We start from the raw sequence: 72089 nt of genomic DNA on the forward strand, positions 1-72089 counted from the left end.
TCTCTGAGCTCATCACCTCTTCCAGATTCTCTATATGTCCAACTTCTCGCGTCTCCTAGCTCCTGAAGCCTCTCTTTGCTCTTCTCATCTTCTAGCTCCTCACCTCTCCTAGCTCCTCAAGCCTCTCTTTGCTCTTCTCATCTTCTAGCTCCTCACCTCTCCTAGCTCCTGAAGCCTCTCTTTGCTCTTCTCATCTTCTAGCTCCTCACCTCTCCTAGCTCCTGAAGCCTCTCTTTGCTCTTCTCATCTTTTAGCTCCTCACCTCTCCTAGCTCCTCAAGCCTCTCTTTGCTCTTCTCATTTTCTAGCTCCTCACCTCTCCTAGCTCCTCAAGCCTCTCTTTGCTCTTCTCATCTTCTAGCTCCTCAAGCCTCTCTTTGCTCTTCTCATCTTCTAGCTCCTCACCTCTCCTAGCTCCTCAAGCCTCTCTTTGCTCTTCTCATCTTCTAGCTCCTCAAGCCTCTCTTTGCTCTTCTCATCTTCTAGCTCCTCACCTCTCCTAGCTCCTCAAGCCTCTCTTTGCTCTTCTCATCTTCTAGCTCCTCACCTCTCCTAGCTCCTCAAGCCTCTCTTTGCTCTTCTCATCTTCTAGCTCCTCACCTCTCCTAGCTCCTCAAGCCTCTCTTTGCTCTTCTCATCTTCTAGCTCCTCACCTCTCCTAGCTCCTCAAGCCTCTCTTTGCTCTTCTCATCTTCTAGCTCCTCACCTCTCCTAGCTCCTCAAGCCTCTCTTTGCTCTTCTCATCTTCTAGCTCCTCACCTCTCCTAGCTCCTCAAGCCTCTCTTTGCTCTTCTCATCTTCTAGCTCCTCACCTCTCCTAGCTCCTCAAGCCTCTCTTTGCTCTTCTCATCTTCTAGCTCCTCACCTCTCCTAGCTCCTCAAGCCTCTCTTTGCTCTTCTCATCTTCTAGCTCCTCACCTCTCCTAGCTCCTCAAGCCTCTCTTTGCTCTTCTCATCTTCTAGCTCCTCACCTCTCCTAGCTCCTCAAGCCTCTCTTTGCTCTTCTCATCTTCTAGCTCCTCACCTCTCCTAGCTCCTCAAGCCTCTCTTTGCTCTTCTCATCTTCTAGCTCCTCACCTCTCCTAGCTCCTCAAGCCTCTCTTTGCTCTTCTCATCTTCTAGCTCCTCACCTCTCCTAGCTCCTCAAGCCTCTCTTTGCTCTTCTCATCTTCTAGCTCCTCACCTCTCCTAGCTCCTCAAGCCTCTCTTTGCTCTTCTCATCTTCTAGCTCCTCACCTCTCCTAGCTCCTCAAGCCTCTCTTTGCTCTTCTCATCTTCTAGCTCCTCACCTCTCCTAGCTCCTCAAGCCTCTCTTTGCTCTTCTCATCTTCTAGCTCCTCACCTCTCCTAGCTCCTCAAGCCTCTCTTTGCTCTTCTCATCTTCTAGCTCCTCACCTCTCCTAGCTCCTCAAGCCTCTCTTTGCTCTTCTCATCTTCTAGCTCCTCACCTCTCCTAGCTCCTCAAGCCTCTCTTTGCTCTTCTCATCTTCTAGCTCCTCACCTCTCCTAGCTCCTCAAGCCTCTCTTTGCTCTTCTCATCTTCTAGCTCCTCACCTCTCCTAGCTCCTCAAGCCTCTCTTTGCTCTTCTCATCTTCTAGCTCCTCACCTCTCCTAGCTCCTCAAGCCTCTCTTTGCTCTTCTCATCTTCTAGCTCCTCACCTCTCCTAGCTCCTCAAGCCTCTCTTTGCTCTTCTCATCTTCTAGCTCCTCACCTCTCCTAGCTCCTCAAGCCTCTCTTTGCTCTTCTCATCTTCTAGCTCCTCACCTCTCCTAGCTCCTCAAGCCTCTCTTTGCTCTTCTCATCTTCTAGCTCCTCACCTCTCCTAGCTCCTCAAGCCTCTCTTTGCTCTTCTCATCTTCTAGCTCCTCACCTCTCCTAGCTCCTCAAGCCTCTCTTTGCTCTTCTCATCTTCTAGCTCCTCACCTCTCCTAGCTCCTCAAGCCTCTCTTTGCTCTTCTCATCTTCTAGCTCCTCACCTCTCCTAGCTCCTCAAGCCTCTCTTTGCTCTTCTCATCTTCTAGCTCCTCACCTCTCCTAGCTCCTCAAGCCTCTCTTTGCTCTTCTCATCTTCTAGCTCCTCACCTCTCCTAGCTCCTCAAGCCTCTCTTTGCTCTTCTCATCTTCTAGCTCCTCACCTCTCCTAGCTCCTCAAGCCTCTCTTTGCTCTTCTCATCTTCTAGCTCCTCACCTCTCCTAGCTCCTCAAGCCTCTCTTTGCTCTTCTCATCTTCTAGCTCCTCACCTCTCCTAGCTCCTCAAGCCTCTCTTTGCTCTTCTCATCTTCTAGCTCCTCACCTCTCCTAGCTCCTCAAGCCTCTCTTTGCTCTTCTCATCTTCTAGCTCCTCACCTCTCCTAGCTCCTCAAGCCTCTCTTTGCTCTTCTCATCTTCTAGCTCCTCACCTCTCCTAGCTCCTCAAGCCTCTCTTTGCTCTTCTCATCTTCTAGCTCCTCACCTCTCCTAGCTCCTCAAGCCTCTCTTTGCTCTTCTCATCTTCTAGCTCCTCACCTCTCCTAGCTCCTCAAGCCTCTCTTTGCTCTTCTCATCTTCTAGCTCCTCACCTCTCCTAGCTCCTCAAGCCTCTCTTTGCTCTTCTCATCTTCTAGCTCCTCACCTCTCCTAGCTCCTCAAGCCTCTCTTTGCTCTTCTCATCTTCTAGCTCCTCACCTCTCCTAGCTCCTCAAGCCTCTCTTTGCTCTTCTCATCTTCTAGCTCCTCACCTCTCCTAGCTCCTCAAGCCTCTCTTTGCTCTTCTCATCTTCTAGCTCCTCACCTCTCCTAGCTCCTCAAGCCTCTCTTTGCTCTTCTCATCTTCTAGCTCCTCACCTCTCCTAGCTCCTCAAGCCTCTCTTTGCTCTTCTCATCTTCTAGCTCCTCACCTCTCCTAGCTCCTCAAGCCTCTCTTTGCTCTTCTCATCTTCTAGCTCCTAACCTCTCCTAGCTCCTCAAGCCTCTCTTTGCTCTTCTCATCTTCTAGCTCCTCACCTCTCCTAGCTCCTCAAGCCTCTCTTTGCTCTTCTCATCTTCTAGCTCCTCACCTCTCCTAGCTCCTCAAGCCTCTCTTTGCTCTTCTCATCTTCTAGCTCCTCACCTCTCCTAGCTCCTCAAGCCTCTCTTTGCTCTTCTCATCTTCTAGCTCCTCACCTCTCCTAGCTCCTCAAGCCTCTCTTTGCTCTTCTCATCTTCTAGCTCCTCACCTCTCCTAGCTCCTCAAGCCTCTCTTTGCTCTTCTCATCTTCTAGCTCCTCACCTCTCCTAGCTCCTCAAGCCTCTCTTTGCTCTTCTCATCTTCTAGCTCCTCACCTCTCCTAGCTCCTCAAGCCTCTCTTTGCTCTTCTCATCTTCTAGCTCCTCACCTCTCCTAGCTCCTCAAGCCTCTCTTTGCTCTTCTCATCTTCTAGCTCCTCACCTCTCCTAGCTCCTCAAGCCTCTCTTTGCTCTTCTCATCTTCTAGCTCCTCACCTCTCCTAGCTCCTCAAGCCTCTCTTTGCTCTTCTCATCTTCTAGCTCCTCACCTCTCCTAGCTCCTCAAGCCTCTCTTTGCTCTTCTCATCTTCTAGCTCCTCACCTCTCCTAGCTCCTCAAGCCTCTCTTTGCTCTTCTCATCTTCTAGCTCCTCACCTCTCCTAGCTCCTCAAGCCTCTCTTTGCTCTTCTCATCTTCTAGCTCCTCACCTCTCCTAGCTCCTCAAGCCTCTCTTTGCTCTTCTCATCTTCTAGCTCCTCACCTCTCCTAGCTCCTCAAGCCTCTCTTTGCTCTTCTCATCTTCTAGCTCCTCACCTCTCCTAGCTCCTCAAGCCTCTCTTTGCTCTTCTCATCTTCTAGCTCCTCACCTCTCCTAGCTCCTCAAGCCTCTCTTTGCTCTTCTCATCTTCTAGCTCCTCACCTCTCCCAGCTCCTGGTATATAATAGATGAAAGCAACTCTAAGACATCTATTTTCAGGTTATCCCTTATACAAATGGTTCCAAACATCTCTCAGCATCCACCTAGAGATTTTTCCTGTTCCAGATGCCTCTGACCTTACTGAAACATTTTCTAGCTCTCTGCTGCTCCCATTTGACATCTCCCGATTCTCTCTCTCATATCTCTCAATTTCTTCCATCTCTCCACTTTGAAGATTGCTCAATATCTTCAAGCTTTCAGCCTGTGAAATCTCTCAGCTTCCCTTCTCTCCTTGCCCCAGCGAATATGTCCTGGCCTTATCCAACATTTCCCAAGTCTCAGGAGCTCCTGACATCTCAGAACCCCATGGATCTGCCAAATTAAAGGAGTTTTCCGGTAAATATAGCTTTCATGTTTGTTCCTCACCATTGTAAAGATATTTGTTTATCAGTGAATCTGAACACATAGTTACATGCAGAGAGGCAGCAACAATGTATCAGTCTAGACAATACTCTGTAAGGTACTTTCACACTTGCGTTGTGAGGATCCGGTCGGCAGTTCCGTTGCCGAATCTGGAAATCCTTATGCAAACGGATATCATTTGTAGACGATCCGGATCGGTCTGACAAATGCATTGAATCACCGGATCCGTCTCTCCGGTGTCATCCGAAAAAACTGATCCAGTATTTATTATTTTCACATTTTTAAAGGTCTGCGCATGCGCAGACTGGTAGATCGGATCAGTCAATGCGGCCATTTTATTGCACTAATACATTTCAATGGAAATTAATGCCGGCATTCCGACAAGTGTTCCGGAATTTTGGCCGGAAAAAATACTGCAGCATCAGTCTGGAGTCCAGGCTGTTTAGCTCGCAGAGCATTGTCCAGATTGTCCAGAGCATTGTCCAGATTGTCCACTTTTCATCTAGGGATGTTCCCATTTGCCGAAAGCAAACAGAGATCTTGAAAATGGTTCGTGGAGAAGCTTTGGTGATGCCACCACAAGAAGAACATTTCTTCCTGGGATTTAGGAGACATGCGGCTCCATAGATGCAGTGGTTGTTCCTCCAGGAAGCGGCAGGTGCTGCATCGGATGTAAACCTTTCAGGACGGTGGGACGCTCCATTGTTTCTAGGAGGAAAAGCTCTGCCCCACGGTCTCCTCACACCATCTGCGGCTTTAGACCCACTCTGATATATTCTGCAGACCGTTCTGCCGCTTATTCTCCTCCAGCCCTCAGTTTGTGTACTGCGCCGGAGAATAGGACACCACTATAAGAAAATAACAGGAAATAAATCTGACAGCAAAGAAAAGTTTACAGGAAACTAAGTTTACAAAGGAAACTGAGATCCTGGATGGTATTCAGTGAGTCATGAGAGTGGATGACTGACAACCTGGGGGGGGGGGGGGGACCAAAAGTTGTCAATGACTGGAGGGGAATTCAATTTATGCAACATGAATATCAAAATGATTGCTGTATGACCCTCTGCTGCCCCCTAGAGTCATCCATCCTCTTCCCTTATGGGTCTCCGATGGCTAATATGAGAGCCCCTAATATCAGACCCTTATATGACTTCTACATGATCTACTAGAGGATTGTAAGAGGGGCGATTACCAGTGGATAAATGACTCTATGTAATATATGTCATTGGGGGTCCGTGGCACCCTCCAGCCCCCTGTAGTTCCCTCTTCCCTGCCTGTAAATGTTCAGAAACCTCCTCATTACAAAATGAGTCTTCGGGAACACAGTAAGTGGTAAACAGGGAGAGGAGGGAGATGCAGCTTCTCTCTTTCTCTGAGACTGTGTGCTGTGAGAGGGGAGGAGGAGCTGCAGAGAAGAAGTAGATGATTTAGTGATGTACGAATCAATTCACTCATCTGAATGAATTGACACTTTTGAAGGGGTGTCCCCACAGCTCAGATTAACAATGCCACACGCCTCAGTAATTTCACGCATGCGCTGTCACCAATGATCCACTTCAACAAATTTGCAAGTGCCGCGTGCACAATCCCTGATTCGTTTGACTCCCCCCAGATAATTTGCGTATGCGCCAATACTCACGGTAATGGCGCATGCGCAAGACTATCATGGGTGTGCGAGATGTGCGCCCATGTTAATCTGCCGGCACAGTCGGTATTCGTCAGTGGAGGCAGGCTCCCTCGCAGATGTAAAATTTGACGGATGAATGAATCGATTTGTAGGAAACAATTTGCTCATCCCGAATCTGATTGGCTAAGACCGCACTGCGCAGCTGTGACATCACACCAGGAAGAGTCCACCACTCGGCAGATACGGGCAGTGAGAATACCCCGGATTGGCTCATGGCAGGGACATTACACATACAGTAGCAAGCTATGGGGTACGTGTTGAGCTGAATGCCTGCACTGTGTGGTCAGGGGGCTTTCAGAGTAAAGACTGCAGAAAAGCAGCTGCCTGGCATTGAGCAGAACTCATACGTTACCAAATTCAACATGAAAAGGCACCATAGGATATAGGAAGCATGATTCATGATGGGTGGAGTTCCCCTTTAAGCATTACATGGAATCTGAATTTTAACCACAAATAAATCTAGGAGGAACCAGGCCGCCCTTTAAGCCTTTCCACGAGTCTCCTCTGAGCTGCAGACATCTTCCTGTTTCTAGCAGCGACACAAGATGGGACAAAGATACAGAACGGTGGGTGAGCAGGCGGCATTGAAATGGACTTCGTAACGCAGTGATGTCAGGACATGGCATAGGCTGGAATATGGGCTGTTCAGGAGTCTGGGAGAGCTGGATAATAACCAGTATGAAAGTCAGGGAGGAAGCCATATTGGTTGTCACTAGGAGAATGGCCCTGGAACAACGATGGAGACAGCAGAAGGCGCAGTACGTGGGGGGTGCAGCAGGCACAGTACATGGGGCATCAGAAGGCACAATACATGAGGCACAGTACATGGGGGTGCAGCAGGCACAATACATGAGGCACAGTACATGGTGCAGCAGGCACAATACATGAGGCACAGCAGATGGCACAGTACATGGGGGTGCAGCAGGCACAATACATGAGGCACAGAACATGGGGGTGCAGCAGGCACAATACATGGGGGTGCAGCAGGCACAATACATGAGGCACAGCAGATGGCACAGTACATGGGGGTGCAGCAGGCACAATACATGAGGCACAGCAGATGGCACAGTACATGGGGGTGCAGCAGGCACAATACATGAGGCACAGCAGATGGCACAGTACATGGGGGTGCAGCAGGCACAATACATGAGGCACAGCAGATGGCACCGTACATGGAGGTGCAGCAGGCACAATACATGAGGCACAGCAGATGGCACAGTACATGGGGCATTAGAAGGCACAATACATGAGGCACAGCAGATGGCACAGTACATGGGGGTGCACCAGGCACAATACATGAGGCACAGTACATGGGGGTGCAGCAGGCACAATACATGAGGCACAGCAGATGGCACAGTACATGGGGCTGCAGCAGGCACAATACATGGGGCATCAGAAGGCACAATACATGAGGCACAATACATGGGGGTGAAGCAGGAACAATACATGGGGCATCAGAAGGCACAATACATGGGGTGCAGCAGGCACAATACATGAGGCACAGTACATGGGGGTGCATCAGGCACAATACATGAGGCACAGTTCATGGGGGTGCAGCAGGCACAATACATGAGGCACAGCAGAAGGCACAGTTCATGGGGGTGCAGCAGGCACAATACATGAGGCACAGCAGATGGCACAGTTCATGAGGGGGCCGCAGGCACAAAACATGGAGGCACAGTACATTGGGCACAGTAAGCACAATAAATGGGGCCACAGCAAGCACAATACATAAGGCACAGCAGACACAATACATGAGGGCACAGCAGACACAATACATTAGGGTATAGTAGGTACAACACAGCAGGCACAATACATGGGGGCACAATACATGAGGCACAGCAGGAACAATATAAGAGGCACAGCAGGAACAATACATGAGATACAGCACAAGGGGATGCACCAGACACAGTACATGGGGACAGCAGACAAAATACATGAGGGCACAGCAGGCACTATAAATTGGGGGACAACAGGCACAATATGTTGTGGGACAGCAGTCACAATACATGAGGCACAGTACATGAGGGTACAGCAGGCATAGAACATAGAGGCACAGTACATTGGGCACAGCAAGCACAATTAATGGGGCCACAGCAAGCACAATACATGAGGCACAGCAGGCACAATACATGAGGGCACAGCAGGCACAATACATGAGGGCACAGCAGGCACTATACATGAGGGCACAGCAGGCACTATACATGAGACACAGCAGAAGGCACAGTACAAGGGGGTGCAGCAGACACAGTACATGGGGACAGCAGGCACAATACAAGAGGGCACAGCAGGTACAATACATGAGACACAGCAGAAGGCACAGTTCATAAGGGTGCAGCAGGCACAAAACATAGAGGCACAGTACATTGGGCACAGTAAGCACAATAAATGGGGTGTACTGGGGCCACAGCAGGCACAATACATTAGGGTACAATAGATACAATACATGAGACGCAGCAGACACAGTTCATGGGGACAGCAGACAAAATACATGAGGGCACAGCAGACACAATACATGAGGCACAGCAGACACAATACATGAGGCACAGCAGGCACAATACATGAGGGCACAGCAGGCACAATACATGAGGGCACAGCAGGCACTATACATGAGGCACAGCAGGCACTATACATGAGGGCACAGCAGGCACAATACATGAGGGCACAGCAGGCACTATACATGAGGGCACAGCAGGCACAATACATGAGGGCACAGCAGGCACAATACATGAGGGCACAACAGGCACAATACATGAGGGCACAGCAGGCACAATACATGAGGGCACAGCAGGCACTATACATGAGGCACAGCAGGCACTATACATGAGGGCACAGCAGGCACAATACATGAGGGCACAGCAGGCACTATACATGAGGGCACAGCAGGCACAATACATGAGGGCACAGCAGGCACAATACATGAGGGCACAACAGGCACAATACATGAGGGCACAGCAGGCACTATACATGAGGGCACAGCAGGCACTATACATGAGGCACAGCAGGCACAATACATGAGGGCACAGCAGGCACTATACATGAGGCACAGCAGGCACTATACATGAGGGCACAGCAGGCACAATACATGAGGGCACAGCAGGCACTATACATGAGGGCACAGCAGGCACTATACATGAGGGCACAGCAGGCACAATACATGAGGGCACAACAGGCACAATACATGAGGCACAGCAGACACAATGGGCCAGATTTATCATTACTCTGACAGCTCACTCCACTTTCACATATGTCTAAAGTCAGTTTTAGCCAAATCAGATTTATGATCGGCCCTTTAAGACTGTAATAAATGTGGTTTCACGGTAGCAGTTTATCCGTCAGTAAGCAGCTTTACAAAAGTCGCACATCTTTACGAAAAAGTCGCACGTTTTTATGAAAAAGTCGCATGTTCTATTAAAAAGTCTCATAAGATAAGCATGGTCCTCACTGGAGTGAAATTGCGACTTTTTTGCGACTTTTTTGGCGACTTTTTAAATAGTCCCAATAGTAAATCTGTCTAGAGATTCATTTACATAAGAAAACACGCCCACTTTCAGAAAACTGGCGAGCATAGTGCAGAGCAGAAAAAAGTCGCAAATTTGTGCGCAGTTTTAGCGTTTGGGACTTTTTTGGGACTTTTTCACTCCATTATTCTGACCTGAGCTAATGATAAATCGGGCCCAATGCATGAGGCGCAGCAGGCACAATACATGGGAGCACAGTAGATACAACACATGAGGCACAGCAGGAGCAATACATGGGGGCACAATACATGAGCCACAGCAGGCACAATACATGAGGCACAGCAGTCACAATACATGAGGCACAGCAGGCACTATACATGAGGCACAGCAGTCACAATACATGGGGCACAGCAGGCACTATACATGGGGGCACAGAAGGCACAATACATGAGGCACAGCAGGCACAATACATGAGGCACAGCGGGCACTATACATGAGGCACAGCAGGCACTATACATGAGGCACAGCAGTCACAATACATGGGGCACAGCAGGCACTATACATGAGGGCACAGAAGGCACAATACATGAGGCACAGCAGGCACAATACATGAGGCACAGCGGGCACTATACATGAGGCACAGCAGGCACAATGCATGAGGCACAGCAGGCACTATACATGAGGCACAGCAGGCACTATACATGAGGCACAGCAGGCACAAATCATGGGGCACAGCAGGCACAATTCATGGGGCACAGCAGGCACTATACATGAGGGCACAGCAGGCACAATACATGGGGCCACAGCAGGCACTATACATGAGGGCACAGCAGGCACAATACATGAGGCACAGCAGGCACAATACATGAAGCACAGCAGGCACTATACATGAGGCACAGCAGGCACTATACATGAGGGCACAGCAGGCACAATGCATGAGGCACAGCAGGCACAATACATGAGGCACAGCAGGCACTATACATGAGGCACAGCAGGCACTATACATGAGGCACAGCAGGCACAATTCATGGGGCACAGCAGGCACTATACATGGGGCACAGCAGGCACTATACATGAGGCCACAGCAGGCACAATACATGAGACACAGAAGTCACTATACATGAGGGCACAGCAGGCACAATACATGAGGCACAGAAGTCACTATACATGAGGGCACAGCAGGCACAATACATGAGGCACAGCAGGCACAATACATGAGGCACAGCAGGCACTATACATGAGGCACAGCAGGCACTATACATGAGGCACAGCAGGCACAATACATGAGGGCACAGAGGGCACTATACATGAGGGCACAGCAGGCACTATACATGAGGGCACAGCAGGCACAATACATGAGGCACAGCAGGCACTATACATGAGGGCACAGCAGGCACTATACATGAGGCACAGCAGGCACTATACATGAGGCACAGCAGGCACTATACATGAGGCACAGCAGGCACAATACATGAGGCACAGCAGGCACAGTACATGAGGCACAGCAGGCACAATACATGAGGCACAGCAGGCACAGTACATGAGGCACAGCAGGCACTATACATGAGGCACAGCAGGCACAATACATGAGGCACAGCAGGCACTATACATGAGGGCACAGCAGGCACTATACATGGGGCACAGCAGGCACAGTACATGAGGCACAGCAGGCACAATACATGAGGCACAGCAGGCACAGTACATGAGGCACAGCAGGCACTATACATGAGGCACAGCAGGCACAATACATGAGGCACAGCAGGCACAATACATGAGGCACAGCAGGCACTATACATGAGGGCACAGCAGGCACTATACATGAGGCACAGCAGGCTCATCACCAATGTTTGTCATTGTCCTCCTGTCCTCACACAGCGTGGATGCCCAGGTCACATCCCACCTTTTCTGCATCATCTAGTAAGGGAAGTTATATAACCAGAGATGAATCCAGAGGCTTAAAGGGCTTTTCTGAGTGTTCACACTGAGCAGGCAAAATAAGGGGGGCCATCAGTATCTGATCGGTGATCGGTGGGGGTCTGACACCCGGGACTCTCACAGATCAGCTATTTGAGGAGGTTGCATTGCTCTGTGGCCTCCGCGCAGGTTACCAAGTACAGCGCCGTCCATCGGAAAGCAGACACGCTTGGTATTGCAGCTCAGTCTCACTAAAGTAGGCACATTGTGCAGATGAAGGACGGCACACCTTCACTGCGCATGCGCCAAAAAGCTACCAGACCCATCCCAGGTAATAGCTATCTCTCTTACTACATAATGCCAAAAAGGCCAGTTGTGACCGGGACATCTTTAGAAACCTGAACCACAAATGCATAATGATATGACGGTGGCTTAGTGGCGCCTAACCTGCTGACAGGTTCTCCTAATGTCCCCTATATCTTTCCCATGGGAACACAGAGACACAGGTTTATGGAGACGCTGCGCCGGTGACACAAGCCATTCTTCTTCAGTAGCCTCCAGCTCTGAGAACTTGTGACACATAAAAGTATGTGTAATATTAATAACTGATATAATAATGTAATGTACCGAAAAACAACAGCGCCATTCATAGCAGACACCGCACATAACCCCCCTCCCATCTATAACTAACATTCAACCCTATATGGTGACCGCAAGTAAAAGAACTGACCGGCCACTCATTCTTCAGATAGTGGAAGACAGGAGCAGTATTATAGTAGTTATATTCTTGTACATAGGAGCAGTATTATAGTAGTTATATTCTTGTACATAGGAGCAGTATTATAGTAGTTATATTCTTGTACATAGGAGGCAGTATTATAGTAGTTATATTCTTGTTCATAGGAGCAGTATTATAGTAGTTATATTCTTGTACATAGGAGCAGTATTATAGTAGTTATATTCTTGTACATAGGAGGCAGTATTATAGTAGTTATATTCTTGTACATAGGATGTAGTATTATAGTAGTTATACTCTTGTACATAGGAGCAGTATTCTAGTAGTTATATTCTTGTACATAGAAGTATTATAGTAGTTATATTCTTGTACATAGGAGCAGTATTCTAGTAGTTATATTCTTGTACATAGGAGCAGTATTATAGTGGATATATTCTTGTACATAGGAGCAGTATTATAGTAGTTATATTCTTGTACATAGGAGGCAGTATTATAGTAGTTATATTCTTGTACATAGGAGCAGTATTATAGTAGTTATATTCTTGTACATAGGAGCAGTATTATATTCGTTGTATTCTTGTACATAGCAGCAGTATTATAGTAGTTATATTCTTGTACATAGGGGGCAGTATTATAGTAGTTATATTCTTGTACATAGGAGCAGTATTATAGTAGTTATATTCTTGTACATAGTAGCAGTATTATAGTAGTTATATTCCTGTACGTAGGGGCAGTATTATAGTAGTTATATTCTTGTACATAGGAGGCAGTATTATAGTAGTTATATTCTTGTACATAGGAGCAGTATTATAGTAGTTATATTCTTGTACATAGGAGGCAGTATTATAGTAGTTATATTCTTGTACATAGGAGGCAGTATTATAGTAGTTATATTCTTGTACATAGGAGGCAGTATTATAGTAGTTATATTCTTGTACATAGGAGCAGTATTATAGTAGTTATAGTCTTGTACATAGGAGGCAGTATTATAGTAGTTATATTCTTGTACATAGGAGCAGTATTATAGTAGTTATATTCTTGTACATAGGGGCAGTATTATAGTAGTTATATTCTTGTACATAGGAGGCAGTATTATAGTAGTTATATTCTTGTACATAGGAGCAATATTATAGTAGATATATTCTTGTACATAGGAACAGTATTATAGTAGTTATATTCTTGTACATAGGAGCAGTATTATAGTAGTTATATTCTTGTACATAGGAGCAGTATTATAGTAGTTATATTCTTGTATATAGGAGGCAGTATTATAGTAGTTATATTCTTGTACATAGGAGCAGTATTATAGTAGTTATATTCTTGTACATAGGAGCAGTACTATAGTAGTTATATTCTTGTACATAGGAGCAGTATTATAGTAGTTATATTCTTGTACATAGGAGCAGTATTATAGTAGTTATATTCTTGTACATAGGAGCAGTATTATAGTAGTTATATTCTTGTACATAGGAGCAGTATTATAGTAGTTATATTCTTGTACATAGGAGCAGTATTATAGTAGTTATATTCTTGTACGTAGGAGCAGTATTATAGTAGTTATATTCTTGTACATAGGAGGCAGCATTACAGTAGTTATATTCTTGTACATAGGAGGCAGTATTATAGTAGTTATATTCTTGTACATAGGAGCAGTATTATAGTAGTTATATTCTTGTACATAGGAGCAGTATTATAGTAGTTATATTCTTGTACATAGGAGGCAGTATTATAGTAGTTATATTCTTGTACATAGGAGCAGTATTATAGTAGTTATATTCTTGTATATAGGAGCAGTATTATAGTAGTTATATTCTTGTACATAGGAGCAGTATTATAGCAGTTATATTCTTGTACATAGGAGGCAGCATTATAGTAGTTATATTCTTGTACATAGGAGCAGTATTATAGCAGTTATATTCTTGTACATAGGAGCAGTATTATAGTAGTTATATTCTTGTACATAGGAGCAGTATTATAGTAGTTATATTCTTGTACATAGGAGGCAGTATTATAGTAGTTATATTCTTGTACATAGGAGGCAGTATTATAGTAGTTATATTCTCGTACATAGGAGCAGTATTATAGTAGTTATATTCTTGTACATAGGAGGCAATATTATAGTAGTTATATTCTTGTACATAGGAGCGGTATTATAGTAGTTATATTCTTGTACATAGGAAGCAGTATTATAGTAGTTATATTTTTGTACATAGGAGGCAGTATTATAGTAGTTATATTCTTGTACATAGGAGCAGTATTATAGTAGTTATATTCTTGTACATAGGAGGCAGTATTATAGTAGTTATATTCTTGTACATAGGAGCAGTATTATAGTAGTTATATTCTTGTACATAGGAGCAGTATTATAGTAGTTATATTCTTGTACATAGGAGCAGTATTATAGCAGTTATATTCTTGTACATAGGAGGCAGTATTATAGTAGTTATATTCTTGTACATAGGAGCAGTATTATAGTAGTTATATGCTTGTACACAGGAGGCAGTATTAGGGCTCATGCACATGAACGTTGTTTGGTTCCGCATTCGAGCCGCATCATCCCATCTCTATAGTTATCAAATAAATTCCATGTGAGTTCTCAATCATTTTCCTTTTTCCGTTTTAGGTTTCTTTGTGTTTAACATGTGGTGAGTGATCCCCAACCATCAATATAGACCTCAAAACCATGGAGACTGAAAGACCGATGGAAAAACTCCTGGAAAACCTTCACACTGTTCTACAAGCCATAAACAAGACATTGAACAGTCCCCCTTGCCAACCTGATCTGAAGTTAAACGAGACCACTTTAAAACTGGAGAAACACAACCGGGACGACAAGGCTTACATCTTCATCATCTTTGTCATGTTCCTCTTTGCTGTGACCGTGGGGAGTTTAATTCTTGGGTATACGAGGTCTAAAAACGTGGACAAACGCTCTGACCCCTACCACGTGTACATTAAAAACAGCCCTGTTTCAGTAATATGATGGTGAGTTGAGGCTGGTGCTTCATGACTGTCATGAGTTTGGTCTTTGATGGTTCTACCATAAATGTGTCCGAAGTAATGACTATATGGTAGAAGGGTTATGGTGACATGACGAAGAGGTTCTGATCGGTTGGAAGCCATGTTGTTTGGGCCACCAATATTTAGAACACACAAGGGTTAGTGAGCACAGGAGTAGAACTTTGTGCCCTTCATATGTCTACCGAGATTACACTTTTTGGTACTTTAATCAAGATCCTATGACTCGTTGGCACCAATTGCACCTTAGATGTTCTGCACTTCCTCTCGTTATAAACACTTTGGGAGAACTAGACCTAAAACTGGACAATCGCCATAATCTTCCTCATACTTGCAGAGACGCTGGTTTATTAAATGCAACCATTGCTATGACATTACAAAACCTCAGGACGCACAACGGAGCCAGAGATGACATACCTCAAAGACGTCTATGTCTGGAGAACATTCCTCCGTGACTTTTTCAAAACTTGAGGGACCAACATGAAGACAGATCTATGTTTACCCAGCGTGACATTGCTGCCCATGAGTAAATAGTCTATTATATGGGGACAAGTCCCAACTTGAATAATATTGCATAAATTATAATGTACTGGAAGGCGAGATCTCACCTCTTTGCTTACAAAAGAATTAAAAGTGGAGTTTTATTTGTATAATTGAAGTGGCTGAGTTCTGTCCATTGTTTTCTATTATTTGTAGATACTTAGGTTCAGACTTCAGGGGCCCAGGATCTGATGCAGTAAAGGTCAAGCAGGACGCAAGCCTATTTGGAGGTGACTTTTGGAGAAGTCACTTACCACTAGGGTCTATTTCCTATGGGACGATTCACAACTAACCTATTAGATCACTTTGAGGATATGCAGAAAGATAACTACAAAGGTTACCATGAACATGTAGATTGGGAAAGGGGGTATACCATCAGAAATTTCATACATCCCAACATCTCCAAAGTGTCCTGGGATAGGAGCTGGACAACCCCTTGACCCAGCATTGAGTGAAGACACCAGGAGAGGACCTCATTTAGAATCCCCCCTTAGATAGCTGACAACTACTGTATTCTTCCTGACTCCCCTCAAAGGTTGGGGCACCACCAAACATATGCCTAAAATTAGGGGTTTAGCCAGCTTTTCTCTTAAGTGTCTATGCACCTACCTGGCCTCTGTTCCCTCGGCCTGACAGCGTTAAATAAGATTTACAATAGGATCCATTGTGTGATACACGAGACACAGCGGCATGGCCACAATGCATACAATTTATACAATATGTGAACAGAGTCTTAAACAACATACATGTCAAAGGCAGGGAAGATTAGTGTCTTCATCCCTTGTGGTCTAGGGTAGTGAAGGGGTTCATTTCAGACTTTTTGGTGGTCTAAGGTAGTTAGGGTATTAATTTTAGGAGCCCTGGCAGTTTGGGCCAGTAAAGGGGTTAATTTTATGTTTCCTGGTAGTCTAGGGTAGTGAAGGAGTTCATTTCCAGATCCCTGGTGGTCCAGCACAGTGAAGGAGTTAATGGCAGGATCGATGGTGGTTTAGGGCAGTGAAGGGGTAAATTTCAGGATTTTTGGTGGTCTAGGAGAGCGAACGGGTTAATGGCAGGATCCCTGGAGGTTTAGGGCAGTAAATAGGTTATTACAAGGACTTAGTCATCTGAGCCAATGAAGGAGTTAATTTCAGGATTGCTGGTTGTCCCGGTTAGTCAAGTGGTTAGCTTCAGTATCCATAGTTGGCTAAGCCTGTAAGAGGGTTAAAGTCATGATTTCTGGTGATCTAGGGCCATAAAAGGGGTAACTAATGTTGCATACCTGATGTCCAGTGGGTTACTCACCTCTCCAGACTCAAGCACTGTCCAGGTTGTATCAGGATGGGAACATTTCTGGAGCTGCTGAGCAGAGTAATGCTATGAACTATGGCCAGCCCTGGAACCTGTGTAAGAAATAATCACCACAAGTCACTGTAAGTAAATCCCACCAAAGGAGCGCTCTAAATATCGTCTATTTATTCCAAAACGCTTTTTACACCTTTGGGGGCAGTTTTTTTTATTATTGCATTGTACTCATTTTGAGTTAAAAAAATTTTTTCAGTTGGTCTTTATTAACAATTTGGAGCCCTTTTCTCTGCACAGCCTTGAGGTGCTCTAGTAGCCGGCTGTCTAGTTTTTCTCTGCTCCATCAGGCTGCTCAGCTGAGGGCTCCTTATCTCTGATCTCTGACCTCTTAAACACTCATTATAGCTCCATCCTTATCTTACTGATGTGGCTTAGGTGTTTATGACCTCTTAGTAATTTTGAGATAAGGGTTAGTAGATGACTGGCACAAACTGAAAGTTAAAGAGCCAGTCACCCAGCTAGACAAACAGTTAATCCTAACAACTGAATATTTATACCGACCAATTCGAAAAAAAAAAAGATTTTTAGCCCAAAATGAGTAAAATGTACTCATATAAAAATTTGCCCCTGAAGATGTACATAGCCTTTAATCTTAAAGAAAATCTCTCTGGTTGGGCGCTTTATATTTAGATATATGTAAAAGAGTTTCTGTCTGTCTGTCCGTTTGTCTGTTCTTTATGCACGGCCAAACGACTGGACCGATCTTCACCAAATTTGGCACATAGGTACATCAGGTATCCGGGAAGGTTTTAGACCGGGTCCCAAAAAATGCAAATATGGCACATCACATGACCTGCAATAGCCAATAGAAGCCTGCAGGTCTTTCTCTTCATATCCCAACTACCATACACACGATCACATGACCCTTATTAGCCAATAGAAGCTCGCAGGTCCTTAGTTTCGACATACACATAGTTTTACACCAGGTTTTCATAATAACCCAGCCATTTTTCTTCACTGCTGTAGGTCACCTTTAAAGGGGCAGGGCGCTGTGGATGACACTGTTAAGGGAGCGGAGTGCTGTGGAGGTCACAGTTAAGAGGGCAGACTGCTGTGGAGGTCCTAGTTAAGTGGCAGGTTATTGTGGAAATACCTGTTAAGGAAATGGGGTACTGTGGAGGTCACTGTTAAAGGGGCGGGTGCTGTGGAGGTCACTGTTAAAGGGTCGGATGCGGTGGAGGTCTCTGTTAAAGGGTCGGGTGCGGTGGAGGTCTCTGTTAAGGGGGCAGGGGACGGTGGAGGTCACAGTTAAGGCTACGGTCTGCTGTGGCGGTCAGTGTTAAGGGGCGGGGTGCTGTAGAAGTCACTGTTAAGGGGGTGGGGTGTTGTGGAGGTCACATTTTAAGGGAACGGAGCTCTGTGGAGGTCTCTGTTAAGGGGGCAGGTTATTATGGAAATCACTGTTAACGAGACGGGGTACTGTGGAGGTCACAAATAAAGGGCGGGCCGCTGTGCAGGTCACTGTTAAGGAGATGGGGTACTCTGGAGTTTATGAAAAGTATGTGGATAGCTCACCACCCTCCTCAATAAGGTAGGGGTGCTCTAACCGGAAGACTGTTCACTCAATCAGTCCAGGGAAGATATGTAAAAAATAGAAAAAAACGGCTGGCACTCACTATGTGGTTTCACATCAAACAACAATTTAATAACCGCTAATTCAACAATGGAATAATAGCAGCAATGCATACAATATTACAGTAAAAACATAGATATTAAAAAACCCCTAAAAAATGAATAATATAAAATACAGTGCACTGATGGTAGCAATGTTTGCAAAAAAACGCACTAGAGTATAATCTCCTGAAGATGTATTAAACAACAGTACTCCTTTGCCTGATGGCAGTGTGTATCCAAATTAATTGTATCAGGGATACTGTCTCTTTAAATAGAGAATGTAGCCAAATCCACAGGCTATATTGGCTGCTGTTGGGGGATATCGTCTCTCTCAATAAGTTTGTCTTCAGTAGTTCCTTTGTTAATTAATATTATAGCCTTCAATAGTTACCCACATTGGACGAGTCTCCGGCAGTCTGGTTCCAACGCTCGTAGTACCGTTCACTCTCGGCGTCCCCGCACTCTGGTGTTGGTCACGTGGTATGCCAGAGATATCGCGGGACTTGAGGACTCCAGTCCGATGTTCCTATGCAGGGTGCAGGTCAGATGAAAAAATGGAGCGCTCCACTTGTGTAAGATGGTTTAAATTTCATCGATCATATCCAAGAACTTGATATCGGCAGGGATATAACGCTAAAAGCGTTTCGAGGACTTCAATCCTCTTCCTCAGTAGCTATATCCCTGTTGCTAAATCCCCTCCTTTTATATCTTCATAAGCAATCCACAAACTCAGGGCTGGAATCACTTATTCCTATAGTGCGATTTTTGGTGCGTTTCTGGTGCGGTTTTAAAATCGCATATGCGTTTTTTATGGCATTAGAACCGCAGCCTCTTAGTCAGTATTAGTCTGTCCAAACGCAATAATAATCCAATATAAAATACAGAAATATTGTACAATATATAAAAATTGTATAAAAAATTATAAAATCATGCCTTAGGAGATCAGTGTTCATTTATAAATAGATAAGAGCTGAATGATAATTTCATAAAAAACAGTAATTCATACAAAAACTATCGGGCATCAAAGGGCCTCATCCTATAGCTCTATATTCTCAAATTTCTTCTAATACTAATGTTTGCAGTAGAGGATGATGTAAGGGGAGGCGTGCCCATCAGCAAGAGGGGATCACAGCACCGGTAAACGGCCAAGCATGAGATCCCCAATTGACTGAGAGGCAGACCGCCTGATCTACAAGAAGCCAAAAATTTCCAGTTCGGCATTTAAGCCAACTGGCATCAGGCTTCCAAAGTTATAGATTTGCTTGGATTCCGCCCTAGACATCCGCTCGATATGGTTTCCACCTCTCCAATGTCTATCAATTTTTTCTAGGGCCACAAAGGACAAACCTGTGGGGTCTTGTCCATGGGCTTCTTTAAAGTGCCTTGAGAGTGAGTGTTTGTCATATCCCTTCTTAATATTGGAAATATGTTCCGATATCCTCACTCTCAAGGCTCTTTTAGTCCGTCCAATGTATTGCCTTGAACATGGACATTGTGCTAAATAAATCACGCTCACCGAGTTGCATGTGAGGAATTGTTCAATCTCCCACACAAAAGAATTTTGTGTAGAAGATACCGTCTTGGTATTCCTTGGAATTTTTGTAGTTTTGCAACAAATACAGTGTCCACATTTATAAAAACCTTTCAAGTTAGTTAGTCTCCCAGTATTTGATGTTTTTGTCTTTTTAGTCTTAATCGATGGGGCTACTTTTATCCCTAAATTGGCCGCCCTCGTATATATTATTTGCGGTCTAGCTGGTATTATCCTGCCTATTATTTTATCTTGTAGAAGGTGGTGCCAGTGGCGTTTAATAATTTCTTCCACCATTCTTCTTTGTGTTATGTAGGGAAGGATAATCCTGAATTGGAAATCTGTCTCATTCTGTTCAGCTGTCTTTACAGTTAGTAATGAGCTCCTTGGTAGTTTCCTCACTTTTTCCAATGAATCTTCTAATATATTAGTTGGATATTGTTTAGCCAGGAATTTATCCCTCAGGTGCATTGCTTCCAATTCGAACTGGGCCTCTTCGGTGCAGTTCCGTTTTAATCTACGGAACTGTCCGAAGGGTACATTTAATAGCCAATTAGGCAAGTGGCAGCTGGAGTGCAAGATAAATGCATTCCGGGCCGAAGGTTTTTGGTATGTCTTGCATATGTATTTTTCAGCTACTTTCGTAATCGACAGGTCTAAAAATTCAATTTCTGTCATATTCGTATTCTGGGTAAAAACCAAATTCAAATTATTTACATTTAGTTCTACTATAAATCTATTGAGACTATCTTGATCTCCCTTCCAAATTAAAAGAACGTCGTCAATATAACGACGCCAGAGCACCAGGTCGCCCCCCCTATGCAAATCAATAGTTTCCCGTTCCCATTGTGCTAGGAACAGGTTTGCATAGCTGGGGGCAAACCTGGTGCCCATGGCTGTTCCTCTAATCTGTAAATAAAAACATCCCTCAAAATAAAAATAGTTATGTTGTAAGATGTGTTCAATGCCTTCTAAGATAAAATCTGATTGTTGTTTCTTCATTGTCTTGCTATTTTCTAATTGGGCTTTAATGGCTCTTATCCCGGCTTCATGATCTATTACCGTGTAGAGGGACTGGATATCAAGTGTGGTCATAATCCAGTCCTCTCCCACGTTTAACCCTTCTAATACCTGGATAATTTGTGTAGTATCTCTCAGGTATGATATAGTGGTTTTCACCATGGGTTGTAGCCAGGTGTCTATATATCTTGATAAATTTGATGTTAAAGAGCCAATGCCTGATACTATGGGGCGGCCCGGAGGACTCTCCATGTTCTTGTGTACTTTGGGAAGGCAGTAGAAGACCGGGAGTCTTCCGGGCGTCCCCATAATATAGTCGGATTCTTGTTGCGACAAAATACCCATCTGGGCACCTCTCTGGCAGTATTCTTCTAACTTGTCACTAAATCTCTGTGTAGGATCTGTGTCAAGTTTTTTGTATGTCAATCTGTCAGAGAGTTGTCTCAGACATTCCTGTGTGTACTTTGCGGTATCTAAAACCAAAGGTGCGCCCACTGTTGGGGTCACTGTAAAAGGGGCGGGCGCTGTGCTAAGCTAGCAGCTGTCATGCAGTTCTCTTAGCTTCGCGGAGCAGGCAGAAGCAGGAGCCCGCTCCGCTCAGCTAATCTTGTACCCATGTGCTATGCCAGCAGTTAGTAATAGTCCAGGGAGCACGGGCAGGAACAGCAATATGTGCTCCTGCCCGTACACCCTGCGCTGCGGCCCCATTCATAAAATTAGTATCCATACTCCGTACACCACTGACAGCTCAGCGGTGTAGGGAGAACTGAATATTAGCGCACCCGTGAATGGTGCGCTTTATGGATTAAAAAGTGCAGTAAACATACAAAATTCATAAATAAGGTATATTAGAAAAAGATTTTTTAGGGGTTTAGGGACAACATATTAAACGTTAGTATAAAAGTTTAGTTACTCTTTAAAGTGGTCCTGGAAAAAAAACTAAAAGTCACCCCATTTTGTAGTTGGGTCCAAATTGACAGAAGGCGGAGCCATCACAAGAAGGAGGAGCCAGCAACACCACAGTGCAGCACAATACGCTGCCCCAGCAGAGCCAAATCCCACAGTGCAGCACAATACGCTGCCCCAGCAGAGCCAAATACCACAGTGCATCACAAAATACCTCCCCAGAAGCTGCCCCTCGGTGGTGGCGCCGCCTGCCACGTTCTGTCCTCCTCCTCCAGTTGCCTCAGGATAGCAATACCGTTGACTTTAGGAGTCAGGAGTGGAGCCTCAGATCATTACTTCCCACGGCTGGCGGCCGTGAAGAGGACTCAGATGGCCCCCAGGGCATTGGCCCACCTGGAAGTCACCCTGTAGGGTCTAGTCTGCCCCTGCACTTGTTTCCTGTCCCAGTTCCTGCATTGAAGCAGGTACTGGTTCTTAATGGAACGGTCTGGACCATCTGCTGGCCCTTCTACCAGTTACCTTACACCGTAAAATGGCATGTGGACAGTTCTGGAGAGCTGGTTGACAAAGCTAGCCCCTATGTGAGCTGCAGTGGCGGCCATATTGGTTGTCATCACCCAGCTTTCCCAGGAACAGAAAACACCTGAACAGATTTTCCAAGGCTGATTCTCATAATTCCAAGGGACTTTGAGTCTATTATTGGGGTGCGTGGCCCCATCTCATCATATCATCCTCTCTACGGTGATGATTTTTTCTATCACGTTCCTTCATATCGTTTGCTGATCTTACTGGAAGCACAGGAAAGCCGGGGTGAAGTAAACAGGCGGCCGCCGACCGCTCTGCTGTTTATAGACCACAGGAGGCAATTTGCCCATAAATAGCTCGGGTGAGAGTTTTCTCTGTATTGAGAGATGAGATGTTATGTGAGGCCGGACCTGTGCCAAGTTACGTCTCCGCGAGGTGAGGAGATGATGGGCTCATGGATAGAAGTGCTGGTGTCACAACAGTGCGCAAGGGGTTAAAATGGCACAACAAGGGTTAACGAGGTCCTGGGATGGGAGAGGGCTGGTGGAGCATGTGCTGTATACTAAGGAGCCAAGTGTAGGAACATCAACATTCATCTCTGCTCCGGTTCAAGGAAAGACAAAGTACAATAGAAATGTCTATTCTGACAGATTACAAACAGCATCTCAGACACTTCTATAAGGCCTCATGCACACGACCGTTGTGTGCATCCGTGGCCGTTGTGCCGTTTTCCATTTTTTTTTCGCGGACCCATTGACTTTCAATGGGTCCGTGGAAAAATCGGAAAATGCACCGTTTTGCAGCCGAGACCGTGATCCGTGTATCCTGTCCGTCAAAAAAATATGACCTGTCCTATTTTTTTGACGGACAACGGTTCACGGACCCATTCAAGTCAATGGGTCCGTGAAAGAACACGGATGCACACAAGATTGGCATCCGTGTTCGTGATCCGTGGCCGTAGGTTACTTTCATACAGATGGATCCAAAGATCCATCTGCATAAAAGCTTTTTCAGATCTAAGTATTCACTTCGTGAAAACTCAGATCCGACAGTATATTCTAACACAGAAGCGTTCCCATGGTGATGGGGACGCTTCTAGTTAGAATACACTACAAACTGTGTACAAGACTGCCCCCTGCTGCCTGGCAGCACCCGATCTCTTACAGGGGGCCGTGATCAGCACAATTAACTCCTTCAGGTGCGGCACCTGAAGGGGTTAATTGTACTATCATATCCCCCTGTAAGAGATCAGGGCTGCCAGGCAGCAGGGGGCAGACCCTCCCCCCCTCCCCAGTTTGAATATCATTGGTGGCCAGTGCGGCCCCCCCCTCCCTCTATTGTAATAATTTGTTGGTGGCACAGTGTGCGCCCCCCCCTCCCTCCCTCTATTGTAATAATTTGTTGGTGGCACAGTGTGCGCCCCCATCGGCCCCCCCTCCCTCTATAGCATTAACAACATTGGTGGCGAGTGTGCGGCCTCCCATCTCCCCCCCCCCCCCATCATTGGTGGCAGCGGAGTTCCGATCGGAGTCCCAGTTTAATCGCTGGGGCTCCGATCGGTAACCATGGCAACCAGGACGCTACTACAGTCCTGGTTGCCATGGTTACTTAGCAATAGTACAATAGTAGAAGATTCATACTTACCTGCTGCTGGCTGCTGCGATGTTCGTGTCCGGCCGGGAGCTCCACCTACTGGTAAGTGACAGGTCTGTGCGGCGCATTGCTAAATGAACTGTCACTTACCAGTAGGAGGAGCTCCCGGCCGGACACAGACATCGCAGCTCCCAGGTAAGTATGAATCTTTTACTATTGTACTATTGCTAGTAACCCGCTGCCACCAATGATCGGGGGGGGGGGGGAGATGGGAGGCCGCACACTGGCCACCAATGTTGTTAATGCTATAGAGGGAGGGGGGGGCCGATGGGGGGCGCACACTGTGCCACCAACGATTTATTACAATAGAGGGAGGAAGGGGGGGGGGCGCACACTGTGCCACCAACGATTTATTACAATAGAGGGAGGAAGGGGGGGGGGCCGCACTGGCCATCAATGATATTCAAACTGGGGAGGGGGGGGTCTGCCCCCTGCTGCCTGGCAGCCCTGATCTCTTACAGGGGGATGTGATAGTACAATTAACCCCTTCAGGTGCGGCACCTGAGGGGTTAATTGTGCTGATCACAGCCCCCTGTAAGAGATCGGATGCTGCTAGGCAGCAGGGGGCAGTCATGTACACAGTTTGTAGTATATTCTAACTAGAAGCGTCCCCATCACCATGGGAACGCCTCTGTGTTAGAATATACTGTCGGAAATGAGGTTTCACGATCTAACTCATATCCGACAGTATATTCTAACATAGAGGCGTTCCCATGGTGATGGGGACGCTTCAAGTTAAAATATACCATCGGATTGGAGAAAACTCCGATCCGATGGTATAAAAGGGACTCCAGACTTTACATTGAAAGTCAATGGGGACGGATCCGTTTGAAATGGCACCATATTGTGTCAACGTCAAACGGATCCGTCCCCATTGACTTGCATTGTAATTCAGGACGGATCCGTTTGGCTCCGCACGGCCAGGCGGACACCAAAACGACTTTTTTTTCATGTCCGTGGATCCTCCAAAAATTAAGGAAGACCCACGGACGAAAAAACGGTCATGGATCACGGACCTACGGACCCCGTTTTTGCGGACCGTGAAAAAAAACGTCCGTGTGCATGAGGCCTAATGCAGAGAGGTGGGTGATCATTTCTACATTACATGACTGTACAGTCAGAAAAACATGACATATTCTGAGTTACATCCTGTATTATACTCCAGAGCTGCACTCACTAATCTGCCGGTGCAGTCACTGTGTACATACATTACATTACTTATCCTGTACTGATCCTAAGTTACATCCTGTGTTATACTCCAGAGCTGCACTCACTATTCTGCTGGTGCAGTCACTGTGTACATACATTACTTATCCTGTACTGATCCTAAGTTACATCCTGTGTTATACTCCAGAGCTGCACTCACTATTCTGCTGGTGCAGTCACTGTGTACATACATTACTTATCCTGTACGGATCCTGAGTTACATCCAGTATTATACTCCAGAGCTGCACTCACTATTCTGCTGGTGCAGTCACTGTGTACATACATTACTTATCCTGTACTGATCCTAAGTTACATCCTGTGTTATACTCCAGAGCTGCACTCACTATTCTGCTGGTGCAGTCACTGAGTACATACATTACTTATCCTGTACTGATCCTGAGTTATATTCTGTATTATACTCCAGAGCTGTACTCACTATTCTGCTGGTGCAGTCACTGTCTACATACATTACTTATCCTGTGTTATACTCCAGATCGGTGTAGTAAACCAGTGTGGCGCACTAGGTGGTGCTGCCTGGAGTCGGGATCCCACCCCGTATATAAGATAAATTAAACAAAACTCCAGCAAAATTTGCGTTGGTGTTCTTGGTATTTATCGTGATGCGGCAAAGTTACACTTTGCGTGACGTTTCGGCTGAAATAGCCCCTTTCAAACTGTGTAAGTACAGAAAAAATACAATTAATGGATATATGGTCAAGTCAACAAAATGACATGATTACAGACAAAAAATATACATAGATACAAACAGGGTGAACATCACTTCACATAGAGATAAAAGGACTCTTAGGGTCTTGATAAAAGGTCCAGGTGCGGCTGAAGACTCACATCTTCTGGAGCGTAGGTAAGAAAATGAGTCATATCTCACAGGTGACACACTAATTATCATACAGTACAGCCGGATATGGAATGAAGAAGCAAAGGTCCACATAATGAAGAAAAGTCCAGGAGCGGTCCCCTTACATATGTCATTAAATATGGGAATCAGGGGTATCATCATATCAATGGACAATCAGCAGGAGGTGCAGATGGAGCATCAAAAAGACAGAGGACAATCGATGCAGTGAAGAGTAAAGTGAGACCTGGGGACGAGACTTACCACCAGCCGCTCTGGAGGAAGGAGCCAGCCAGTGCTGCGCTGTGGAAATGCATGCGGTGGGTAGAAGCGCGCCATGTTGCAGCTGAGGCGGTGTATATGTAGACCAACTGGGCGGGAACGGCACGTCCGGTATCGCGAAACCGGAAGTGGCGCGTTCCAACTGCGGTTCACGAACAGGAAGTGACGCTGATGTGTGTGATGCGATCCGTCTGCGTTCCACGGGCAGGAAGTGCGTTCCATGAGCATTCCACCAGCAGGGAATAGGTGATGTTATGCACTAAGAGTTCTCGGACCCATATAAACGCATGATGGATGTAGAGAAAAGAGAAAAACGGGAGGGTGGGGGGAAAAAGGGGAAAGGAACAGTATATAATATCATAAACTCTATAGGGATCTACTATATAATAAACTCTATAAGGATCAGCTATAAAGGGATCAAAGATCAACTATAAGAGGATCAACTATAAAAGGATCAACTATAAAAGGATACAGATCTCCGATGTGGACAATGCTGCTATGGTACCTATAAAGTAAATGGGTATGTGATTAAGGGGCAGTCAACTAGGAAAGACCAGTAGGGATAGCTATATGTAAAAAGGGTAATAATGGCAATTGGGATCAAGTATTCTAACCACGAGAATATAGGGCCCATAACAGTGGAATAATGGGTATACGGGTACATTAAATGGAAAATGAGATGTATTGGGTGGGTGTACAGTGGGGAGGGAAAAATAGTGATGGTGGATGTAGAGACATGTATACTAGTACGAGGCTATGTGGACAACTGTAGACGCACAATGGGAAAAGTTTCAATGAAACTCTGAACTTCATAGTCCCTGTTCAAACCTTTTAGTTCTAAGCAATCTAGTGTGTGTATCCAGAAGGATTCTCTTTTTTTGAGTTGTGCAATGCGGTCGTATCCGCGTCTGTGTGAGGGGATATGCTCAATAACCTGGAATCTGAGCTGAGAGATGTTGTGGCCCGCCTGGTGAAAATGAAATGGGACTGGAAGGAGGAGATTCTGGCATCTGATAAGTGACTTGTGTTGGCACACTCGGTCTCTCACTTTCTGTGTGGTTTCTTCAATGTAAATTTTTGGCCACATGGACATTTTAACAGATAAATGACAAATGAGGAATCGCACGTGAAGAAATCTTTGATGGGAAAGCGATGGACAGACTGGGGGTGGTGAAAGTGAGAGCCCTTGAGGATGTTAGAACACTAAAAACAGTGGAGACATGGAAAGGTGCCAAACTTGGGTGTGCTTAGGAATCTCTGTTTAGGTATATTGAGTAATGGGCAAATGTCAGCTTTGACCAAATGGTCTCTAAGATTTTTGGGTCTGCGGTTGCATGCCAGAACAGGATTTTTGAATTCTTGTACCTTGGGAAATGCCTTCTGTAATATAGGGCAATGGTTACGGATGCTGTTCAGAACCTTATTGATACTTGGATGGTATGTGTGTACAAATGGGATGCGGGTTAGGATAGTCTTAGTGGACCGCAGGGTTCTGGGGCTAGTGTCCCCAAGGACATGTTCAGGGTAGCCCCGTTCCCTAAATCTGTCTCTCATTTCAGCAAGTCGGATTTCACGCTGTGAACTGTTGGACACGATCCGTTTTAAGCGGGAGTATTGTGAATTGGGAAGTGATTTTTTTGTGTTAAGAGAATGGAAACTGGTGTAATGTAAAAGATTATTGCGATCTGTTGGTTTTTTGTAGAGATCGGTGGTCAGTGTGCCTGTGGGTGTTATGATGACTGTCGTGTCCAAAAAGCTGATGGATGAGGTGTCAGAATGGATGTAGGCGAAACCTTGGGATCTAGTGATCACCAGTCAGTGTGGTTTAATATAAGAACTGTGAAAGAGTCCCACCACACAAAAACAAAAGTTTTAGATTTTAGAAAAACAGACTTTTCAAAAATGAAATTAGTCATAAATGAGTCCTTATCAGACTGGAACGGATTACATGGAGTCCAGGAGAAATGGGACTACTTAAAAGGTGCATTATTGAAGGCAACAGAAAATTGCATTAGACTCGTCAGTAAAAGCAAAAAAAGGAGGAGACCACTGTGGTACTCAGCAGAAGTGGCCCAAATCATTAAAAATAAAAAGCTAGCATTTTGTAATTATAAAAAAACCCAGAGCAATGAAGATAAGGAAATCTACAAGATTAGGCAGAGAGAGGCCAAGCAAGTTATAAGAACTTCTAAAGCGCAGGCAGAAGAAAAACTAGCTCAGTCTATGAAAAAAGGGGATAAGACATTCTTCAGATATATAAATGAAAAAAGGAAATTAAAACAAGGAATAACTAAATTAAAAACAAAGGACGGAAGGTATGTAGAAGAGAATAAAGGGCTAGCCGACTGCCTTAATGAATACTTCTGTTCAGTTTTTACAAAAGAAAAAGGAGAAGGACCTCCACTAGAAAGAATGACTATTAAATCGTTTGATGCATGTATCTTTACAGAGGAAGATGTTCTAAGTTTGCTGTCTAAGGTGAAGACAGATAAGTCACAGGGGCCTGATGAGATACACCCAAAATTATTAAAAGAGCTTAGTGGTGAGCTGGCAAAACCGTTAACAGATTTATTTAACCAATCATTAGTAACAGGAGTCGTCCCGGAAGATTGGAAATTGGCTAATGTCGTGCCCATTCACAAGAAAGGTAGTAGGGAGGAATCGAGCAACTATAGACCAGTGAGTCTGACATCAATAGTAGGCAAATTAATGGAAACCCTATTAAAGGATAGGATTGTGGAACATCTAAAATCCCATGGATTGCAAGATGAAAAACAACATGGGTTTACTTCAGGGAGATCATGTCAAACAAATCTTATAGATTTTTTTGACTGGGTGAATAAAATAATAGACGGTGGAGGTGCAGTAGACATCGCATATCTAGATTTTAGTAAGGCTTTTGACACTGTCCCACATAGAAGACTTATCAATAAACTGCAGTCATTGAGCATGGACTCCCATATTGTTGAGTGGATTAGGCAGTGGCTGAGGGACAGACAGCAGAGGGTTGTAGTCAATGGAGAACATTCAAAACAAGGTAATGTTACCAGTGGGGTTCCACAGGGATCTGTACTGGGACCGATTTTGTTTAATATCTTCATAAGTGATATTGCAAAAGGCCTCGCTGGTAAGGTTTGTCTTTTTGCTGATGACACAAAGATATGTAACGGGGTTGATGTTCCTGGAGGGAAACGCCAAATGGAAAAGGATTTAGGAAAACTAGAAGAATGGTCAGAACTCTGGAAACTGAAATTTAATGTGGATAAGTGCAAGATAATGCACCTGGGGCGTAAAAACCCAAGGGCAGAATATAGAATATTTGACACAGTCCTGACCTCAGTATCTGAGGAAAGGGATTTAGGAGTAATTATTTCAGAAGACTTAAAGGTGGGAAGACAATGTAATAGAGCAGCACGAAATGCCAGCAGAATGCTTGGATGTATAGGGAGAGGTATAAGCAGTAGAAAGAGTGAAGTGCTTATGCCGCTGTACAGAACACTGGTGAGACCTCACTTGGAGTATTGTGCGCAGTACTGGAGGCCATATCTCCAGAAGGATATAGATACTCTAGAGAGAGTTCAGAGAAGAGCTACTAAACTGGTACATGGATTGCAGGATAAAACTTACCAGGAAAGATTAAAGGACCTTAACATGTATAGCTTGGAAGAAAGAAGAGACAGAGGGGATATGATAGAAACTTTTAAATACATAAAGGGAATCAACTCGGTAAAGGAAGAGAGCATATTTAAAAGAAGAAAAACTACCACAAGAGGACACAGTTTTAAATTAGAGGGGCAAAGGTTTAAAAGTAATATAAGGAAGTATTACTTTACTGAGAGAGTAGTGGATGCATGGAATAGCCTTCCTGCAGAAGTGGTAGCTGCAAATACAGTGAAGGGGTTTAAGCATGCATGGGATAGGCATAAGGCCATCCTTCATATAAGATAGGGCCGGGGGCTATCCATAGTATTCAGTATATTGGGCAGACTAGATGGGCCAAATGGTTCTTATCTGCCGACACATTCTATGTTTCTATGGTAAATTGAAGTTCCGGATAAATGTTGTTCAGAAAGCGGTGAAACTCGGTAAGGGACTCTACGGGGCTCCTCCATATGCAAAAAATGTCATCAATGTAACGCTTCCATAGGAGCGCATGATCAATGAAATGAGAGTTGGGGTAAATATGTCTCTTCGAATTCTGCCATGTAACAGTTTGCATATGGAGGGGCCACGTTGGACCCCATTGCGGTCCCCTGACGTTGTAGGTAAAATGTGTCCTCGAATAAAAGGAAATTATTTGTAAGGACCAATTCAAGGATGTCCATGTAGAAAGATATGGTGTCGGGATTAGAAAAATTGGATTGGAGACAGTTGGAGACTGCCTGAAGGCCCTTGTGGTGTTGTTGGAGGTATAGAGGCTACCACAGTCCCATGTAACTAAAATACTGTTAGATGGTAATGGTGGGAAATTGTGAATGAAATCCAGGAATTCAGAGGTATCCAATATGAATGATCTCGTTTTTTTGATGAGTGGTGTGAGTGATTTTTCCAAGAGGATAGATAATGGAGACAGAAGTGCACTGGTGGATGCGACAATTGGATGACCTGGGGGATGGTGAAAGTTTTTATGAATTTTGGGTAAAGTATAGAGAATCGGAATAACTAGGTTGTTATTAGTAAGAAAAGTGAGGGTGGCATTATCAATGATATTCAATGCATGGTAATGGGTGATAACCTTCTGGATTTTGTCTCTGATTGTGTATGTGGGGTCAGAACTGAGTTTTTTGTATATTGTTTCGTCCTGTAATTGACGGTAAATTTCTGCCTTGTATTGGGTTTTGTCGAGGAGGACAACTGCTTCCCCTTTGTCAGCTGGTTTTATGATGATGTTTTTTTGTTTATGAAGGGAAGTGAGTGTCTGTCGCAGTGTTGCATCTAGGTTATTTTGGAATTTATATTTGCCTGTAGACAGGTCTTTCTTGAATTGGGTGACATCTTTTTTTACAAGTGAAATGAAAGTTTCTATTGCAGGTTTATTTTTGGGCGACATGTAATGGCTCTTGTTCCTTAGTCCCAGGCTGCTGATAGAAACCTGTGGGCTAGAAGAACAGGAGATGGTCCGAGTTGGTCCCTCTTGTTCTGCAAAGTGTGCTTTGAGGCGAATGTTCCTAAAAAGTCTGCAAAGGTCTAAGTCCAATTGGAAAGAGTCCACTTGGACCGACGGGCAGTATGATAGGCCTTTTTCGAGAAGGGCCATCTCAGCTGGTCCCAGTGTGTGTGATGAAATATTCACAACTAGTGATGATACCTGAGATCTTGTGGTGATGGGTGCCCGTGCTGTGGTGGCTGATCCTCCTCGATTCCCTCGTCATCCTCTTGGAAAGCGTTGGGTCTGTACATCTGGTTGGATCTGTGAGTCGCTGTTGACACTTGAATGAGACGAATCCCTTGATTGTGAGCGGTATCTCGGTCTGTAGGTGGGTGTACGGTTGTAGTCAGGCCATTTGTAGACTCTATCGAGTCTATAGTCTTCAGTATCGCGGAGAAATTTATTCCGTTTTGTGTTCTCTATCTCCTTTCTGTGAGATAGTGTGGATTTGACTCTTGTTTGTAGTTGGTGAAGTTCTTCAGGTGGTAGGATTGCTGTGAGCTGTTCTTCAATCGTCTTTATTTCCGTCTGAGTTTTGGTAATAGCTTCTTGTAGGTATGACAGTGTCAGTGCCATCAGGTCAAATGAACATTTGTTCAAGATCATTTTGAATAATGAAGAAAAGTCCAGGAGCGGTCCCTTTACATACAGTACAGACCAAAAGTTTGGACACACCTTCTCATTCAAAGAGTTTTCTTTATTTTCAAGACTATGAAGGCATCAAAACTATGAATTAACACATGTGGAATTATATACATAACAAACAAGAGTGAAACAACTGAAAATATGTAATATTCTAGGTTCTTCAAAGTAGCCACCTTTTGCTTTGATTACTGCTTTGCACACTCTTGGCATTCTCTTGATGAGCTTCAAGAGGTTGTCACCTGAAATGGTCTTCCAACAGTCTTGAAGGAGTTCCCAGAGATGCTTAGCACTTGTTGGCCCTTTTGCCTTGACTCTGAGGTCCAGCTCACCCCAAACCATCTCGATTGGGTTCAGGTCCGGTGACTGTGGAGGCCAGGTCATCTGGCGCAGCACCCCATCACTTTCCTTCATGGTCAAATAGCCCTTACTTTCAAAGTTTTCCCAATTTTTCGGCTGACTGACTGACCTTCATTTCTTAAAGTAATGATGGCCACTCGTTTTTCTTTACTTAGCTGCTTTTTTCTTGCCATAATACAAATTCTAACAGTCTATTCAGTAGGACTATCAGCTGTGTATCCACCTGACTTCTCCTCAACGCAACTGATGGTCCCAACCCCATTTATAAGGCAAGAAATCCCACTTATTAAACCTGACAGGGCACACCTGTGAAGTGAAAACCATTTCAGGGGACTACCTTTTGAAGCTCATCAAGAGAATGCCAAGAGTGTGCAAAGCAGTAATCAAAGCAAAAGGTGGCTACTTTGAAGAACCTAGAATATGACATATTTTCAGTTGTTTCACACTTGTTTGTTATGTATATAATTCCACATGTGTTAATTCATAGTTTTGATGCCTTCAGTGTGAATCTACAATTTTTATAGTCATGAAAATAAAGAAAACTCTTTGAATGAGAAGGTGTGTCCAAACTTTTGGTCTGTACTGTATGCCATTAAATATGGGAATCAGGGGTATCATAATATCTATAGACCGCTCCTGGACTTTTCTTCATTATGTGGACCTTTGTTTCATCATTCCATATCCGGCTGAACTGTATGATAATTAGTGTGTCACCTGTGAGATATGACTCATTTTCTTAACTACGCTCCATAAGATGTGAGTCTTCAGCCGCACCTGGACTTTTTATCAAGACCCTAAGAGTCCTTTTATCTCTATGTGAAGTGATGTTCACCCTGTTTGTATCTATGTATATTTTTTGTCTGTAATCATGTCATTTTGTTGACTTGACCATATATCCATTGATTGTATTTCTTCTGTACTTACACAGTTTGAAAAAGGCTATTTCAGCCGAAACGTCACGCAAAGTGTAACTTTGCCGCATCACAATAAATACCAAGAACACCAACGCAAATTTTGCTGGAGTTTTGTTTAATTTATCTTATACTCCAGAGCTGCACTCACTATTCTGCTGGTGCAGTCACTGTGTACATACATTACTTATCCTGTACTGATCCTGAGTTACATTCTGTATTATACTCCAGAGCTGCACTCACTATTCTGCTGGTGCAGTCACTGTGTACATACATTACTTATCCTGTACTGATCCTGAGTTACATTCTGTATTATACTCCAGAGCTGCACTCACTATTCTGCTGGTGCAGTCACTGTGTACATACATTACTTATCCTGTACTGATCCTGAGTTACATCCTGTATTATACTGCAGAGCTGCACTCACTATTCTGATGGTGCAGTCACTGTGTACATACATTACATTACTTATCCTGTACTGATCCTGAGTTACATCCTGTATTTTACTCCAGAGCTGCACTCACTATTCTGCTGGTGCAGTCACTGTGTACATACATTACTTATCCTGTACTGATCCTGAGTTACATCCTGTATTATACTCCAGAGCTGTACTCTTAATTCTGGAGGCTGTAAAGCTAAAATCTCCCAGGATTCCCTGCTTGGTGGTCACAGACCTCCCCCTGGTGCTTTGCATTATGGGCAGTGTAGTCGCCGCTCTCAGTCACCTCTTCAGCAGTCTGACAGAAGGCATAAGACAGCTTTTCTTCAGCCCAAAACAGCAAATGTTCTCCACTGTAGAGTAAAAACCCGGGCGGTGCAGCTGAATGCAGGACTCTAGAAGAGCTGGGTCACAGCCATTGTGGGAGCTGCCTGTGAGTGGAGGCCTTAGGGTATCTAGAATATTTCCTAGGGACGGATATGAGTGAAATATATGGTATAACTTGCAGGAATGCTGGAGGGCTCTTGGTCCGGGGTGTGGGCTTTCAACGTAATTGTGGTTACAGGAAATATTTGCTCATTATAAGAACCTTCCTGCTGTAGATGCCAACGTGTTATTACAAACACAAAGGGATCCACCTGAGCACACAGACTAATGGAGTGTACCAAACACAGGGTGGGGGTGGGGGTGGGGGGCCCTCCCGATCCTCCTGGTCCCCTGGCTGAAGTATTTGTCAATCTTATAACCCCCCAATCCTGCCATTTTGACAATATTTGTGGCTCAGTTGCACTTGCATAACATTATCTGGGCACTGTATGGCACTATCTGGGCACTGTATTGTATGGCACTATCTGGGCACTGTATGACACTATCTGGGCACTGTATGACACTATCTGGGCACTGTATGGCACTATCTGGGCACTGTATGGCACTATCTATGCACTGTATGGCACTATCTAGGCACTGTATGGCACTATCTGGGCACTGTATGGCACTATCTGGGCACTGTATGGCACTATCTATGCACTGTATGGCACTATCTAGGCACTGTATGGCACTATCTAGGCACTGTATGACACTATCTAGGCACTGTATGGCACTATCTAGGCACTGCATGGCATTATCTGGGCCTGTATGGTACTATCTAGGCACTGTATGGCACTATCTGGGCAGTGTATGGCACTATCTAGGCACTGTATGGCACTATCTGGGCACTGTATGACACTATCTGGGCACTGTATGGCACTATCTGGGCACTGTATGGCATTATCTAGGCACTGTATGGCATTATCTGGGCACTGTATGGCATTATCTGGGCACTGTATGGCACTATCTGGGCACTGTATGACGCATTCTGGGCACTGTATGACACTATCTGGGCACTGTATGGCACTATCTAGGCACTGTATGACACTATCTAGGCACTGTATGGCATTATCTGGGCACTGTATGGCACTATCTAGGCACTGATTGGCATTATCTGGGCAGTGTATGGCACCATTTAGAGACAGTTTGGCATGATCTGGGCCCTGTTTTAAACTAGACACTGTGTGGCATTATCTGGGCACTGTATGACACTATAAAGGCAATACATGGTATACTTTAGGCCAAACATGATACTCTCTGCTTGCAGTGCACAGATAATATCACACAATGACTACATGGCATCCATATAGATACTGCTTGTAACTAACAGAACAATGGTAGATATAGATAATATACCAGGGGATCCTAGCGTAGCAGGGCGCCCACTGCTGCAGTCTTAAAGGTACAGTACACACAACGCCTGCAATACAGTGCTCAGTAACTGCCGCAGTCAGCAGGAATACATCAGCTCTGCAGAACCGCATGTACGGTATATGAAGTCACTCAGGAGAATAAAAACAACTGTAGGCGATCGAGTAATAAAGAACAGACCCCAAACTGAATAGAGTCAGCTGCCCTGAGAAAAAGGCGGTAATATTTCATAAAGTGCCCCAATATTCACAAACATCTGGAATAAAAATGTCGCCAGGGTGAAGGCAACGAAGAAAGGAAGTCTGCAAGATGTTCATCTAGTCCTGGAGGCAGAAACCAGATTAATATTTACACAGATAATGAATGCTACAGGTAATAATGAGAAATACTGCAGGAAATATTACCGCAAGTGCTGAACTACCCCGAATATACACAATAATATATTCATAGGAGCGGTATTATAGTAGTAATATTCTTGTACATAGGAGGCAGTATTATAGTAGTTATATTCTTGTACATAGGAGCAGTATTATAGTAGTTATATTCTTGTACATAGGAGGCAGTATTATAGTAGTTATATTCTTGTACATAGGAGCAGTATTATAGTAGTTATATTCTTGTACATAGGAGGCAGTATTATAGTAGTTATATTCTTGTACATAGGAGCAGTATTATAGTAGTTATATTCTTGTACATGGGAGCAGTATTATAGTAGATATATTCTTGTATATAGGAGCAGTATTATAGTAGTTATATTCTTGTACATAGGATCAGTATTATAGTAGTTATATTCTTGTACATAGGGTCAGTATTATAGTAGTTATATTCTTGTACATAGGAGCAGTATTATAGTAGTTATATTCTTGCACATAGGAGCAGTATTATAGTAGTTATATTCTTGTACATGGGAGCAGTATTATAGTAGTTATATTCTTGTACATGGGAGCAGTATTATAGTAGTTATATTCTTGTACATAAGAGCAGTATTATAGTAGTTATATTCTTGTACATAGGAGGCAGTATTATAGTAGTTATATTCTTGTACATAGGATCAGTATTATAGTAGTTATATTCTTGTACATGGGAGCAGTATTATAGTAGTTATATTCTTGTACATAGGAGCAGTATTATAGTAGTTATATATTTTTTGTACATAGGAGCAGTATTATAGTAGTTATATTCTTGTACATAGGAGGCAGTATTATAGTAGTTATATTCTTGTACATAGGAGGCAGTATTATAGTAGTTATAGTCTTGTACATAGGAGCAGTATTATAGTAGTTATATTCTTGTACATAGGAGCAGTTTTATAGTAGTTATATATTTTTTGTACATAGGAGCAGTATTATAGTAGTTATATTCTTGTACATAGGAGGCAGTATTATAGTAGTTATATTCTTGTACATAGGAGGCAGTATTATAGTAGTTATAGTCTTGTACATAGGAGCAGTATTATAGTAGTTATATTCTTGTACATAGGAGCAGTATTATAGTAGTTATATTCTTGTACATAGGAGCAGTATTATAGTAGTTATATTCTTGTACATGGGAGCAGTATTATAGTAGTTATGTTCTTGTACATAGGAGCAGTATTATAGTACTTATATATTTTTGTACATAGGAGGCAGTATTATAGTAGTTATATTCCTGTACATAGGAGCAGTATTATAGTAGTTATATCCTTGTACATAGGAGGCAGTATTATAGTAGTTATATTCTTGTACATAGGAGGCAGTATTATAGTAGTTATATTCTTGTCCATAGGAGGCAGTATTATAGTAGTTATATTCTTGTACATAGGAGCAGTATTATAGTAGTTATATTCTTGTATATAGGAGGCAGTATTATAGTAGTTATATTCTTGTACATGGGAGCAGTATTATAGTAGTTATATTCTTGTACATGGGAGCAGTATTATAGTAGTTATATTCTTGTACATAAGAGCAGTATTATAGTAGTTATATTCTTGTACATAGGAGGCAGTATTATAGTAGTTATATTCTTGTACATAGGATCAGTATTATAGTAGTTATATTCTTGTACATGGGAGCAGTATTATAGTAGTTATATTCTTGTACATAGGAGCAGTATTATAGTAGTTATATATTTTTTGTACATAGGAGCAGTATTATAGTAGTTATATTCTTGTACATAGGAGGCAGTATTATAGTAGTTATATTCTTGTACATAGGAGGCAGTATTATAGTAGTTATAGTCTTGTACATAGGAGCAGTATTATAGTAGTTATATTCTTGTACATAGGAGCAGTTTTATAGTAGTTATATATTTTTTGTACATAGGAGCAGTATTATAGTAGTTATATTCTTGTACATAGGAGGCAGTATTATAGTAGTTATATTCTTGTACATAGGAGGCAGTATTATAGTAGTTATAGTCTTGTACATAGGAGCAGTATTATAGTAGTTATATTCTTGTACATAGGAGCAGTATTATAGTAGTTATATTCTTGTACATAGGAGCAGTATTATAGTAGTTATATTCTTGTACATGGGAGCAGTATTATAGTAGTTATGTTCTTGTACATAGGAGCAGTATTATAGTACTTATATATTTTTGTACATAGGAGGCAGTATTATAGTAGTTATATTCCTGTACATAGGAGCAGTATTATAGTAGTTATATCCTTGTACATAGGAGGCAGTATTATAGTAGTTATATTCTTGTACATAGGAGGCAGTATTATAGTAGTTATATTCTTGTACATAGGAGCAGTATTATAGTAGTTATATTCTTGTACATGGGAGCAGTATTATAGTAGTTATGTTCTTGTACATAGGAGCAGTATTATAGTACTTATATATTTTTGTACATAGGAGGCAGTATTATAGTAGTTATATTCCTGTACATAGGAGCAGTATTATAGTAGTTATATCCTTGTACATAGGAGGCAGTATTATAGTAGTTATATTCTTGTACATAGGAGGCAGTATTATAGTAGTTATATTCTTGTACATAGGAGGCAGTATTATAGTAGTTATGTTCTTGTACATAGGAGCAGTATTATAGTAGTTATATTCTTGTACATAGGAGCAGTATTATAGTAGTTATATTCTTGTACATAGGAGGCAGTATTATAGTAGTTATATTCTTGTACACAGGAGCAGTAATATAGTAGTTATATTCTTGTACATAGGAGCAGTATTATAGTAGTTATATTCTTGTACATAGGTGCAGTATTATAGTAGTTATATTCTTGTACATAGGAGCAGTATTATAGTAGTTATGTTCTTGTACATAGGAGGCAGTATTATAGTAGTTATGTTCTTGTACATAGAAGCAGTATTATAGTAGTTATATTCTTGTACATAGGAGGCAGTATTATAGTAGTTATATTCTTGTACATAGGAGCCGTATTATAGTAGTTATATTCTTGTACATAGGAGGCAGTATTATAGTAGTTATGTTCTTGTACATAGGAGCAGTATTATAGTCGTTATATTCTTGTACATAGGAGCAGTATTATAGTAGTTATATTCTTGTACATAGGAGGCAGTATTATAGTAGTTATATTCTTGTACATAGGTGCAGTATTATAGTAGTTATATTCTTGTACATAGGAGCAGTATTATAGTAGTTATGTTCTTGTACATAGGAGGCAGTATTATAGTAATGTTCTTGTACATAGAAGCAGTATTATAGTAGTTATATTCTTGTCCATAGGAGGCAGTATTATAGTAGTTATATTCTTGTACATAGGAGCCGTATTATAGTAGTTATATTCTTCTACATAGGAGCAGTATTATAGTAGTTATATTCTTGTACATAGGAGCAGTATTATAGTAGTTATATTCTTGTACATAGGAGCAGTATTATAGTAGTTATATTCTTGTACATAGGAGCAGTATTATAGTAGTTATATTCTTGTACATAGGAGGCAGTATTATAGTAGTTATATTCTTGTACATAGGTGCAGTATTATAGTAGTTATATTCTTGTACATAGGAGCAGTATTATAGTAGTTATGTTCTTGTACATAGGAGGCAGTATTATAGTAATGTTCTTGTACATAGAAGCAGTATTATAGTAGTTATATTCTTGTCCATAGGAGGCAGTATTATAGTAGTTATATTCTTGTACATAGGAGCCGTATTATAGTAGTTATATTCTTCTACATAGGAGCAGTATTATAGTAGTTATATTCTTGTACATAGGAGCAGTATTATAGTAGTTATATTCTTGTACATAGGAGCAGTATTATAGTAGTTATATTCCTGTACATAGGAGCAGTATTATAGTAGTTATATCCTTGTACATAGGAGCAGTATTATAGTAGTTATATTCTTGTACATAGGAGGTAGTATTATAGTAGTTATATTCTTGTACATAGGAGCAGTATTATAGTAGTTATGTTCTTGTACACAGGAGCAGTATTATAGTAGTTATATTCTTGTACATAGGAGCAGTATTATAGTAGTTATATTCTTGTACATAGGAGGCAGTATTATAGTAGTTATATTCTTGTACATAGGAGGCAGTATTATAGTAGTTATATTCTTGTACATAGGAGGCAGTATTATCGTAGTTATATTCTTGTACATAGGAGCAGTATTATAGTAGTTATATTCTTGTACATAGGAGCAGTATTATAGTAGTTATATTCTTGTACATAGGAGCAGTATTATAGTAGTTATATTCTTGTACATGGGAGCAGTATTATAGTAGGTATATTCTTGTACATAGGAGCAGTATTATAGTAGTTATATATTTTTGTACATAGGAGGCAGTATTATAGTAGTTATATTCTTGTACATAGGAGGCAGTATTATAGTAGTTATAGTCTTGTACATAGGAGCAGTATTATAGTAGGTATATTCTTGTACATAGGAGCAGTATTATAGTAGTTATATTCTTGTACATGGGAGCAGTATTATAGTAGTTATGTTCTTGTACATAGGAGCAGTATTATAGTAGTTATATATTTTTGTACATAGGAGGCAGTATTATAGTAGTTATATTCTTGTACATAGGAGACAATATTATAGTAGTTATATTCTTGTACATAGGAGGCAGTATTATAGTAGTTATATTCTTGTACATAGCAGCAGTATTATAGTAGTTATATTCTTGTACATAGGAGCAGTATTATAGTAGTTATATTCTTGTACATAGGAGGCAGTATTATAGTAGTTATATTCTTGTACATAGGAGCAGTATTATAGTAGTTATATTCTTGTACATAGGGGCAGTATTATAGTAGTTATATTCTTGTACATAGGAGCAGTATTATAGTAGTTATATTCTTGTACATAGGAGCAGTATTATAGTAGTTATATTCTTGTACATGGGAGCAGTATTATAGTAGTTATATTCTTGTACATAGGAGCAGTATTATAGTAGTTATATTCTTGTACATAGGAGGCAGTATTATATTAGTTATATTCTTGTACATAGGAGCAGTATTATAGTAGTTATATTCTTGTACATAGGAGCAGTATTATAGTAGTTATATTCTTTTACATAGGAGGCAGTATTATAGTAGTTATATTCTTGTACATAGGAGCAGTATTATAGTAGTTATATTCTTGTACATAGGAGGCAGTATTATAGTAGTTATATTCTTGTACACAGGAGCAGTATTATAGTAGTTATATTCTTGTACATAGGAGCAGTATTATAGTAGTTATATTCTTGTACATAGGAGCAGTATTATAGTAATTATATTCTTGTACATAGGATGTAGTATTATAGTAGTTATATTCTTGTACATAGGAGCAGTATTATAGTAGTTATAGTCTTGTACATAGGAGCAGTATTATAGTAGTTATATTCTTGTACATAGGAGGCAGTATTATGGTAGTTATATTCTTGTACATAGAAGGTAGTATTATAGTAGTTATATTCTTGTACATAAGAGCAGTATTATAGTAGTTATAATCTTGTACATAGGAGGCAGTATTATAGTAGTTATATTCTTGTACATAGGAGCAGTATTATAGTAGTTATATTCCTGTACATAGGAGGCAGTATTATAGTAGTTATATTCTTGTACATAGGAGCAGTATTATAGTAGTTATATTCTTGTACATAGGAGGCAGTATTATAGTAGTTATATTCTTGTACATAGGAGGCAGTATTATAGTAGTTATATTCTTGTACATAGGAGCAGTATTATAGTAGTTATATTCTTGTACATAGGAGCAGTATTATAGTAGTTATATTCCTGTACATAGGAGCAGTATTATAGTAGTTATATTCTTATACAAAGGTGGACCCTGTCCTCTAATGTGTGTGAGTGTGTGATAATAGGGTAGATATTGCGGCATTCACTTGTACAGACGGGGGAGGCTCACACACAATGATGTATCTGGGAAGACGTTTTGTTCAGATTGTGCTGAATGTACCGTATCTTGTGTCATTGTGTTCCCGGGTTAGAAATCTTCACAGCTCCTTCTAATCACCTCTCCCGGCCTTGTCCTTATATTACAGCACAGACGACTCCCACAGACATTCCACTGATGTAAGTGACGTCCGGATTCATAGTGAGCCGGATATTTGCTTCTTATATCAGAAAAAAGTAATGAATCTAAATATATGTGTGAATTTATGAAAAGTGGACTAAAAACTTTAGCGTTCAATACTATATGACCCTTAGGGGCCGTACACACAGTGGATTTTGCACCAGGAATTTTGGAATGGACACCGTGCCAAATTTCCGGCGTTGGCTGCGTGGTATCTGACTTCCATTGTTTTGAATAAGAGGCAACGTTGCAGTTCATGGCCCATCGGTTAAAAGACAGGACCATGACAAAAAAGGGATGTGACCCCTCTTGGCCCGGTGTGTTGACAGACGTCAATCGAAGCCACCGTGGATGTCCGTGCGTGGTTTAGCTCCATTGAGTGAACAGCCACGGCAGAGATAACCACGATTACCTTCAAGGTGTATGTGGCGGATTTTAACAGAATCAAAATCTCCTGTGAAAATGGGCCCCAAATTCACACTGTTTTGCGTGTTCAGTTTATAGCTCCCAACATACCCGCTAAGCTTGTCCATAGTTACAAACTAGATGTCAAAACAGCTCTTTTTGGGCCGTCTTCTGACCAATATACATTATTTTACAGCAAAAAGTGTGTAATAGAGTTATAGATTAATAGAGATCACAGCATCTGAATGGTGTAGATAAAGATAAATCTGTATGTAGTGAGCTCCCCCTAGTGGTGACTGTATAATCTGTATGTAGTGAGCTACCTCTAGTGGTGGCTGTATAATCTGTATGTAGTGAGCTCCCTCTAGTGGTGGCTGTATAATCTGTATGTAGTGAGCTTCCTCTAGTGGTGGCTGTATAATCTGTATGTAGTGAGCTCCCCTAGTGGTGGCTGTATAATCTGTATGCAGTGAGCTCCCTCTAGTGGTGGCTGTATATTCTGTATGTAGTGAGCTCCCTCTAGTGGTGGTTGTATAATCTGTATTTAGTGAGCTCCCTCTAGTGGTGGCTGTATAATCTGTATGTAGTGAGCTCACCCTAGTGGTGATTGTATCATCTGTATGTAGTGAACTCCCTCTAGTGGTGTCTGTATAATCTGTATGTAGTGAGCTCCCCATAGTGGTGACTGTATAATCTGTATGTAGTGAGCTCCCTCTAGAGGTGGCTGTATAATCTGTATGTAGTGAACTCCCTCTAGTGGTGTCTGTATAATCTGTATGTAGTGAGCTCCCCCTAGTGGTGACTGTATAATCTGTATTTAGTGAGCTCCCTCTAGTGGTGGCTGTATAATCTGTATGTTGTAAGCTCCCCCTAGTGGTGGTTGTATAATCTGTATGTAGTGAACTCCGTCTAGTGGTGTCTGTATAATCTGTATGTAGTGAGCTCCCTCCAGTGGTGGCTGTATAATCTGTATGTAGTAAGCTCCCCCTAGTGGTGGCCGTATAATCTGTATGTAGTGAGTGCCCTCTAGTGATGACTGTATAATCTGTATGTAGTGAGCTCCCCCTAGTGGTGACTGTATAATCTGTATGTAGTGAGCTCCCTCTAGTGGTGGCTGTATAATCTGTATGTAGTGAGCTCCCTCTAGTGGTGGCTGCATAATCTGTATGTAGTGATCTCTCTCTAGTGGTGGCTGTATAATCTGTATGTAGTGATCTCCCCCTAGTGATGGCTGTATAATCTGTATGTAGTAAGCTCCCTCTAGTGGTGGCTGTATAATCTGTATGTAGTGAGTGCCCTCTAGTGATGACTGTATAATCTGTATGTAGTGAGCTCCCTCTAGTGGTGGCTGTATAATCTGTATGTAGTGAGCTCCCTCTAGTGGTGGCTGTATAATCTGTATGTAGTGAGTTCCCTCTAGTGGTGGCTGTATAATCTGTATGTAGTGAGTTCCCTCTAGTGGTGACTGTATAATCTGTATGTAGTGAGCTCCCCCTAGTGGTGACTGTATAATCTGTATGTAGTGAGCTCCCTCCAGTGGTGCCTGTATAATCTGTATGTAGTGAGCTCCCTCTAGTGGTAGCTGTATAATCTGTATGTAGTGAGCTCCCTCTAGTGGTGGCTGTATAATCTGTATGTAGTGAACTCCCTCTAGTGGTGACTGTATAATCTGCATGTAGTGAGCTCCCTCTAGTGGTGGCTGTATAATCTCTATGTAGTGAGCTCCCTCTAGTGGTGACTGTATAATCTGTATGTAGTGAGCTCCCTCTAGTGGTGGCTGTATAATCTGTATGTAGTGAGTGCCCTCTAGTGATGACTGTATAATCTGTATGTAGTGAGCTCCCTCCAGTGGTGACTGTATAATCTGTATGTTGTGAGCTCCTCCTAGTGGTGACTGTATAATCTGTATGTAGTGAGCTCCCTCTAGTGGTGGCTGTATAATCTGTATGTAGTGAGTGCCCTCTAGTGATGACTGTATAATCTGTATGTAGTGAGCTCCCTCTAGTGGTGACTGTATAATCTGTATGTTGTGATCTCCCCCTAGTGGTGACTGTATAATCTATATGTAGTGAGGTCCCCCTAGTGGTGACTGTATAATCTGTATGTAGTGAGCTCCCTCTAGTGGTGGCTGTATAATCTGTATATAGTGAGCTCCCTCCAGTGGTAGCTGTATAATCTGTATGTAGTGAGGTCCCCATAGTGGTGGCTGTATAATCTGTATGTAGTGAGCTCCCTCTAGTGGTGGTTGTATAATCTGTATGTAGTGAGCTCCCCCTAGTGGTGGCTGTATAATCTGTATGTAGTGAGCTCCCTCTAGTGGTGGTTGTATAATCTGTATGTAGTGAGGTCCCCATAGTGGTGGCTGTATAATCTGTATGTAGTGAGCTCCCTCTAGTGGTGGTTGTATAATTTGTATGTAGTGAGCTCCCCCTAGTGGTGGCTGTATAATCTGTATGTAGTGAGCTCCCTCTAGTGGTGGTTGTATAATCTGCATGTAGTGAGTTCCCTCTAGTGGTAGCTGTATAATCTGTATGTAGTAAGCTCCCTCTAGTGGTGGTTGTATAATCTGTATGTAGTGAGCTCCCCCTAGTGGTAGCTGAATAATCTGTATGTAGTGAGCTCCCCCTAGTGGTGGCTGTATACTCTGTATGTAGTGAGCTCCCTCTAGTGGTGGTTGTATAATCTGTATGTAGTGAGCTCCCTCTAGTGGTGACTGTATAATCTGTATGTAGTGAGCTCCCTCTAGTGGTGGCTGTATAATCTGTATGTAGTGAGCTCCCTCTAGTGGTGACTGTATAATCTGTATGTAGTGAGCTCCCCCTAGTGGTGACTGTATAATCTGTATGTAGTGAGCTCCCTCTAGTAGTGACTGTATAATCTGTATGTAGTGAGCTCCCTCTAGTGGTAGCTGTATAATCTGTATGTAGTGAGGTCCCCCTAGTGGTGGATGTATAATCTGTATGTAGTGAGGTCCCCATAGTGGTAGCTGTATAATCTGTATGTAGTGAGCTCCCTCTAGTGGTGACTGTATAATCTGTATGTAGTGATCTCCCTCTAGTGGTGGCTGTAGATTCTGTATGTAGTGAGCCCCCTCTAGTGGTGCCTGTATAATCTGTATGTAGTGAGGTCCCTCTAGTGGTGGCTGTATAATCTGTATGTAGTGAGGTCCCCATAGTGGTGGCTGTATAATCTGTATGTAGTGAGGTCCCTCTAGTGGTGGCTGTATAATCTGTATGTAGTGAGGTCCCCATAGTGGTGGCTGTATAATCTGTATGTAGTGAGCTCCCTCTAGTGGTGCCTGTATAATCTGTATGTAGTGAGGTCCCTCTAGTGGTGGCTGTATAATCTGTATGTAGTGAGGTCCCCATAGTGGTGGCTGTATAATCTGTATGTAGTGAGCTCCCTCTAGTGGTGGCTGTATAATCTGTATGTAGTGAGCTCCCCATAGTGGTGGCTATATAATCTGTATGTAGTGAGCTCCCTCTAGTGGTGCCTGTATAATCTGTATGTAGTGAGGTCCCTCTAGTGGTGGCTGTATAATCTGTATGTAGTGAGGTCCCCATAGTGGTGGCTGTATAATCTGTATGTAGTGAGCTCCCTCTAGTGGTGGCTGTATAATCTGTATGTAGTGAGCTCCCCATAGTGGTGGCTGTATAATCTGTATGTAGTGAGCTCCCCATAGTGGTGGCTGTATAATCTGTATGTAGTGAGCTCCCTCTAGTGGTGCCTGTATAATCTGTATGTAGTGAGGTCCCCATAGTGGTGGATGTATAATCTGTATGTAGTGAGCTCCCCCAAGTGGTGATTATATGCAGACAGAACATTATCATGGAGCTTTATGGCTATGCTGAGATTTTGAAGCTTTGTATCAGAAAATCCAACCTCCAGCCACTGTAAAGATCTACTATGAATATAATCAGTAAAGAATTTGGAACCTATTTAGATGAAATTGGAGATGATGGGCGATTATCCATTGTCTGATGGGTGCGGCCCTCGTCACCTGTGAACAATGAATTGTTGATGATCTGTCGGAGAAGATAGGAGAACATTCAGTGCCTAAGAAAACAGGTCGATGGCGTAGAAATAAATATGACGCCATTTGTGGTTAACTGAACCTGGGAAATGTGCTGCTTCTGATTATGGGTGGGGGAGGGGAGGTCGGTCTGATGAGTCATAATGGAAGGTTATTAACAATGAAATCATGTACAATACTTCACACATACAGTTACATGTAGCAGTGAGAGATGATACCGTCCGGTTGTCGGACCACCCGATCAGATACTGATGACCAATCCAGAGGAAGGGTCCTTAGTATAAAACATTCAGAAACCCCTATGCAAAGCTATGTGTCTGTCTCCCTCCTGTGGCTGCTCTTGGTATGACAATGCTCCTGATCCTGCAGATGTTTGGTATTGGCATGATTTTATATTTTTTTTTCTACCACTGGTCCTTGGATATATACTATGAGAAGTAAAAAATCTGATCTATACTAAACTTTTATGTTGGAATGTGAGAGGCCTCGGGGAGAAATTAATTTTTTTTGCAGTATTTGATATTATTGGGAGATATCTTCCAGCGCTTGTTTGTCTGGTAGAGACTCATATGGTTAGAGACAGACTAAACTTGTTTAAAAGAAAACGGATAGCTCACCAATTCCACTCTGTGTTCAATGGGTATAGCAGGGGGGTTAGCATTATTATTCACAAGGATATTATGTGCTCTATAATCTCGACGAACATTGATGTGGAGGGACATAGTAACATAGTAACATTGTTTATAAGGCCGAAAAAAGACATTTGTCCATCCAGTTCGGCCTGTTATCCTGCAAGTTGATCCAGAAGAAGGCAAAAAAACCCTGTGAGGTAGAAGCCAATTTTCCTCACTTTAGGGGAATAAAAAATTCCTTCCCGACTCCAATCATGCAATCAGAATAACTCCCTGGATCCACGGCCCCTCTCTAGTAGCTATAGCCTGTAATATTATTACGCTCCAGAAATACATCCAGGCCCCTCCTGAATTCCTTTATTGTAGTCACCATCACCACCTCCTCAGGCAGAGAGCTCCATAGTCTCACTGCTCTTACCGTAAAGAATCCTCTTCTATGTTTGTGTACAAACCTTCTTTCCTCCAGACGCAGAGGATGTCCCCTCGTCATAGTCCTGGGGATAAATAGATGATGGGAGTGATCTCTGTACTGACCCCTGATATATTTATACATAGTAATTAGATCTCCCCTCAGTCGTCTTTTTTCTAAAGTGAATAACCCTAATTTTGATAATCTTTCAGGGTACTGTAGTTGCCCCATTCCAGTTATTACTTTAGTTGCCCTCCTCTGGACCCTCTCTAGCTCTGCTATGTCTGCCTTGTTTACAGGAGCCCAGAACTGTACACAGTACTCCATGTGTGGTCTGACTAGCGATTTGTAAAGTAGTAGCAATATGTTCCCATCACGGGCATCTATGCCCCTTCTGATGCAACCCATTATCTTATTGGCCTTGGCAGCAGCTGCCTGACACTGGTTTTTGCAGCTTAGTTTGCTGTTTATTAAAATTCCTAGGTCCTTTTCCATGTCAGTGTTACCGAGTGCTTTACCATTTAGTATGTACGGGTGACTTGCATTATTCCTTCCCATGTGCATAACTTTACATTTATCAGTGTTAAACCTCATCTGCCACTTATCTGCCCAAGCCTCCAATCTATCCAGATCCCTCTGTAGTAGTATACTGTCTTCTGTAGTATATATACAGTATACTGTCCTCTGTAGTATATATATACAGAATACTGTCCTCTGTAGTATATATATATACAGTATACTGTCCTCTGTAGTGTATATACAGTATACTGTCCTCTGTAGTATATATACAGTATACTGTCCTCTGTAGTGTATATACAGTATACTGTCCTCTGTAGTATATATACAGTATACTGTCCTCTGTAGTATATATACACTATTCTGTCCTCTGTAGTGTATATATACAGTATACTGTCCTCTGTAGTATATATACAGTATACTGTCCTCTGTAGTATATATACAGTATTCTGTCCTCTATAGTATATATACAGTATACTGTCCTCTGTAGTATATATACAGTATTCTGTCCTCTATAGTATATATACAGTATACTGTCCTCTGTAGTATATATATACAGTATACTGTCCTCTGTAGTATATATATACAGTATACTGTCCTCTGTAGTATATATACAGTATACTGTCCTCTGTAGTATATATACTTTATACTGTCCTCTGTAGTATATATACAGTATACTGTCCTCTGTAGTATATATACAGTATACTGTCCTCTGTAGTATATATATATAGTATACTGTCCTCTGTAGTGTATAGGAAAAATTCTTACCTGGGATTTTACTTTCCTTGAGTCCGTAGGCAGCACAGAATGGGTTAACTTTGTTCTCATCCGATCCTTGGACCGCCCACCTAGATAATAGGTACAGATTAAAACAATTAACTCATTAGTAGTGACCTATAAAGGCTGCTCCAGCCAGAACCTCCTTGTGTTAACACAAATAGACTCAGACCAAGAATTATGCCAAAAAACAATATAAGAAATTTATTAGGGAGGGTATACTTGTGCTGCCTACGGACTCAAGGAAAGTAAAATCCCAGGTAAGAATTTTTCCTTTCCCATTTCGTCCTACGGCAGCACAGAATGGGATTTTCATAGATCACAAGGGGGGGTATCCTCACTCAGAGCTGCAGACAGAACCCCGGTACCAAAGGCTGAGCTCCTAGCGTTAACATCCAAACTATAATGCTTGACGAAGGTCAGGGAGGAAGACCAGGATGCTGCATTGCAGATTTCTTCAATCGAGACCTGTGCGACCTCTGCCCAAGAAGTAGCCGTGGCCCTGGTGGAATGTGCTCTTACTGGAAATGGAGGTGATATCTTTTCCAGAGAATAGGCTTCCATTATTGTGGCTTTGATCCATCTTGCCAAAGTATCTTTAGAAGGAGAAGAACCCTTTCTTGGCCCAGAGAAGAGGACAAAAAGATTTTCTACTGCTCTGAATTCTCTTGTTCTTTGTAAATAGATAAGTAGAGCTCTTTTAACATCCAATGTATGTAAGAGTATCTGGTTCTCGTCCATAGGCTCAGGAAAAAATACTGGGAGGAACGACTCTCTATTTTTGTTTGCTGTTGAAGGGACTTTAGGCAAAAAGGCTGGCATAGTACGAAGTAGAACCCCATCTGGCAGGAAACGTAAGTATGGGAATTTTGAAGACAATGCCTGAAGTTCCCCCAGTCTTTTGGCAGACGTAATTGCTGTGAGGAATAGAGTCTTGCAGGAGAGCCATTTGTAGTCCACTTCTTGTAATGGCTCAAACGGGGGAGCTGCAAGCCTTTTTAGTACCAGAGAAAGATCCCAGATGGGTACTGGGTCTCTATGAACAGGTTTGAGCCTCTTGATTGCCTTGAAAAACCGGAATATCAAAGGATGATGAAGGAATTCATTCTCTGTTACAGAGTTTATTGCCGTCATGTGGGATCTTAGCGTATTTGGCTTGAGCCCTTTCTGGAACCCATCTTGGAGGAACTGCAGGATGTCAGAAATATTGATGGTTTCATGGCTGGTCTGTGACATCCAGGATAGAAATTTTCTCCAGACTTTAGCATATTTTCTGTTGGTAGAGTCTTTCCTAGATGCCAGCAGGGTGTTGATTACCGATTGTGACAAGCCCATTCTCTCTAGTCTACTTCTCTCAGCCTCCAGGCCGTAAGGTGTAGACGTTGTAGATTTTGATGATACAGGTTGTTCTGCAACAGGAGATCTGGCTACAGGGGGAGTTTCCAGAAGTTCCCCTTGGACAAGTGAAGAAGAAGGGGAAACCATGACCTTCTCGGCCAAAATGGCGTGATCATAATGGCCTGAGGCTTCTCCTCTGCTATCTTCCGAAGAACTCTCGGGATGAGAGGTACTGGGGGAAATATATAGACGAATAGGCGTTCCCAGCTCATGGAGAAGGCGTCCACCACTGTTGGACTGTCGAAGCTGTTCAGCGAACAAAACCTGCTCAGTTTTCTGTTCTCTGCTGTCGCCATCAGATCCCATGCAGGAGAGCCCCACTTCTCTGTAATTTGGTGAAAAACGGACTGATTGAGCTCCCATTCGGCTTGGTTCACAGTCTTCCTGCTCAGATGATCCGCTTGCGTATTGCAGCAGCCCCTGATATGCGCTGCTTTTAGTTCCAGCAGGTGTGATTCCGCCCAGCTGAAAATAGTTTTGCACAGCTCCAGAAGAGGTCCGCTCCTCGTACCTCCCTGTTTGTTCAGGTAGAATACGGTAGTAAAGTTGTCCAAATGGATCAGAACGGATCTCCCTACTATATCGGACTTGAAGTGGCGAAGAGCCAACAGAACCGCCTTCAGCTCTTTGTAGTTCGACGATTCTTTGTGAAGATCCTCGGGGCTGAACATAACCCGAAGGGAAGAGCTCTGAACTGGTAATGCAAAACTTCTCTTCCTCTTTTGATGGCAACTCTCAGGAATCTTCTTGACTGTGGATTTATAGGAACATGCAGATAGGCGTCTTTGAGATCTAAAGAAGCCATGAACAGGTTCTTCCTAAGGACAGCAGCAATGGATCTCATCGTCTCCATTTTGAAATGGATTTTCTTTAGATGATGGTTTAAGTAGCGCAGGTCTATGATCAGCCGACTCTTCCCATTCCCTTTGGGTACGCAGAAAATTCTGGAGTAGATTCCGGAGTTTTTGAATCGTTTGGAACTGGTTCCAAAGCTCCCTTTTCTATGAACTCCCTTAACAAAAGAAAGATCTGTGGATCTCTTGGTTTGTTCACAGTAAACCTGTCTTTCGGTGCGCAACTGAACTCCAGATTGTAGCCATTTTGTATGATGTCCAGAGCCCAGCTGTCTGATGTAATTTGAAGCCAGCTCCGGTGAAAAAGGGATAATCGACCTCCTACCCTTACAATTATGGCGTCAGAATTCCTGCTTCTGAGGCCTATTCTCTTCCGTTTTCCTTTTAGGTTTCTCCGACGAACCCCAAGTTCTACGGTCAGTTCTTCCTCGGCTTGAGTGACCTCTATAGCCTGATCTTCTGGGATCCTGTCTGTAGGAACGAAAAACTCCTGGGTTTCTCCTTCCGCTTGGCTTGAGGAAAACTTAGTACTTTATCCTCCATATTCGCCTTCAAGAGTTTATCCAGGTGAGACCCGAACAATTCTCCTGGCTCAAAAGGGAGGGAACATAAATTGTTCTTAGAAGATGGATCCCCAGACCAGAGCTTCAACCAGAGTGATCTTCGTATGGAGTTCGTGAGAACCATGTTCTTCGCCGTAAACCTTATCGTGTCTACTGGGAAATCACAGAGGAATTCCGTCGCCAGCTTCAGGTTAGGTATTTGCTTCAGGAGGTCTTCTCTGGGGACACCGTCTTCAATGTCCCTGCCAAGATGGCTTAACCATACTCTAAGAGCCCGCGCCACTGGGACTGACGCCATGGCCGCTTTATTAAGAGACGCTAGATAGGTGTGAGACCTCTTAAGGAGGCCATCCGCCTTCCTCTCCATAGGGTCCTTCAATAAAGCCGAGTCATCTGATGGAAAGAATGATTTTCTGGCTAATCTCGTCACTGCTGGGTCTACCCTAGCAGGGCCTTCCCAGCTCGAGGATTCCGCTGGATCTGTTTTATAAACTGCTCTAAATCTGGAGCCTAAGTTCAGCCTTGCCACTGGATGTTCCCACTCTTTACGCAAAACTGCATCAAGAACAGGGTGACCTGGAAACACCGACGCCTTCTTCTTCGGAAAGTAGAAGAGATTATCCTCGTCATGGCTACAGGCCTTTTCCTTACTGGTCTCCATGATACTCTTTACCTCTTTAATAAGATGATTCGTATCAGATTTATTAAAAAGAAAGTTATCTTCTAGAACCTGCGACTCCGAACTAGAGGAGACTTCGCCTTCTGACCGTGAATCCACAGAAGAGGAAGATGGAGACCGACGTCTCCTCTTTTTTGATGACTTTTTAGATTTAGTTTATTTGAGGAAAGCCCTGAACAGAGACATCATCTTGGTGGTGTCGTCATCTGATGTTTCATCTGTATGGGAGCACTGCTCACAGATGTTAGAGGTATGGTCTTCCAGTAAGGGCTGCAGACAGGAGATGCAGAGTGCAGGTTCAGCTCTCTGTTTCTTTTTAGCAGGTGCAGTTCCCTGTGCGTCCTGGAAACACCTGAGGCAGAGATCCTGCAGGAAATCATCAGGAAGGGGTTGGTCACAACCCTGACACAATCTGTGTCTGCTTTTGCGAGCCCTCTTGCTGGATGTGGAGGACATCTGCAATAAAAAATGAAGGTATAAATCATTCAAAATAACAGCAGGGCAATGAGGGGTTAACTGCCTGACAATAGGACAGGCAAATACCTTCAAATCGCTAGAGCTCAGCTGCCTAGGCACCAGGGCATCTGAGCTCTGCATAGTCCCGCTTTTTATACCTGTAGTTTGAATTTGGCGCCCAAAAGAATGGGCGTGCGCCTATGACGTCAGACGCCGTCGCGTCTGCGTTCCACGATGCGTTCCATGAAACCGGAAGTGGAAGATAGCCGGCAATACCAGAGCGGCACAGCGCTTAACAGCCAAACCAATGGCCGGACGCTGAAGGGACGCAGGTGGGAGGTAAGCGGGACGAGAGTGGAGCCAGGGAACCATACATGGCTGTAACCACTCTCCGGCCTGGACCTGGAAAAAACAAGGTACAACGGCCATCTCCAAGGTGGATCCATAGGTGGGCTTCATCCTCTGATGAGGACAATAAAAAAACACAAGGAGGTTCTGGCTGGAGCAGCCTTTATAGGTCACTACTAATGAGTTAATTGTTTTAATCTGTACCTATTATCTAGGTGGGCGGTCCAAGGATCGGATGAGAACAAAGTTAACCCATTCTGTGCTGCCGTAGGACGAAATGGGAAATACAGTATACTGTCCTCTGTAGTATATATACAGTATACTGTCCTCTGTAGTGTATATATACAGTATACTGTCCTCTGTAGTATATATACAGTATACTGTCCTCTGTAGTGTATATATACAGTATACTGTCCTCTGTAGTATATATACAGTATACTGTCCTCTGTAGTATATATACAGTATACTGTCCTCTGTAGTGTGTATACAGTATACTGTCCTCTGTAGTATATATACAGTATACTGTCCTCTGTAGTATATATACAGTATACTGTCCTCTGTAGTGTATATACAGTATACTGTCCTCTGTAGTATATATATATATATATACAGTATACTGTCCTCTGTAGTGTATATATACAGTATACTGTCCTCTGTAGTATATATACAGTATACTGTCCTCTGTAGTATATATACAGTATACTGTCCTCTGTAGTGTATATACAGTATACTGTCCTCTGTAGTATATATACAGTATACTGTCCTCTGTAGTATATATACAGTATACTGTCCTCTGTAGTATATATACAGTATACTGTCCTCTGTAGTATATATACAGTATACTGTCCTCTGTAGTATATATACAGTATACTGTCCTCTGTAGTGTATATACAGTATACTGTCCTCTGTAGTATATATACAGTATACTGTCCTCTGTAGTATATATACAGTATACTGTCCTCTGTAGTATATATACAGTATACTGTCCTCTGTAGTGTATATACAGTATACTGTCCTCTGTAGTATATATACAGTATACTGTCCTCTGTAGTATATATATACAGTATACTGTCCTCTGTAGTATATATACAGTATACTGTCCTCTGTAGTGTATATATACAGTATACTGTCCTCTGTAGTATATATACAGTATACTGTCCTCTGTAGTATATATACAGTATACTGTCCTCTGTAGTGTGTATACAGTATACTGTCCTCTGTAGTATATATACAGTATACTGTCCTCTGTAGTATATATACAGTACACTGTCCTCTGTAGTATATATATACAGTATGCTGTCCTCTGTAGTATATATACAGTATGCTGTCCTCTGTAGTATATATACAGTATACTGTCCTCTGTAGTATATATACAGTATACTGTCCTCTGTAGTATATATACAGTATACTGTCCTCTGTGGTATATATACAGTATACTGTCCTCTGTAGTATATATACAGTATACTGTCCTCTGTAGTATATATACAGTATACTGTCCTCTGTAGTATATATACAGTATACTGTCCTCTGTAGTATATATACAGTATACTGTCCTCTGTGGTATATATACAGTATACTGTCCTCTGTAGTATATATACAGTATACTGTCCTCTGTAGTACATATATACAGTATACTGTCGTCTGTAGTATATATACAGTATACTGTCCTCTGTAGTGTATATATACAGTATACTGTCCTCTGTAGTATATATACAGTATACTGTCCTCTGTAGTATATATACAGTATACTGTCCTCTGTAGTATATATACAGTATACTGTCCTCTGTAGTATATATACAGTATACTGTCCTCTGTAGTATATATACAGTATATTGTCCTCTGTAGTATATATACAGTATACTGTCCTCTGTAGTATATATACAGTATACTGTCCTCTGTAGTATATATACAGTATACTGTCCTCTGTAGTATATATATACAGTATACTGTCCTCTGTAGTATATATACAGTATACTGTCCTCTGTAGTATATATACAGTATACTGTCCTCTGTAGTATATATACAGTATACTGTCCTCTGTAGTATATATATACAGTATATTGTCCTCTGTGGTATATATACAGTATACTGTCCTCTGTAGTATATATACAGTATACTGTCCTCTGTAGTATATATATACAGTATATTGTCCTCTGTAGTATATATACAGTACACTGTCCTCTGTAGTGTATATACAGTATACTGTCCTCTGTAGTATATATACAGTATACTGTCCTCTGTAGTATATATATACAGTATACTGTCCTCTGTAGTATATATATATATAGTATACTGTCCTCTGTAGTATATATACAGTATACTGTCCTCTGTGGTATATATACAGTATACTGTCCTCTGTAGTGTATATACAGTATACTGTCCTCTGTAGTATATATATATACAGTATACTGTCCTCTGTAGTGTATATATACAATGTACTGTCCTCTGTAGTGTATATACAGTATACTGTCCTCTGTAGTATATATATATACAATATACTGTCCTCTGTAGTATATATACAGTATACTGTCCTCTGTAGTATATATATACAGTATACTGTCCTCTGTAGTATATATACAGTATACTGTCCTCTGTAGTGTATATATACAGTATACTGTCCTCTGTAGTATATATATACAGTATACTGTCCTCTGTAGTGTATATACAGTATACTGTCCTCTGTAGTATATATACAGTATACTGTCCTCTGTAATATATACAGTATACTGTCCTCTGTAATATATACAGTATACTGTTCTCTGTAGTATATATACAGTATACTGTCCTCTGTAGTATATATACAGTATACTGTCCTCTGTAGTATATGTACAGTATACTGTCCTCTGTAGTATATATATACAGTATACTGTCCTCTGTAGTATATATACAGTATACTGTCCTCTGTAGTATATATACAGTATACTGTCCTCTGTAGTATATATACAGTATACTGTCCTCTGTAGTATATATACAGTATACTGTCCTCTGTAGTATATATATATAGTATACTGTCCTCTGTAGTATATATACAGTATACTGTCCTCTGTAGTATATATACAGTATACTGTCCTCTGTAGTATATACACAGTATACTGTCCTCTGTAGTATATATACAGTATACTGTCCTCTGTAGTATATATATACAGTATACTGTCCTCTGTAGTGTATATACAGTATACTGTCCTCTGTAGTATATATACAGTATACTGTCCTCTGTAGTATATACACAGTATACTGTCCTCTGTAGTATATATATACAGTATACTGTCCTCTGTAGTATATATACAGTATACTGTCCTCTGTGGTATATATACAGTATACTGCCCTCTGTAGTATATACACAGTATACTGTCCTCTGTAGTATATATACAGTATACTGTCCTCTGTAGTATATATACAGTATATTGTCCTCTGTGGTATATATAAATATACAGTATACTGTCCTCTGTAGTATATATACAGTATACTGTCCTCTGTAGTATATATATACAGTATACTGTCCTCTGTAGTATATATACAGTATACTGTCCTCTGTAGTAGTATACTGTCCTCTGTAGTATATATACAGTATACTGTCCTCTGTAGTATATATACAGTATTCTGTCCTCTATAGTATATATACAGTATACTGTCCTCTGTAGTATATATACAGTATTCTGTCCTCTATAGTATATATACAGTATACTGTCCTCTGTAGTATATATATACAGTATACTGTCCTCTGTAGTATATATATACAGTATACTGTCCTCTGTAGTATATATACAGTATACTGTCCTCTGTAGTATATATACAGTATACTGTCCTCTGTAGTATATATATATAGTATACTGTCCTCTGTAGTGTATATACATTATACTGTCCTCTGTAGTATATATACAGTATACTGTCCTCTGTAGTGTATATATACAGTATACTGTCCTCTGTAGTATATATACAGTATACTGTCCTCTGTAGTATATATACAGTATACTGTCCTCTGTAGTATATGTACAGTATACTGTCCTCTGTAGTATATATACAGTATACTGTCCTCTGTAGTATATATACAGTATAATGTTCTCTGTAGTATATATATACAGTATACTGTCCTCTGTAGTATATATATACAGTATACTGTCCTCTGTAGTATATATACAGTATACTGTCCTCTGTAGTATATATACAGTATACTGTCCTCTGTAGTGTATATATACAGTATACTGTCCTCTGTAGTATATATACAGTATACTGTCCTCTGTAGTGTGTATACAGTATACTGTCCTCTGTAGTGTGTATACAGTATACTGTCCTCTGTAGTATATATACAGTATACTGTCCTCTGTAGTATATACACAGTATACTGTCCTCTGTAGTATATATATACAGTATACTGTCCTCTGTAGTATATATACAGTATACTGTCCTCTGTGGTATATATACAGTATACTGCCCTCTGTAGTATATACACAGTATACTGTCCTCTGTAGTATATATACAGTATACTGTCCTCTGTAGTATATATACAGTATATTGTCCTCTGTGGTATATATAAATATACAGTATACTGTCCTCTGTAGTATATATACAGTATACTGTCCTCTGTAGTATATATATACAGTATACTGTCCTCTGTAGTATATATACAGTATACTGTCCTCTGTAGTAGTATACTGTCCTCTGTAGTATATATACAGTATACTGTCCTCTGTAGTATATATACAGTATTCTGTCCTCTATAGTATATATACAGTATACTGTCCTCTGTAGTATATATACAGTATTCTGTCCTCTATAGTATATATACAGTATACTGTCCTCTGTAGTATATATATACAGTATACTGTCCTCTGTAGTATATATATACAGTATACTGTCCTCTGTAGTATATATACAGTATACTGTCCTCTGTAGTATATATACAGTATACTGTCCTCTGTAGTATATATACAGTATACTGTCCTCTGTAGTATATATATATAGTATACTGTCCTCTGTAGTGTATATACAGTATACTGTCCTCTGTAGTATATATACAGTATACTGTCCTCTGTAGTGTATATATACAGTATACTGTCCTCTGTAGTATATATACAGTATACTGTCCTCTGTAGTATATATACAGTATACTGTCCTCTGTAGTATATATACAGTATACTGTCCTCTGTAGTATATATACAGTATACTGTCCTCTGTAGTATATATACAGTATAATGTTCTCTGTAGTATATATATACAGTATACTGTCCTCTGTAGTATATATATACAGTATACTGTCCTCTGTAGTATATATACAGTATACTGTCCTCTGTAGTATATATACAGTATACTGTCCTCTGTAGTGTATATATACAGTATACTGTCCTCTGTAGTATATATACAGTATACTGTCCTCTGTAGTATATATACAGTATACTGTCCTCTGTAGTGTGTATACAGTATACTGTCCTCTGTAGTATATATACAGTATACTGTCCTCTGTAGTATATATACAGTATACTGTCCTCTGTAGTGTATATACAGTATACTGTCCTCTGTAGTATATATATATATATACAGTATACTGTCCTCTGTAGTGTATATATACAGTATACTGTCCTCTGTAGTATATATACAGTATACTGTCCTCTGTAGTATATATACAGTATACTGTCCTCTGTAGTGTATATACAGTATACTGTCCTCTGTAGTATATATACAGTATACTGTCCTCTGTAGTATATATACAGTATACTGTCCTCTGTAGTGTATATACAGTATACTGTCCTCTGTAGTATATATACAGTATACTGTCCTCTGTAGTATATATACAGTATACTGTCCTCTGTAGTGTATATACAGTATACTGTCCTCTGTAGTATATATACAGTATACTGTCCTCTGTAGTATATATATACAGTATACTGTCCTCTGTAGTATATATACAGTATACTGTCCTCTGTAGTGTATATATACAGTATACTGTCCTCTGTAGTATATATACAGTATACTGTCCTCTGTAGTATATATACAGTATACTGTCCTCTGTAGTATATATACAGTATACTGTCCTCTGTAGTATATATACAGTACACTGTCCTCTGTAGTATATATATATACAGTATGCTGTCCTCTGTAGCATATATACAGTATGCTGTCCTCTGTAGTATATATACAGTATACTGTCCTCTGTAGTATATATACAGTATACTGTCCTCTGTGGTATATATACAGTATACTGTCCTCTGTAGTATATATACAGTATACTGTCCTCTGTAGTATATATACAGTATACTGTCCTCTGTAGTATATATACAGTATACTGTCCTCTGTAGTATATATACAGTATACTGTCCTCTGTAGTATATATACAGTATTCTGTCCTCTGTAGTACATATATACAGTATACTGTCGTCTGTAGTATATATACAGTATACTGTCCTCTGTAGTGTATATATACAGTATACTGTCCTCTGTAGTATATATACAGTATACTGTCCTCTGTAGTATATATACAGTATACTGTCCTCTGTAGTATATATACAGTATACTGTCCTCTGTAGTATATATATACAGTATATTGTCCTCTGTAGTATATATACAGTATACTGTCCTCTGTAGTATATATACAGTATACTGTCCTCTGTAGTATATATATACAGTATACTGTCCTCTGTAGTATATATACAGTATACTGTCCTCTGTAGTATATATATACAGTATACTGTCCTCTGTAGTATATATACAGTATACTGTCCTCTGTAGTATATATATACAGTATATTGTCCTCTGTGGTATATATACAGTATACTGTCCTCTGTAGTATATACACAGTATACTGTCCTCTGTAGTATATATACAGTATACTGTCCTCTGTAGTATATATATACAGTATACTGTCCTCTGTAGTATATATATATAGTATACTGTCCTCTGTAGTATATATACAGTATACTGTCCTCTGTGGTATATATACAGTATACTGTCCTCTGTAGTGTATATACAGTATACTGTCCTCTGTAGTATATATATATACAGTATACTGTCCTCTGTAGTGTATATATACAATGTACTGTCCTCTGTAGTGTATATACAGTATACTGTCCTCTGTAGTATATATATATACAATATACTGTCCTCTGTAGTATATATACAGTATACTGTCCTCTGTAGTATATATATACAGTATACTGTCCTCTGTAGTATATATACAGTATACTGTCCTCTGTAGTATATGTACAGTATACTGTCCTCTGTAGTATATATACAGTATACTGTCCTCTGTAGTATATATATACAGTATATTGTCCTCTGTAGTATATATACACAGTATACTGTCCTCTGTAGTATATATACAGTATACTGTCCTCTGTAGTATATATACAGTATACTGTCCTCTGTAGTGTATATACAGTATACTGTCCTCTGTAGTGTATATATACAGTATACTGTCCTCTGTAGTATATATACAGTATACTGTCCTCTGTAGTATATATACAGTATACTGTCCTCTGTAGTATATATATATAGTATACTGTCCTCTGTAGTATATATACAGTATACTGTCCTCTGTAGTATATACACAGTATACTGTCCTCTGTAGTATATACACAGTATACTGTCCTCTGTAGTATATACACAGTATACTGTCCTCTGTAGTATATATACAGTATACTGTCCTCTGTAGTATATATATACAGTATACTGTCCTCTGTAGTGTATATACAGTATACTGTCCTCTGTAGTATATATACAGTATACTGTCCTCTGTAGTATATACACAGTATACTGTCCTCTGTAGTATATATATACAGTATACTGTCCTCTGTAGTATATATACAGTATACTGTCCTCTGTGGTATATATACAGTATACTGCCCTCTGTAGTATATATACAGTATACTGTCCTCTGTAGTATATATACAGTATACTGTCCTCTGTAGTATATATACAGTATACTGTCCTCTGTAGTATATATACAGTATACTGTCCTCTGTAGTATATATACAGTATTCTGTCCTCTGTAGTACATATATACAGTATACTGTCGTCTGTAGTATATATACAGTATACTGTCCTCTGTAGTGTATATATACAGTATACTGTCCTCTGTAGTATATATACAGTATACTGTCCTCTGTAGTATATATACAGTATACTGTCCTCTGTAGTATATATACAGTATACTGTCCTCTGTAGTATATATATACAGTATATTGTCCTCTGTAGTATATATACAGTATACTGTCCTCTGTAGTATATATACAGTATACTGTCCTCTGTAGTATATATATACAGTATACTGTCCTCTGTAGTATATATACAGTATACTGTCCTCTGTAGTATATATATACAGTATACTGTCCTCTGTAGTATATATACAGTATACTGTCCTCTGTAGTATATATATACAGTATATTGTCCTCTGTGGTATATATACAGTATACTGTCCTCTGTAGTATATACACAGTATACTGTCCTCTGTAGTATATATACAGTATACTGTCCTCTGTAGTATATATATACAGTATACTGTCCTCTGTAGTATATATATATAGTATACTGTCCTCTGTAGTATATATACAGTATACTGTCCTCTGTGGTATATATACAGTATACTGTCCTCTGTAGTGTATATACAGTATACTGTCCTCTGTAGTATATATATATATACAGTATACTGTCCTCTGTAGTGTATATATACAATGTACTGTCCTCTGTAGTGTATATACAGTATACTGTCCTCTGTAGTATATATATATACAATATACTGTCCTCTGTAGTATATATACAGTATACTGTCCTCTGTAGTATATATATACAGTATACTGTCCTCTGTAGTATATATACAGTATACTGTCCTCTGTAGTATATGTACAGTATACTGTCCTCTGTAGTATATATACAGTATACTGTCCTCTGTAGTATATATATACAGTATATTGTCCTCTGTAGTATATATACACAGTATACTGTCCTCTGTAGTATATATACAGTATACTGTCCTCTGTAGTATATATACAGTATACTGTCCTCTGTAGTGTATATACAGTATACTGTCCTCTGTAGTGTATATATACAGTATACTGTCCTCTGTAGTATATATACAGTATACTGTCCTCTGTAGTATATATACAGTATACTGTCCTCTGTAGTATATATATATAGTATACTGTCCTCTGTAGTATATATACAGTATACTGTCCTCTGTAGTATATACACAGTATACTGTCCTCTGTAGTATATACACAGTATACTGTCCTCTGTAGTATATACACAGTATACTGTCCTCTGTAGTATATATACAGTATACTGTCCTCTGTAGTATATATATACAGTATACTGTCCTCTGTAGTGTATATACAGTATACTGTCCTCTGTAGTATATATACAGTATTCTGTCCTCTGTAGTACATATATACAGTATACTGTCGTCTGTAGTATATATACAGTATACTGTCCTCTGTAGTGTATATATACAGTATACTGTCCTCTGTAGTATATATACAGTATACTGTCCTCTGTAGTATATATACAGTATACTGTCCTCTGTAGTATATATACAGTATACTGTCCTCTGTAGTATATATATACAGTATATTGTCCTCTGTAGTATATATACAGTATACTGTCCTCTGTAGTATATATACAGTATACTGTCCTCTGTAGTATATATATACAGTATACTGTCCTCTGTAGTATATATACAGTATACTGTCCTCTGTAGTATATATATACAGTATACTGTCCTCTGTAGTATATATACAGTATACTGTCCTCTGTAGTATATATATACAGTATATTGTCCTCTGTGGTATATATACAGTATACTGTCCTCTGTAGTATATACACAGTATACTGTCCTCTGTAGTATATATACAGTATACTGTCCTCTGTAGTATATATATACAGTATACTGTCCTCTGTAGTATATATATATAGTATACTGTCCTCTGTAGTATATATACAGTATACTGTCCTCTGTGGTATATATACAGTATACTGTCCTCTGTAGTGTATATACAGTATACTGTCCTCTGTAGTATATATATATACAGTATACTGTCCTCTGTAGTGTATATATACAATGTACTGTCCTCTGTAGTGTATATACAGTATACTGTCCTCTGTAGTATATATATATACAATATACTGTCCTCTGTAGTATATATACAGTATACTGTCCTCTGTAGTATATATATACAGTATACTGTCCTCTGTAGTATATATACAGTATACTGTCCTCTGTAGTATATGTACAGTATACTGTCCTCTGTAGTATATATACAGTATACTGTCCTCTGTAGTATATATATACAGTATATTGTCCTCTGTAGTATATATACACAGTATACTGTCCTCTGTAGTATATATACAGTATACTGTCCTCTGTAGTATATATACAGTATACTGTCCTCTGTAGTGTATATACAGTATACTGTCCTCTGTAGTGTATATATACAGTATACTGTCCTCTGTAGTATATATACAGTATACTGTCCTCTGTAGTATATATACAGTATACTGTCCTCTGTAGTATATATATATAGTATACTGTCCTCTGTAGTATATATACAGTATACTGTCCTCTGTAGTATATACACAGTATACTGTCCTCTGTAGTATATACACAGTATACTGTCCTCTGTAGTATATACACAGTATACTGTCCTCTGTAGTATATATACAGTATACTGTCCTCTGTAGTATATATATACAGTATACTGTCCTCTGTAGTGTATATACAGTATACTGTCCTCTGTAGTATATATACAGTATACTGTCCTCTGTAGTATATACACAGTATACTGTCCTCTGTAGTATATATATACAGTATACTGTCCTCTGTAGTATATATACAGTATACTGTCCTCTGTGGTATATATACAGTATACTGCCCTCTGTAGTATATACACAGTATACTGTCCTCTGTAGTATATATACAGTATACTGTCCTCTGTAGTATATATACAGTATATTGTCCTCTGTGGTATATATGTACAGTATACTGTCCTCTGTAGTATATATACAGTATACTGTCCTCTGTAGTATATATACAGTATACTGTCCTCTGTAGTATATATACAGTATACTGTCCTCTGTAGTATATATACAGTATACTGTCCTCTGTAGTATATATACAGTATACTGTCCTCTGTAGTATATATACAGTATACTGTCCTCTGTAGTATATATACAGTATACTGTCCTCTGTAGTATATATACAGTATACTGTCCTCTGTAGTATATATACAGTATACTGTCCTCTGTAGTACATATACAGTATACTGTCCTCTGTAGTATATATACAGTATACTGTCCTCTGTAGTATATATATACAGTATACTGTCCTCTGTAGTATATATACAGTATACTGTCCTCTGTAGTAGTATACTGTCCTCTGTAGTAGTATACTGTCCTCTGTAGTATATATACAGTATAATGTCCTCTGTAGTATATATACAGTATGCTGTCCTCTGTAGTGTATATATACAGTATACTGTCCTCTGTAGTATATATACAGTATACTGTCCTCTGTAGTATATATACAGTATACTGTCCTCTGTAGTATATATACAGTATACTGTCCTCTGTAGTATATATACAGTATACTGTCCTCTGTAGTATATATACAGTATACTGTCCTCTTCAGTGTTAATTACTTTACACAGTTTAGTGTCATCTGCGAAAATTGATACTTTACTGTGCAAGCCTTCTACAAGATTATTAATAAATATATTGAAGAGAATAGGGCCCAATACTGACCCCTGAGGTACTCCACTAGTGACAGTGACCCAATCTGAGTGTGTACCGTTAATAACCACCCTCTGTTTTCTATCCCTCAGCCAGTTACTTACCCACATACAGACGTTTTCCCCCAGTCCGAGCATTCTCATTTTATATACTAACCTTTTATGTGGTACAGTGTCAAATGCTTTGGAGAAGTCCAGATACACGACATCCATTGATTCGCCGCTGTCAAGTCTAGAACTTACCTCCTCATAGAAACTGATTAAATTAGTTTGACATGACCGATCCCTCATGAAGCCATGCTGATATGGCGTTATTTGCTTATTTCCGTTAAGATGCTCTAACATAGTATCTCTCAGAAAACCTTCAAACAGTTTACCCACAACAGATGTTAAACTTACCGGCCTATAGTTTCCAGGCTCTGTTTTTGGACCCTTTTTGAAGAGTCCGCAAATATCAGAAATAAGGGTCTGGCTATGACATTACTTAATTCTCTTAGGATACGGGGGTGTATGCCATCCGGTCCTGGCGATTTGTCTATTTTGATATTTTTAAGTCGCTGTTGTACTTCTTCCTGGGTCAGACAGGACACTTTTAATGGGGAATTTATTTCAACATTCAGCATTTCATCTGACTGTTTATTTTCTTCAGTGAATACATTGGAGAAAAAAATATTTACCAGCTTTGCTTTCTCCTCTTCGCTCTCTGCGACTCCCCCCTCATTACTCTTTAAAGGGCCGGCACCTTCAGATTTATACTTTTTAACATTTATATAATTGAAGAACATTTTAGGGTTAGTTCTACTCTCTTTGTCAATTAATCTCTCGGTCTCTAGTTTGGCCGCTTTTATTTGTTTTTTACATGTTCTGTTTTTTTCCTTATAGTTTTTCAGTGCTTCCGTGCTACCCTCCTGTTTTAGTGTTTTATATGCTTTCTTTTTGTCATTTATTGCTTTCTTTACAGTTCTGTTTATCCACATTGGTTTCTTCTTGTTCCTTAACCTTTTATTCCCATACGGTATGTACCTCTCACAATGAGATTTTAGGATGTTTTTAAAGATATCCCATTTTGTGGCTGTATTTTTATTTTTGAGGACTTTGTTCCAGTTAGTTAGGTCTATGGCCTCTCTTAGTTGGCAAAATTTAGCTTTTTTGAAGTTTGGTGTTTTTGTTCCTCCCTGTAGAAACGCTCTTTTGAATGATAATTGGAAGGTTATTACTTTCTGGTCACTATTTCCCAGGTGTCCCCCGACCTGCACGTCTGCTGTTCTGTCAGGTCTATTGGTTTATACTAAGTCCAGTATGGCCGTCCCTCTAGTCGGGAGAGATAATTGTCTTCGGTTATTGCCAAGAACCTGTTTCCTTTATGAGACGTACAGCTCTCAGTTTCCCAGTCTATATCTGCGGAGTTCCCCCATAATAACCACCTCATTATGATTTGCCGCCTCGTCTATCTCGTTTAGTAGTAGATTTTCTGTGGACTCTGGAATATTAGGTGGTTTATAGTAAACTCCTATTAGTAATTTATTGTTGTTTTTAGCTCCATGTATTTCTACCCACAGAGACTCCACATGTTCATGTCCCTCACTTATATCTTCTCGGACTGTGGGCTTTAGACAAGACTTTACATAAAGGCAGACCCCTCCCCCTCTCCGGTTTTGACGATCCTTTCTAAACAGACTGTAACCTTGTACATTAACCGCCCAGTCATAGCTATCATCCAGCCATGTCTCAGTTATTCCCACTGTCATAGCTATCATCCAGCCGTGTCTCAGTTATTCCCACTGTCATAGCTATCATCCAGCCGTGTCTCAGTTATTCCCACTGTCATAGCTATCATCCAGCCATGTCTCAGTTATTCCCACTGTCATAGCTATCATCCAGCCGTGTCTCAGTTATTCCCACTGTCATAGCTATCATCCAGCCGTGTCTCAGTTATTCACATTGTCATAGCTATCATCCAGCCGTGTCTCAGTTATTCCCACTGTCATAGCTATCCTCCAGCCATGTCTCAGTTATTCCCACTGTCATAGCGATCATCCAGCCATGTCTCAGTTATTCCCACTGTCATAGCTATCATCCAGCCATGTCTCAGTTATTCCCACTGTCATAGCTATCATCCAGCCATGTCTCAGTTATTCCCATTGTCATAGCTATCATCCAGCCATGTCTCAGTTATTCCCACTGTCATAGCTATCATCCAGCCATGTCTCAGTTATTCCCACTGTCATAGCTATCATCCAGCCATGTCTCAGTTATTCCCACTGTCATAGCTATCATCCAGCCATGTCTCAGTTATTCCCACTGTCATAGCTATCCTCCAGCCATGTCTCAGTTATTCCCACTGTCATAGCTATCCTCCAGCCATGTCTCAGTTATTCCCACTGTCATAGCTATCATCCAGCCATGTCTCAGTTATTCCCACTGTGTCATAGCTATCCTCCAGCCATGTCTCAGTTATTCCCCCTGTCATAGCTATCATCCAGCCATGCCTCAGTTATTCCCACTGTCATAGCTATCATCCAGCCGTGTCTCAGTTATTCCCACTGTCATAGCTATCCTCCAGCCATGTCTCAGTTATTCCCACTGTCATAGCTATCATCCAGCCATGTCTCAGTTATTCCCACTGTCATATCTATCATCCAGCCGTGTCTCAGTTATTCCCACTGTCATAGCTATCCTCCAGCCGTGTCTCAGTTATTCCCACTATCATAGCTATCATCCAGCCATGTCTCAGTTATTCCCACTGTCATAGCTATCATCCAGCCATGTCTCAGTTATTCCCACTGTCATAGCTATCATACAGCCGTGTCTCAGTTATTCCCACTATGTCATAGTCCTCCTCATCACTAATTCCAGCTCCCCAGTTTTATTAGTCAGGCTTCTGCCATTAGTATACATACATATGAGAGGTTTATGTACATTTTTCACCCTACACCTTTCCTTCTGAACTGTTCTAGTCCCTCCTTCCATTTCTCCCCCAGTCCCACTACCTTTCCCCCGGTCTCTATCTGCACTATCTTCCCCTTAGGGACGGTATATATTTTTATACGGATACTTTGAAAATGTAAAATGTGTACTGGCTGGGGTATACATTCCCCCACCTTATAGACACGAGGTGCTCTTAAAACTATATGAGTTTCTGCTAGATAAAGGCGACTCTTTATTAATATTAATGGGTGATTTCAACTGCACAATGAATAACGACTTAGATAGAGTAACAAAAAGTCAAAACCCCCCCCCAAAAAAACGGTACTTACCCCGCTGAAAAAATTAATGCAAGAATTTGGGTGGGGGGGGACATATGGAGGATTCAGAATCCAGAAGCAAAACAGTACTCATGTTATAGTAAGAGCTATGATTCTTTGTCAAGAATAGACTTGATATTTGGTAATCAGTTAACATTACAAAAATATATAAAGGTCTTGTATGAACCGAGATGTATCTCAGATCACTCTCCAGTATTGGTAAAGGTGGGCTTGAAAGTTGAGAATCTGAAAGGGAAGCGTAAAAACTACATGATAAATCCCATATGGCTCAATTTGATAGGCAAAGAAGATCAAATATTAAAGGACTTGACTTTCTTTTTCCAAATTAATAAGGATACAGCTGGAGTGAATGTGGTTTGGGACACTGCTAAGGCCTACATGAGAGGATTGATAAATAAAAAGATTATTGAGCTTAAAAAAGGATATAACAAAAAAGAGGAAGACCTAAGAACTAAGGTGATAAATAAGGAGGCACAGATGACAAGGGAAAAAAAACACAGGAAACCAAAGACGAGTGGATAAAAGTGGTTAATAATTATGATAACTACATCAAGGAAAGGGTGCAGAATAAGGAACTATTTGTCAAAACTAGAAATTACTGGGAGGGAGGTAAACAGGGTAAAGTCCTTGTAACGGATCCGCTTCCGTTAATGGACGCTTCCTAGCTTGCGCCGAGGACCACAAGCACCGCACTGGACACCACAAGCACCGCAGACTCCACAACCGCCGTAGCTTAACTGGAGCCGCGCTGTCTTCCTTCCACCCTGAATGAACCTCCAGCATTCAGGACCGTGTGGGAAAGATCTCTCCTCCAGGGAATATGCAGAGCATAGCAATCCCCAGCGTGACGCAGCAATTCCCTCCAATAATGAGACGAGGCTCCATTTTGAAGGGTTAGAAAAACATGAAATGAACTGCACTCTTTATTGAGGGCTACCCGCCCGTATTTATGCAGGTCCCCACAATGCATCATGGTCTCCTCCTCTCTGCCCTGGAGACACCCGAAGAGCAATTCAATTATCTCCCAGGACAAAGGGAAACCACCAATACACATGTGGGAACAATAGGAGAGGAATCCCCACCCGAATACACAAAATCCTCCCTTCTGTCTGGGATATAATTATGGATTAACATAACTATCACAGACAGTAAAAATACAGTTTTTAAACATACACTGTAACTTTAAAACCATACATTCCATCTCCATAAAAATTACATATTTAAACTCCGCATACATCAAACATAAACACTCCCAAAAATCACACAAATCCCTCCAGCGGATCAAAAGTTAAGTGAAGTCCTTTATGACCGACCACAAGCACAATTTCCTGCCCAAAACAGTTCCATAGATTTGGGCTGTGCGGTCGGTCAATTTCATGCAGAAAAACGACTAAGTCCCATCTTCGAACGGGACTTAGTCTCTGGAGCTTGAAAGTTCCGTATGGAAGAAGGCAATATGTCCCGGGGCCATAGTCGTAGGGCAGGAGGCTAGCCATAAGTCCTCTACAATGCCCAGTGGCAAAGGGCAGTTTGAGTCACCTTGTTTTGGACAGACCACAGCAGTTTCTGCAGGCTTGTAGGCTACCTGCCTTTGTCTCCCTCAGGCCAGAGCCACTTCGGCTCGTAGCACCACAGGTCCCAGGACTATCCTTCAATGTGTGCTGCGCCCAGACTCTCCTTCTCCAGCACTGACTCTGTCTGTGGAAATCTCCAGCACAGCAAGACACACCCCACCCCCATCATCAGCAGGCTGGGTTCTTTAAAGGCCCAGCTCTACCAAAAACCTGGGCTGGCCGTGGGGAACAGGCACCCCCCCAACTCTTTACCTGTTCCCAGTAAAAACCGGCCCGGACACGCTGCGCCAGCAGCATTCGCCGCTGTAACCGCAATGATCCGGTTCTTACTCCACCGAGGCCAGGACCTCTGGTGGCACGTATCGTCCGTCCATTATTATTCCGGGGACTCTCCTACATATCCCCCCCCTTTGTTCACCCCTGAGGGCTTGAACATACTGTTCAAGCCTGAGGGGGTGAACACATGCACAGCAGTGTACCCGGGACAGGGCATCTGCGTTCCCCTGTAAGCGGCCGGCCCTGTGCTCAACAGTGAACTTAAAGTTCTGGAGGGACAAGAACCACCTGGTGACCCGAGCGCTCCCCTCCGTAGCTCGACTCATCCACTGGAGAGGGGAGTGGTCGGTCACCAGACGGAACCTTCTCCCCAGAAGGTAATATCTGAGAGACTCGAGTGCCCACTTGATGGCGAGGCACTCTCTCTCCACAATGCTATACCGGGTTTCTGCTGGGGTAAGCTTGCGGCTTAGAAAAACCACGGGGTGCTCTTCCCCGTTGAGCTCCTGGGAAAGCACAGCCCCTAGTCCTACTCCCGAGGCATCTGTTTGAACTACAAACTCCCGCTTGAAGTCGGGCGTCACCAGAACCGGGGACTCACATAGGGCCGACTTCAAACGGGAGAACGCCTCCTCCTCCTGCTCCCCCCAGCGAACCATCACCGACTTTCTACCCTTCAAGAGGCCGGTTAACGGGGCTGCCAAGGTGGCAAAATGGGGAATGAACCTCATGTAGTACCCAATCAGGCCCAAAAATGACCGTACTTGCTTGGACGTACGAGGCCTGGGCCAATTCCGGATTGCTTCAACTTTATTCACTTGGGGCCTAATGACTCCGCGTCCAATCACATACCCCAAATAGCGAGCTTCCTCTAGTCCCACCGAGCATTTTTTTGGGTTGGCAGTCAACCCCGCCTTCCTTAGAGAATCTATCACTGCCTGAAGTTTTGACAAATGACCCTCCCAGTCCGGGCTAAACACGACTATATCATCCAGATACGCGGAGGTATACTGATGATGGGGCTTAAGGACGACATCCATCAGACGCTGGAACGTAGCCGGAGCGCCATGCAACCCAAAAGGCAACACCCTATACTGAAAAAGCCCCTCCGGGGTGACAAAGGCCGTCTTCTCCTTTGCCACCTCCGTCAGAGGTACCTGCCAGTAGCCCTTCGTGAGATCTAGGATCGAAAAATACCGGGCTTTTCCCAGCCGCTCTATCAACTCGTCCACCCGAGGCATGGGATAGGCGTCAAATTTTGATACCTCATTTAATTTCCTAAAATCATTACAGAACCGTAATGAACCATCCGGTTTGGGAATAAGGACAATCGGGCTAGCCCACTCGCTCTTTGACTCTTCTATGACCCCTAGACGTAGCATCGATCTTACCTCCTGCGAAATGGCCTGTCGCCGAGCCTCCGGTACTCGGTATGGTCTTAGGCGGACTTTCACCTCGATCAAGGTGGTACGTCCAGGAAGGTCAGAGAATACGTCCCTATTCCGACTAACGAATTCTCTCACCTCTTGTGCCTGTTTGGTCGACAGTCCGTCCCCTATCGTCACCCCAGCGGCGTTCTCCGGAACACCTGGTGACCCCGGGTCACTCCCTGCCGTCCAGACAGAGGGCGGGCTGTCTCCAAACAAATTCTCTCTGTCTCTCCAAGGTTTTAGTAGATTCACATGATATACCTGTTCGGGCTTCCGCCGCCCTGGCTGGTATATCCTGTAATCAACTGGGCCCACTTTCTCCTTAACTTCATAGGGTCCTTGCCACCGGGCCAGGAATTTACTCTCGACCGTGGGCACGAGTACAAGAACTCGGTCACCCGGGTGAAATGTCCTTACCCGGGCGGACCGGTTATATACCCGACTCTGGGC

General features: G+C 41.6%; 1 protein-coding gene and 1 long non-coding RNA gene across 2 annotated transcripts; one reads left to right on the plus strand and one right to left on the minus strand.

The window, feature by feature from the left end:
• The first annotated feature begins 14786 nt into the window (after positions 1–14786).
• Positions 14787–15086, plus strand: KCNE3 (potassium voltage-gated channel subfamily E regulatory subunit 3). The gene has a single exon (XM_040422530.1). It carries the CDS (start codon positions 14787–14789, stop codon positions 15084–15086), a length of 300 nt encoding a protein of 99 aa, XP_040278464.1.
• Positions 15087–16727: 1641 nt separating this feature from the next.
• LOC120994215 lies at positions 16728–34406 on the minus strand. Its single transcript, XR_005777364.1, has 3 exons — positions 34332–34406; positions 16946–17043; positions 16728–16853 (listed from the first exon to the last, which is right to left on the minus strand). It is a non-coding gene; the product is annotated as an uncharacterized LOC120994215 (long non-coding RNA).
• Between the last annotated feature and the right edge of the window lie 37683 nt (positions 34407–72089).

The sequence above is a fragment of the Bufo bufo genome, chromosome 3, assembly GCF_905171765.1.
Source record: "Bufo bufo chromosome 3, aBufBuf1.1, whole genome shotgun sequence".
In the NCBI taxonomy this organism is placed as follows: Eukaryota; Metazoa; Chordata; class Amphibia; order Anura; family Bufonidae; genus Bufo; species Bufo bufo.

Bases quoted from the DNA above. Each gene is read 5' to 3' on its own strand.
- KCNE3 (XM_040422530.1), top strand. From the start codon at position 14,787: ATGGAGACTGAAAGACCGATGGAAAAACTCCTGGAAAACCTTCACACT.